Source organism: Uloborus diversus, chromosome 2 (genome assembly GCF_026930045.1).
Source record: "Uloborus diversus isolate 005 chromosome 2, Udiv.v.3.1, whole genome shotgun sequence".
Lineage (NCBI taxonomy): Eukaryota > Metazoa > Arthropoda > Arachnida > Araneae > Uloboridae > Uloborus > Uloborus diversus.
Window position 1 is genome coordinate 100,060,160 of NC_072732.1, and position 60,936 is coordinate 100,121,095.

The 60,936-nt window shown below is 31.9% G+C and overlaps 1 protein-coding gene across 1 annotated transcript; it reads left to right on the top strand.

Moving 5' to 3' along the window:
* The first annotated feature begins 3,252 nt into the window (after nucleotides 1–3,252).
* On the top strand, nucleotides 3,253–38,620 carry LOC129217201 (ena/VASP-like protein). Its single transcript, XM_054851467.1, has 11 exons — nucleotides 3,253–3,430; nucleotides 4,966–5,131; nucleotides 12,120–12,303; nucleotides 15,896–15,986; nucleotides 16,914–16,981; nucleotides 22,648–22,952; nucleotides 28,401–28,501; nucleotides 33,821–33,845; nucleotides 35,584–35,699; nucleotides 36,202–36,329; nucleotides 37,926–38,620. The coding sequence occupies exons 1-11, from the start codon at nucleotides 3,426–3,428 to the stop codon at nucleotides 37,952–37,954; spliced, it is 1,218 nt and encodes a 405-aa protein (XP_054707442.1). The 5' UTR covers nucleotides 3,253–3,425; the 3' UTR covers nucleotides 37,955–38,620.
* The last annotated feature ends 22,316 nt before the right edge of the window (nucleotides 38,621–60,936 follow it).

The following is a 60,936-nucleotide window of genomic DNA, read 5'->3' on the forward strand; positions in this document are numbered from 1 at the left end:
ACATTCTGTCAAGAGGCCGCAAAATAAAGGATAAAGTATAATATAGTCAAATAGAAATGAAAGAGACTAATTAGTTAACAAATATTTTATTGATTTCCTCCCCCATTTTGGGGATTTATATGTCGTGTATTTTATTCATTTTCTCCCTTATGGAGAGAAAAAATTTTAAATATAAGTTTTTATTTATTTATTTAATTTTTTTTTTTCTAGTGACTCAAGAATATAAATGGAATATCAACGTCATTTTTTTCCTGGTGCGAAGTAGAGATGCGACAATGCATTAGCATATCGGTCAGCGGCCACTTTAACAATTTTTTTCTGCCGATTTTTACCGATTAATCCGCGAAAAGATGCCACGAAGTGCCCACGGTAACATTCGTACACATATATGATCAATAAAGACTGGGATGCCTCGAAAAATTACATTTCTTCTAAGGCTGCCGCGAATTGAAAAAGTTTGGGAACACCTGCGCTATGGGATAGAATCGAAACCAAAAGTGAAACTTTTCGGGAAAACGATGGTCCGCGTTTCTATTCCCTAGTTTTGAATATATGAAAAAGAAAAAAAGCTACATTTTAATTTAAAAATGTAGATTTCACATGTTAAGAGCATCTGTTAAATAAGTGGAGACAAAACCAGAAAGTTAGAAAATTTGAAGAGAATGATGAAATTTTTTCAACAAACACTACCTTTATGTTGGTATGATGAATATGATTTTTGAGACTTTGATACTAATTTATATACCTGAAATTATTTTCGTTAGTAAATATTGGGCAAAATTTGACTATATATTAAAATTAAGCTGCCCAGCCACCAGAAAAAATGTCAATGCTTTATTGAAGGTATTTAATAAACTCCCTTTCATAATAATCGAAGCTTTCTTTTTTATTACTAATTTAAAATGGAAATCTTTTCTTAGTTACTCCGTAAAATTACACATACAAATGTCTATGTATGCAGGGGGGCGGGGGAGGGAATAACAGTTGCAATTTGGCCTTGAGCTCACAGATTGGTCCTGTAAACGAGATGCCTGTTCAAAATTTTGTTTTGCGATTTGTTTTCTTTTTTTTTAACTATGGGATTTTAGGAGTTTAGTAACGAAAATTTTTTCTAGCATTTCATTTGCATTGGGCTGCGAAAAAACAAAGAAATGAATGCACCAAAAAAAAAAAAAAAAACTTATCTGATTAAAACAAAAAAATTATCTTCGTACTGAAATGAGAAATTTATATTAAACAAAATATAGAATAAGCAAATTTGCTATCCATTGCAAATTTTATTAAGGAACGGATCCAGATGGGGACGGGTACCCCCCCCCCCCCATTTGAGCTCAAGAAGAGCAATATGTGACACGACCCCTCCCCCCCCTTTCTGAATAACCCCCTCTAAAAGCAGAAGTTGGATCCGCTCTTGATTTATGCATGCTCTGACTGATTCGAGCACTTTATTATGTAAGCATGCATGTATGTGAGTTTGTAGCAATGTGTCTTTTGCCCCAAAGGCCCGCCATTTCAAATTTTCTGGAATGGAGGGAGGGAGATAATGTCCCCAGAAACTTACATTATAAGTGCTCGAATCAGTCAGATTGTGCGCAATGCATCTAATTAAAAAAAAAAAAAAAAACCCGCCAAATTCGTACAAAAATGCCCAATTTCAGAAACATTTCAAAAATCCAGGGGGAAAGGGCAATTGAATCCCTGATCACCCATATGACGGGCATGGTTGTATGTGTTGGGGGGGGGGGGGGTCATGGGACAGAACTGCGCTGCCATTAAAATTTTCTTTACAGGTATTTTGGTTTCGTTCTTGGGGGGGGGGGGATCTCACTCTTGAAGGAAAGGGCACCCCTGCAGATCATGGAACAAACTTTGCCGTTGATTTTTTTTTCGGGGGGTTGAGGAGTATTTAAAGGAGTCTTTTCTCTTTCATTTATGGTGTCTCTTTTTTTGGGGGGGGGGGGACTTTGTACAGATAGCTCCAATGAGTTATTACAGTCCCTGTATGAAAAGTTCATGACCCTATATGACTCTACCATAAGTGTATTAATCAACTAACATATAACCAAATTTCACGGTGAAGTTATAATAAAACAAGTAACTGCATTTAAACTGTGTAACTGTTTGTTTGTTTGTTTCTTATTAGTGCTTGCTTTTCAAACGTGGTACAATTCGATTTTTTAAAAATAATTTTTCATATTTGCTTTTTTTTATGTGACATTAAAAATATTTTTAAATTAATTAAAACGAATTGGATGAATAAAACACAATTTAGGAATGGTTCTTAAGTTCAATTATAAACTAATATATTTAAATCATTAAAAATAAAAAATTGTTTTTGTTAAATGTTTTTTTTTCTTAACTGTACACCATTAATGAAGTAACTTAACTTGATCCGTAACGATTGTATCAAAAGAATTGCTTCATTTTGCTTATCGCCAAATAGGGCGATAAACAAAAGAATCTAGCAACTTTTTTCAAATATGGCGGCTGGATTTAGCTGTATTTAACGGACGGTATGAATGTTAGGGTAGGAATTCTTCAGAGGTCAGAGTTTGGTGTCGCTCACGGTTAACCCGATTCATAACATGGAGTAATTCGCATATCACCGCAAACCAATGCGCATGAATACATTTGTCCTACCATCAAGGCAAAACGTCGCTTTGAGATTCTATTACATATTCTTCAGAGAGCTGTAAAAAATGTCCGTAAAATTTGTGGAGAAAATTAAAAGCTATCTAAAGCACTGAGCTCAATCGAAAGTCCTATAAGTTTCATTGATTTGACATTGTCAGAATAGAATTATCATTTTAAGTATAGCTGCTTTCTTTCTCTGATAGATATTTATATTTATCGTATATATAGACATAACGGTATGATTTTAATTGCATTTAATAATTGATTGTTGAAGCTCAGTGGTGGTAGCGCTTCCATGCCGCAGGAAGAGCACACTAGACCTTGGACTTCAATTTTTGTGATAGCTAGAAGAAATAGTTTTAACCGGATTTAATAATACGCATCCGAATTACTATACATAATATATGATAGCTTTCTGCATTATGTTATAACTTTGGATCATTATGTTTTGCCAACCACCGAAGCCACGACTCTGGTTGTCCCAGCCCTTGCTCCTCCCGGTGTTCTAATAAATAGACGCGGGGTGTTTTTCCAGACTTCCAGTTCCGACGGGTGATTAGACGTGAAACGTTACACAGTACATTTTAGAAATTATCTTCTGTTCTCGTTTGCCTGGCCTGCCTATGGTGGCTGGGTATGGATTAACAGTTTGTACATATGTGTATGTCTTTATAACGTCACAGAGCTATGTTTAAAGAAACGTGTATGACTAAAAGAGTACCTAAAATATCGAAAAATAAATTGCATTTTAATATCTGAGTACTTTGTAGAATTCTACCGCTGCATATAAAATGAGGTAAGAATATTAATCGATCTAATTATTAATTTGCTGATGTAAGTTAAATCAATCAGGCAATATTTTAATCTATTATTATGCATTTTCATTACACCCTATCTAATGAACTGTCTTTTCTTGTGAGCTAGTTGTTTATTGGTAAACTTCAGGGGGCGTTTGTTTTGTTTACTTTGAGATTTTTACTATTTCCGCCTAGTCTGCTTTATAAGCGATTCAAAATCATAACTAGCTGCCTAATTTTTTTTTAACTTCAGTAGTTTTGAGTGGACGTTAAAAAAAGCGGAAATATATTTTCTGTGGCGCTTTTAAACTATTGTAATCATACAGTGCTTTTGCTTGACTCTGTATCTCAACTTGTAGTGTTACTTTCCATTTTTGGTGTAGAATTAGTATCAGATAGTTTGTCAATGCTTGTGGGAATGCTTTTCTTTTTGATTAAAACAAGTTGGAAAGTACAATGCAATCAAAATGTGGCAGCCTGCAACTGGGTCTGGATTCAGCTAAGAAAATATTATTCAATATGTCAACCTCGGATACAGTTCCTCTTTAAGGTCAAGAGTGAGCCCTCATAAAATTATTCATCCTATTTCAAGCCCTAGCACAGCCAGAATTAACCTCCTGGGAGAGGGTGGCAGACTTGTCACTTCAAACATTTCCAGTGCGGGAGGTGCAAGCAATGCAAATTTTATCAGAAAAACAACAAAATCCACGCTCACTTAGAAGTAAACCTATTGTGTTTTCAAAGCAATTATTCCCCCGTGACCCTTCTAAATGACGGGCCTAGAGAAGGTTCATAAAAGTCACCTATATATGTAATATAATCAGTAACATGTTAATACTGTTAGTAATGTGTGTGAAATCCAGTGCATGGGGGGGGGGTACAAAACAGGGGACCCAACCCTGCACTACCATCTATGGGTTTCTCAGGGACTGACCTTTCGGCCGGGATTCCCTTAACCCTGAGGGGAACGATATTCCAACCTTTTATGACTGTAGGCACCATGGAGCCAGGTACAGACCTGGCTCCGGTGGCACCCATTGCCTACTCACTGTCCCACTTGATAGCCAGGGCCATTGGGCAGATACAGATCTGCTCAAGTGTAAATATAGAGTGGTAGTTTTACATGCGTGGATGCTACTCCATCGCAAAACCATCCCCATTTACTCTGGCTTGGGACCGGTGTAGGGACAAGTTCGGCCATGGGGGCACTGGCTCTTCCAGGTTAAATTAATTTTATACACACACATATATTTCTAAACTTGACAAAACAGGAAGGGGATAATAATTGTGGATGTAATAATTGTGGGGGACCATAATTTTAGGTCGATTTCAGTCTTAGGGTGAAATTTTAAGCATTGATTATGTCTTTACATCATAAAATTTCAGTGATTTCATTAGCTTCTGCTCAGATTTTAAGAATAAGTTAGATATCCAATATTTCATACGTCAAATTTCATTTAATTTTCTGTGAAATTTGCATATATATGCTTCAGTTAAAAAGTTTTAAAAAGGAATAACTTTTGTTTGATTTCAGTGAACAATCAATTGCTTCAGCAAGAGCTTCTGTGTTAGTTTATGATTCAAGTGCAAAAAAGTGGTTACCTAGTGGATCCTCTAGTGGTTTGTCAAAAGTGCATATTTATCATCATGTTGAAAATAATACATTTCGTGTTGTGGGTAGGAAAGTACAAGATCACGAAGTAAGTTTAATAAAGTTTATTTATTTATTAACTTGTTTGCTTAATTATCAGCTTTGCCGCAATATTTCTAGATTAAATGTGCTTAGCATTTTTTAACAGTGATTAAATTCAGTAAAAATTATTTTTGCATTAAAAAATACATGAGAAAAATATAGTTGTATTTTTTTAAAAATTTTATTTTACTTTTTGGGTGTATAAATATAGTTTCTGTCATTTTAATTTTAGGTGTTTTATTTCTTAATGCATCATGTTTTCCATTTAAAAAACCCAACTTATATTGAGCAGTAATTAGCAGAAGTTACTGCCCCTAAGGCAAAACCACATGCAATATACCAGACAGCCCGGTTATCACATCCAGAGACTTGTTTCATTCGTATTAGAACTCTTCAGTCTGGATTAGTGAATAACAGAGCTGGAGGCAGATGTCATCTCATTGAGAAGCCGAGAGCGTCAACTTTTTCGGCATTATTACAAGTAGCAAAATGTTTAACTGCAAATTGATAAGAAGAGTTTAAGAAGTTAATTACTCAAGTATATGATCCATGAGCCAAATTGCTACTTCAGATCATTAATATATTCTCAGCAGAGTAGTAACAGCATCTATTGAGGTAGAAAAAACTTGCCAGAAGTAAAAGGTTTCATCAGGGGTGAATTGTTTTGCAAACATGGTTCCAATATTGTTTTTTCTGGAATTTCCCTTTCATAAAATATTTGTTTTGACTTAGAATTCAGTAATTTCTTATGGCTTTATATTTTGTCTTTATTGATTGTGGTTACAAATATTGTTAAAGGGTCATTTCATGGTGATTTTGATGTTTATGTCCTTTACGTGACCTTTTTTTTTTTGCCATAACATTTTAATTTACTGTTTGATTTGCAAATTATTTTAATATGAGTTGGTGTGTTGGTAGGAAAAGTTCAAAATAAAATAATATGCTAACCAAACAGTAAATTCAAAAGTTATGGTAAAAAAAGGTCATGTTAGACAGGGCCACACCGTCCCTGTGTGCAAGGCCGTGCAACGCACAACGGCGCCAGAGTCGAAAAGGTGCCAAGCTTTACTGATCAAAAATCCTCCAAATGAGGAGAATCTCTCCAACCAAAAAGTAAAATTGAACTTTTCATTATATCCAGGGTCCGATCAACGCAAAGTGATGCCCTGGCCGTGTAAAAATTTGGTTCCCCGCTGCTCACAAGAAAATGGGCACATTTTTCATGTGGAGATTTTTTAAAGATGGGAAAAACTTAAGAAATGTACTCCATTTTAGTGCATCTAAAATTGTGGCGCCCAAGTCTTTGGACCTGCCGGACATTACACTGTTCATTGAAACAAGCAATCTTCTCGCTGCCAATCTGAAAAAAAAATATTGCTGTGTCTTAACATGCTGTAAACAAGTAATTCTAATAATTGTATACATTAACATTTTTCTTCCTAATACAGAGCCGTGAATGCTGTTTAGGTTTGTCTATAGTTCATAAAGGAAAGCATATGAGGCGCAAGAAATTTTCTATTCCCCATTTTGGATCTTGAGGTGATTTGAAAGAGGGATATACTCTATTATACTTCAGTTTAGAAATGAGTACTCTGTATTCATGTTTTAACAGTTATAAAAGTTTGATTAATTATTCATTAATTGAAAAATCGCCCATCATACCGTCGTGAAAATTGCCTCTACTCTTCTACATTTATTTTAACGAAGCAATTGCCTGTTTGGTAGGCTTGCCAGACGTCCCGGTTTTCAGACAAAACCCCGGTGTCCCGGCCGATTTACTTCACGCACCGGAAAAAGATAAATTTGATTACAGATGAACAAAAAGTCTAAAAAAATAAACTGTGAAGGATTATTTTTAATAACTTTGTCAATTCTGTTCCTCAGAGCTGGACTGATGTAAGTCCTAAAATTTTGATTTTCTGTTTATTACTGCATAATATGTAGAATCCCAGATCGAGCCTTCCAAATGTAATTCTAAAAAAAAAAAAAAATCCTCTGTAATTACAGGGGTCGATCTAGCGCGAAATTGGGGCCGCTTTGCGGCCCCTTCACAAAATTCCGCATGGCAAAAGCGGCCCCTTTCACAAAATTCTGCGTCGCAAAAGCGGCCCCATTCACAAAATTCCCCATCGCAAAAGCGGACCCATTCACAAAATTCCGCGTCGTAAAAGCAGCCCCTTCACAAAAATTTATAAAAAGGCAGCCTTTTCACAATATTTTTTAACCGCAATTGTGTACGAATCTACGCGGAACCTACCCCTCTTCCACCTACCCCCATCTTATCTTTTTGCCTGCTGCGTGAGGTGTTTTTGCTTGAGAGCGTCAGAGAGGGGGGGGGGGCGAGAGAGGGACGCTTGTGATTGGTGGCTAGCGAAAATCCAAGAAAAATAATGAGCACGTGATAAAGAATTCATTCGATGATTTTCTGCTGTTCCACGAGTGCGAAATGAAGACTGACTCATTTCACGCCACGGCAAATTAATCGCCTATATTCTGTTGGTTTGATTTGCTTCAATGACCAAATACTTCTGAATTAAATATTCCTTTAAATCATTGTAACTTTCAATTGTGTCTTAGTTGCATGCATCCTTCCTTTATCCATATTATTTTGCCAAATTCTCAAAAGTAGTTGCAAATTGAAACCTTGCCAGTTGCAGATCTTCTAGTTTTTTTTCTTTTCTTTTTTTTTTTTTTAATTTTTTTAAAAATATTCTCCTGTTTTTTCAATTTGTTCCTATTTCCTTCAGTTTATTTTGAAAAAGGGTAAGGTTCATAGTTGGGGGTTATCTTACGGAACGGACGAGCAAAATTTCTAAAAATTATTCCCGAACGAAGGTTAAAAAGAACACTCGAAAATCATATATTTTCCTTTTTTAATCAATTGCATAGAAATTCGCATTGAATACTGGCGCATGCTGATGCAAATCGTATTGTATGGCAATTAATTAAATCCTGTTAGAGTATGAGTGACTACGCGGGAAACGCCGAACAACCGATTTGCGAAATTCCCTGTAGTTTGTAGTTGATACTGTCCGTTCTCGAAAGCTCACTTGACACGATTGCATTTAATGAAAAAAAAAAAAAAAAAAGTTGTGATTAGGCCAGGGGTACCTACTTTTTCTCATATTCTTTAGTTTAAAGCAGCGTTTCTTGATCTTTTTTTGAATCTCGGACCGGTAGAACTTCGTCAAAAAATTTCACGGACCGGTAGAAATTTTTATTATTATTTTTTTTTTCACTAAAATAAACTAATCTGTTTTGTCCTTTTTTTTGTTAAACAAATGCCAGAAAGAAAACCCTTCTACTTAAAATAAACTTACAAAAGTTAATTTTAAGATTTTTTTAATAACTTACACACTTTGAATGTAAAAATAAGCGCAGCTAATTTATGTAAATTTTCATAAGCGAATAAATCTTATAGAGAAACCACAAAACGTATGCAAAGTAATGGATATATTAATGCATAAAATATCGTATAAAATTAGGAATAAAATTAAAATAAGGAAATTTTATTTTATTGGAAACGGGTATAATTCTTCGAAGACCGGTCAAATTTTCTCGCGGACCGGTGCCTGCGGAGAATTGCTGGTTTAAAATGTATTATTCATTTTTTCTTTCCTGCTATTTTTCTTGTAGACTGTACGCGTAAGAGCAAAAGATAACTTCCAAAGTCACGCTAGTTTAAGCGTACAGCATACAGTAAACCAAAAGAATAACGTTTTTTTTTTTTTTTTTTTTTTTTTTGTAGTGAATTCCTAGATTCCTTCTTTTATTGATAAAATACAATGCCAGCTGAAAAATATCGTCGGTCATTCTATTTAATCTTGCTGTCTTCTTAAAATATGAAACTTCCAGATGAGCAATTTCGGAATTTTTTAACGCATGTCCGCTAATGGTGAGCAACGGGAACAGCGCGCAAAGGAAGTTTTATTGAGTGGGATTTTATTAAAAAGTGGCGGGAATCGCGTAATCTGCAGACGATAAATTAAAAAAATGTGGTAATTGTATATTATTTCAGTTCGTTTTCTTTCTCAGTATTAATTTTTCTTTTGTAACAGATCGTCTGCGATCTAGGAGCGCAGACGATATTTTTCGTAGTTAGCTTGTTCGCGCCTTCGCGTGTTTAAGAGGACATTTTTTAGGCGCATCAAAGAATAAATTGATATTCTATTAGATTATAATTTGTGTGGGAGCGGATATTGGATAATTTTAGCGGATAATGGAGCGCTGGAGATAGCAGTCGCAATAATCTCAGTTTGGAGAGATTGCTTGTTCGTTGAAAATTATTCTTCAAGAAATTAAAATATGAAACGAGGACGTCCTGCAACGGGAGGTACCTCCCGAAATTGTGCGCATTATGTTAAAAAATTTCGCTCTTCGAACGTTCGGTCCCAAAATATTGTGAATTTCTTCAAGTCAGCAATTAACAACCCCGATAAAATCGCTACCACCACTTCATCATGCAGTAACAGTAACGCAAATGTTCCCGTTTTGGAGGGCTCGGGAAATGCGGTAAAAGATAGTACATCAAATGACAGTGAGGCAGTTCGCGAAAGTATAACGATTTTTGAGCAGAAAATACTGGAAGTGAATCTGAATCAACTTCAACTGATGATGATATTGAGATTGAGCCATCAAATAATGATTCAAGCATTGTATTTGAGAGTACAAATGGAAATAAGAAGCATGCAATAAATAAAAAGTACATTGCAAATTATGAAAAGGTGTATAGCTGGCTTTACTATAGTTATTCAACTAAGGGTTTTTTGTGCAAAATATGTTCATCTTTCATGAATGTTAGTGATTTGAACAAACCTTGAGTAAATATTGGAGTTGATATCAAGAAAAGCTGTCACCCTATAGAGTTTTAAAAAAACATGAGTGCAGCAAAAATCACAGAGAGGCTGTCAATATACAAAAATCTAGTGCAAAGAAGGAATTCTCAAAAAAATCTGAAAGTGAAGAGACTGGATATGAAGCAAAAAAAAAAAAAAAAAACAGAAAATTGATTGGTAAGTTTATTTAAATTTTGTACTTATAATCATGAAGCAATGATCCATTTTTAAGAATTTTGAATCTCTAGTTAGATTTTTGGGGGTAAATTTAGATGACAATGAAATGAAAAAACATTTGCTAACTTGTGGTAAGAATGCCACGTATTTATCCCACATTTCAGTTCAAAACATTTATCTTTGAAAATACCAAAATTCCGTTGTTTTCAGGAAAGTCCTAAATTTTACTTTGATTATGCAATATATATTTAGTATTAATTTGTGTTGAGTTTCGAAATCCAATTCTAAAATAACTTTACTAAAAATAAAATTATTTTATATGCTGTTTTTATATTTTTATTTCTTTCGAAGATCTTGATTTCCTTACATGCGCCATGGTAAATGAATTTTTCGCATTTTTGATGTTGACTGTACCTTGTTAAGTGGCAAACAAATAAAATTTCTTTATATATTTATTAACATCATTAAATTGCAAAGTTTTAAACGAAATACCTACTCTGTAAGAACGTCAAATGTCAAAAAATCAAACGCTGAATGCTGGTGCAGTATTATTTTGTTTTTTAATTACTTTTAAGTTTTTCAAACACATACATTCTTCTGTGTTAAGAAATATGTGATATCTTTGAGTCTGTTCATATTGTATTTATTGGGAGTTATCATTACGTTCAGCAGCATGTGCAATTTTCATTGATCTAAAAGTATTTGAGAGGGGCAAACAGTAAATCTGTTGTGAGACTTTCACCTTAAGAAAGTGTGCCTTGCATATGTATATTTGTAAAAAAACAATAAATGTAATGTGTGTCAAATTAGGAATAAAATGTTAAGGGTCTTACTTCCCCCCTCCCCCAGCGCATTTTCTCTAGGCAGCTTTCAGGTATTCTTCAAGAACTTGCAATCACCCCTGAAACCTGTCTAGGGCTTTTCTATAACGATACGACAGCTAAAAATGCTTTTATATAATCTTTTCCAAGAAAAAAAATCACAAGAAGTTCTTTTTTACAAAAATAAAGAAAATTCACAAAAATATTTTGCTTTTTCACAAAAATAAAGAAAATTCACAAAAATATTTTGCTTTTTCACAAAATGGGGACCCAAAAAATAAAACCTGGATCGACCCCTGTATTATGAACCAGTGTTTAAAGAGCATGTGTCTTATCTTTTGCATGCGCCAGACAAACGTTTTTTCTATCTCCTGTGGAGTAGTGATTAAGTGACTTACATTAGTCAGGCTCTGAGGTTCATGTTGGTAACATTGACTTGTAAAATTAATATCGGATTAGCTTGTGAGGATTTTCATAACAATCTTAAAAACAAAAAAGAAGCCAATCAAAGGACATGTAACAATTGTTCAACTATTTATTCCTTATTCAAAGATTTTCTTCTTACTACAGTAACTTAAAATATTTACCTAAAGGAAATACAATTTTTAAATGTAACTTCTTGCATCATGTATTATTTATTACCTCTGGTTTAGGCTCATAATTAGTAACTATTTAATCATAGTATTGAGAATGAACTAATCTCTAAAACATCCTGGGGGAAATTACCAGATATTTTTGCTGTAAATCTACTGGCTAAAGTTGAAAAGAGGAGGAATAAAGTAATATTTTTAGCTCTAAGAAAGGGACAAGAAGGAGTAAGTGTATTTATGTTTGGCATTATTACAAATAGCAAAAAGTATGTTTGCTTAATGTCAAATAGATGCCGAAACTAAGAGGTAATATCATTCCTGCACTAGTTTTATGAAAGGATTTTTTTAAAAAGCCGCAATACAGTATAGTATCAATTTCACAATGCCCAATTTAAAAATCTTAATTTGATGATACATATTTGATAATACAGTTGATGATACAGTTCACTATTCGACTGCATTGAATGTCTATGCTCCTCAATTTAATGATAACTTTTTCCAGCCTCTTTCCAATCGTTAAATCAGGGTTATACTGTATCTATTTTTTTTTCTTTGTTATTGTTTTATTTTAGGTTGTCATAAACTGTTCAATTTTGAAAGGATTGAAATATTTCCAAGCTACTCCTACATTCCATCAATGGCGTGATAACAGCCAAATTCATGGACTAAATTTTGCTAGTCGTGAAGATGCAGAAAATTTTGCTCTTGCAATGGAAAGAGTTTTAGACATCCTTGGTCATAGCAGTATGTACATGAGTAAGAAGAAATTTATTTTATACTTTTATACTTCTCATATATCTTCCAAATGTATGAAACGATACTTTGAATGTTACAGCATACAATAGTGAAATAATGGATAATGTGAATTTTTTTATAGTTCATATTTAGGCCAGATTTCTGAAAATGTCTGCTAGCTTAACATAATTCAAACCATAACCCATTTTAGCCCACACGTGTTTTTCTACCCTAAAAAAATATTTGCTGTTTTTGCTAAATTATTAATCTTACCAAATTAATTTTTAAAATATGCTTCATTCAGTAGGTCAAAAAATTATTCTGCACTTCTTCCCTTTAATATTTTTTAACCAAAAGTTTTTATGATCAACAAATTCAAGCTTGTAATATGAAAAGCATTAAATGCCTAATATCTGTAGCTTCAAAGTAGAAGTTGCGACTAATTTTGCATATAAAATGATGACTGGTATCAATCATAATTAATAAAACAGATAATATACAGTAGACCGTCGTTCTACGCGTGGGTTACATTCCATGGAAATGACGCGTAAATCAAAACAGCATAAATTGAGGCGTGATACAAGTGTCAAAATAGGAGTTTGGTTCCGCAGATAACAAAATACTTCATTCCAGTGATGACTAATTGTATAATAAGTTTAATGTGTACTTATATTGACTTTTATGCACAACATGCATAAAGAAAACCATAAATTTATTTTGTGTCTTGTTTATAAAGAGGAGCTGGCTATGATAGTCTTTTGGCAGTCATTAAGAATTTTTCTCTGTAATTCTTTGCAGAGCATTAACGCATCCATGATCACTTAAGTCATTTTCATGATAGAATCTTCCTTCACCAACAAATCAGAAAGATTATTTCTATTATCTAGGAATGGCTGAAAATTTTCAGTGTGAACATTTTTAGTTGTGTGTCACCAACGTCAGTATCCTTGTTGGTTTTGACCTCTTCCTCCAGTGATTTCTGAAGTGTGTGAGAGTAATAACTTTACATCTGGAAAGAGCTCTGTAACCAATCATAAAAAATGTCTCCAGAGGCCCAAACTCGATTATTAGCACGCCAAAATGCAGTTGATTACACGCAATCTGCAATCTTTATTAGTTTGGATTTTGAAAGAGGGTAAAATTTTCTGTTTGCATTGCTGCATCTGCATAAAACCGAAACTCATCCACGTAAAATAAAATATAGGCGTCAAATCTTAAACCGCATAAAACGAGAGTCAACTGTATATGTATGTATGTTCCTTATACAAATCCAGTTTTCTCTGAATCTCAATCAAATTTGGCATGGAGGTACTTGGGCAACAGAGAAGGAATGTAGGGAGGTTTTCAAATGCTAAAAAAGTACCGAACCATTCGAATTTTAATTTCAGGACCCGAAAATGGCATTAAATGGCTCTTTCTATCTGAAATAATTATGCAATTTTTTTCATTTCAGTCTCATTCGAAAGCCCGCAAAAAATGCCTCTGAAGTGGATTACAGTCGGACCTCCATATATCGAAGTAGCAAATTGCCGGAAAAAAATCCGATATATAGAAATTTCGATACATAGAAACGATCTTATTTTATCCTACAAATCTCCTAAAACATTAAAATTAAAGCTAATTTTCGTGTATGAAACCTAATTTCTAATTTATAAGAGCATCGGATTAATTGAAAGTTAATTAAAAAAATAGCATAAATTACATTTTTGTGCCTTCATACATCTTTATTCTTTGTCAACTCAACTTGATCCGCAACATTTAGGGATTTTCATTTTGACAAATCGAGAGAAAAGTAAAAAATTAATCTACTTAACTTGAATGATTTTTACTGCAGCTTAAACGACTAGGAACGATAATCAACAGACAAAAGGGATGACTTAAAACTGATTTTACAATGTTACTGGTTACAACTATGATATTTGAAATAAGCTTGAGGGAATTTAAGAATTTTAGAACGAAACAACAACCTATCTACACACCCTTCAACCCCAGATTCCTTATGAGTTTCGTAGCAACCTTTAGTGAACATAATTTTCTCCCCTAAACTTTATTTTTCATGAGACAAACAGTCTAAAGAGAAAAAAAATCTATGAATGTCTCGAAAAAAAAATTCGATATATAGAAATTTTTTCGATGTATAGAAACAATTTTTCTATGTAATGAACATAGAAATTTGCTGGAATTTCGATATATAGAAAATTTCGATATGTGGAAGTTCGATATATGGAGGTTCGACTGTATTTTCTTTCGAATTTCAAAAAAAAAAAAAAAGCATTATAAGCATTTTTAAGCCTATTGGAACATTAATATCAAATCAGAAATTTATTGTTAGCCAACAAGCTCAGTTTAAATCAGTGTGAATAAAACCATTGAGAAGAAAGGTCTGTTGCTATTTTTTTTTCTCTACTGTTCGAAAAAAAATTTCTTGCTTTTGCTTTGAGGTAAATCCTCCCTCCCTTTTTACTTCCTTTTACAGAAAAGGAAGTATTGTATTTGCGAAAAAATTTTCACTCAAAATTCGGCCTTAATTTCCATTTTGCTTACCCCCAAATTAATGTTGAGTTATTTTTAGGCTCGACTACACTTAGATAAGTGCCTAAGAACGTATAGACATGCAAAACATCCATTTTGACAATTCCCGAGTTAGTTACAATGTGTTTTCTCGTGACGTCTGTATGTACTTATGTGCGTATGTATGTTGCATAACTCAAAAACGGTATGTCCTAGAAAGTTGAAATTTGGTAAGTAGACTCCTAATGGGGTCTAGTTGTGCACCTCTCTTTTTGGTTGCATTTGGGTGTGTCTAAGGGGGTCTTTTGCTCATTTTTGGGGGGAAATCATTGTTAATTTCGATGTAAAGTCAAGTGGTATTACAATTTGGCGGACACATGATGATATATCGCCAGTCTTTTGGTCGCCAAGTTTTGTCGCCAACTTGGCGACAAATTTGGAGATTAAATTTTTTTTTAAATCTGGTTTTAATTAGGCAATTGTTGGTGATATTTAGAGAGTAAACTTTTGAATCACATTAAAATTATCAATAATGGGAAAATGGCATTAAATTGGAGTAAAAGGAAGTCATATGATGCACACATCAGCTCATTTTTAAAATACTGATAGCAGAAGATGATCAAGGATTTTAGTTGCATTCATAGGGGGTGACGTTGAATTTATTCAGGACTTTTAGATTTGCAGTTAATGAAATTTAAGAATCATTACTTTGACAGGAAATTTTACAGTATTTTTTAATATTTTTTATTATTTAAATCTAATTGCTGTACAAACGTCACGTGACATAACTTTTATTTTCGAAGTATACCGTGGTAAAGCCGGGCAACGTAGCTAGTAATACATAGAACTGGCAGCACTGAGGGAAAGTATTATTTTTATATTTTTTAAAAAGTGTTTTTTGTAACTGACCTATTTTCCCCCCATGATTTATTTTGCCCCACCTGACCCTCTACTTATAATTTAATAATATAGGTGCAGAAAAATTATTTTAAGAGTTCATTAAAATATTAAAATTTATATTTTTAAAAAATCCATTTAAGAATTATAATCTCTACCATGCATACATGCATTGATTTCTTTCAAAATATACATTTTTCGACAGGTAGCCATCGATCTCCCCATTCTCAGCCATTGTACCAGACGATTGGTCACAGTGGTGTAAGCCTCGATGATTATGCAGAATATAGAGGATGGTAAGAGTTTCTAATGTTTCATTCTCAGGTCGTGAAATATAGTATTTGTTAAAAACTGCCTTCTGTATCAGATTCAGTTTTTTAATGGCCCAATCTAGTCTTCTTTAGTTGACTCAGCCAACTCATTCAAGAATGTCCCTATATTTAAATAAAGTAGTAGCTAGCTGAACCTATCTCATTGCTGAATCATGTGAAGCATTTTTTTTTTCTTTTAAAAATCTACAGATGTTAACTTTTTTAAAAAATTGTCTTCTGTTTTTTTTTTTTTTCAATTTACTTTTACTTTTAAGAATAGTTAAAATATTTAGAATAAAATCTTGTTTTTGGGATACAGATGACTTTCTAGTTACTCTGTCATTTAATTGCCAAGAGCGAAACTGATTGTAGAATTAACCTTTTTGTACCTTATGTGTCGTATTAAACAACAGTAAGGGCTTATTAACGTTCATGTTGCCCAAAAGCTGTTTTTTTTAATCCCTGGAGGGCTATTGTCCTGCTTTTTCCGAATGTTGGAGAAAAATTATGTAAAAAGAGGATCTGTTTTTTGGCAAATAGGAACTTTGCGGGTTAGGGTGGAAATGAGTACAGCAGTTAATTGTTTAAGCATGATGCTGCTCCGAATAAAAGAAAAGAAACCAATCTGCTCTAAAGATGAAAAAAAAAAAACAAAACACAAAGAAGAAAATGTTTTAAGCTTGAATTTTGTATCAGTGCTTTTTAAAATCTCTTAGCTTTTGACATTTTGTAATGATTTTGTAGTCAATAAACACTTTTTATTACCACGCTCTCTCAAATATTTTAGTTTTTTGTTAAAATGTTTTTGAATTTTCTAAATTTTTATCTTGAAATACTGGAGTGCATATTTTTTCATATTTTTGCTTTTTATTGCATTTCTGTTTGTGACTTACAGTGTCAACTTTCTTACAGGATGAACAGTGAAAATGGAGACAGAAATTCAAATTCAGACTATGGGCACTATAGAAGTAGTAACCATGGTATGTAATGATTAATCTTTCATTAAATACCTACTAAACTTAAAAATAAAATCAGAAAACAAATTAGATAAAAGAAATTAAAAACAAATTTGTGCTTTGCCAAAAATTGCATGGAGTGTTTAAGATTTCAGTCTTTTCACATCTTGTATTTTTTTCAATTGCTGTAAAAGCACTTTTCTTCAGAGGCTTCAATTTTCGCCAGGCTGTACTAATTGCGAAAATTTAAGCTTCTCTAAATATTTCAACTTAATTGTTTGATAAACTTTGGGTTCTTCATTTTTGCAATATATGTGCTTTTTTACAGTATTTTAAAGGTTGGAAGCTCTTTCAACATGTGCAACCTTAAATCTGCTGGTTTTATTATTTAAATTTGCTTATTTGTTTGTATTAAAAAAAAATAATGAACTAAGTTATTCAATGATTGGCCACAGCTATCACTGCCGTTATTGCCGAGTCTGCAGTTTCAGATGTTAACATGCATTCTTGAATCGCATTTGACTAAAAGCGACATATTAAATGCCAAACTTTGTGACTCACAAGTCGTTGCTTCTATTAAGTAAACATGCATTGGGAGAATAGTTCATATGGTTCCTGATAGCGCTATCACAGCAAGATTTCAAAATGAATTAAGTGATCAAATTACTTGGCAGAATTCTTAAATTACTGATTCTACTACATAAAGTTTTAATTTTTAAATGTTGTGCTTTTATTGTTATTTTAGGTCAATGGTAGTCAGTGATCCTTACTGGCCACTATTAAAGATTGATTTTGAAGCTGTTATAGTGTGTGGTGTAAAAGGTTTTGTCAAATTCTGAGATTTTTACTTGAGCTAGAACCAAATGGATACTTTTTATGTTTTTATCATAAAAAGTTCACTTAGTAAAAATTACCTTAATTTATCAAAACAAAGGTAATTTTTTTTTAGAACGATAAACAATCATAGTAGTAAGTAAAATAAAGGCTAATTCTGCGGGAATCTAAAGCTAGTAGTTATTATTTTGATATCCCTTGAAAATCAACAAGAAGTTGCGTCAAAAACTAAACGAGCCTACTTTCCCATATACCCATATCTACTTTCTAGTATCTGATCAATATTCTCAATAATAGCTAAAATCGCAAATTGTTTCAAACATAATTTTTTAATATTTTAAGCTGATTTCTAGGAATAAAATATGCCTCACTCATCAAAAAAATAAATGCATTAAAAAAATGAACAAATAAAATAACAAAACCTTTTAAACAAAGCAGCTAATACAGTTCTTTCCATTAAAAAAAAAAATCTTTAACCACTTTCAAAGAGAAAAAAATATATATATATATAAGCTCATTAAAATCAATACATCATATATAAAAAAAAGTGTTTGTTTTTCCCCCTGTTGCGAAAAAAATATTTTAAAATGAATTAATGTACTTTCCAAAATAAATAAAAACAATAAAATGTCCATTTAAAGAAGTAATTTTCACTGTCAAAAAAAAAAACATCTGCGCATATCTTTATGTAGAACTTTGAGTTTATCCTCCGAAAACTGAATACATAAATTAAAACTTTAGAGTGAAAATAAAAACAAGTCATATCAACATATTATTTCATAGTTAAAACCATGGCTGCTGAGTCGGAATCAATCTCATTTTGGTATAAGAGTCACATTCAGGAGCCGAAAGTATTTAATTCAAAAACTCGGGGTTTTAATCGGTCAATTCTCTTTGAGCCCGCAACTCTGGAGACATTCCATTTCAGATCAGGCAGGGTCTGTCACATGACCATCACCGATTTTTTTGAAAAAATTACAGTAGTTGCAACTAAGGGACATATGAAATATCCCAAAAGGATTTTGCAAGAAAAACATTTTTTCTTCAGTTACAGCCTATTAAAATTCTGCACAAAATCCGCCATTTTGGAAAAAGCTGGCAAAACACTCCATTTGAAATGGACACTATTTCAAAAGTATTTAACCTATTTCAATAATTTTTTTTCTAAAAATAAATAAGGACCCATATAGCCTCTAGACATTGTTTTTGAAAGTTTAGTTAGGATTTTTGATAAAGAAAAAAATTCATTTTTGCCGCGAAAAAACTGCATTTTTACCGATTTTATGGTTTTTTTTCTCCATGAAAAAAAGTTCTTTTCATAAAAAGTAAAAAGAACTTTTTTACTAAACGGAGATGGCGGTCTAAAGCCCTTATATGATGGTTTCATAACATATTTTATTATAATCCTTGGATGCATACAGCCTCGGAAATAAAATTTGAATTTTTGAAAATTTTCAAAAATTAGCGATTTTTGAAGTGATTTTACTCAAAAAACCCATTTTTTTTTTAAATCTAAAAATTGGCTCATTTGAACCCCATATAATGCTTAACAAGTGGATAGTCACCGCATCCTGTATTTTTTCCCATAAAATGTTTTATGATTTTTTGAAAGTGACCTCATCGCCCATGGCATGCATGTAAAATAAAAATTTCTAATAATTTCAGTCACTGAAAATCTGATTATATTAATGCCTAATAGTTACAATAATGGTTCACTTTATCAGCAACAAGTAAAATTTTACTGACTTTTAATAATATAGCAGTATCAAACCGCTTCTGATGACCCAGTCAATTCGTCTTTTTGTTCTTCGTTATATAAATATATTTTCCTGCTGATCAGCGCCAAATTATTATGGGAGCTGAGCTCCCATACTTCCTTATTTGTTTCACTCAAATTTTTGTATTTTTGACCGAATTCAGGCCACTTAAGCATTAAAATACATTCTGAAGACTATAGGGATCCTGTACTTCTTTTGTTAGAAATTGGATCCCTGGCTATAATAGCTACCTTTGGTGATATGTTTGGTTACCTCAACTTACAACCATGTTCAATTGATTACTTCTCTCATAAAACAGGTGGACTTTTTCAATTCTTAAACTACAAGTGAGTTTTGCGGTTTGAATTTAGTATACATATTCTTACGTATAAAAGTAATCATACGAGGTAGGATCTAAAAATTGTGTGACAACACTCGCCAATTACAACCAAAGCACGAAATTAAAATTCATCATTTTAAATGCATTGTATTGTTCTTCCCTTTGATGGCTTCCCCTGTCGCGTAATTGAGTTGAAGAGAAAGAGAATTGAAAGAGAACAAACATGATTCGTTGCTGCATATGAAAGTAACGGTGAATGCATAGCTTTGGAGACAAAATAAAATAATATTTATAAAAAAAAAGGAAAGATTTTAACTGTTAGTGATAAAGTACATCATTATCGTAGCTATTAGTCATTAATATAATCACCAAAGGCTCTTCTATCTGAAGGCTACACACAGAGTCTTACAAAAAGACGAATTGGCTGGGTCATCAAAAGCGGTTTGTTACTGATATATTATTAAAAGTCAGTAAGATTTTAGTTCTTCCTGATAAAGTACACCCTTATTGTAGCTATTAAGCATTAATATAATCAGAATTTCAGTTACTGAAATTATTAAAATTTTTTATTTTACATGCATGCCATGGGCGATAAGGTCACTTTCAAAAAATCATAAAACATTTTATGGGAAAAAATACGGGATGCGGTGTCTATCCACTTGTTAAACATTATATGGGGTTCAATAGAAAATTTTTAGATTTTTAAAAAATGGGTTTTTTGAGTAAAATCACTTCAAAAATCGCTAATTTTTGAAACTTTTCAAAATTTTAAATTTTTTTTCCGAAGCTGTATGCATCTAAGGATTATAATAAAATATGTTCTGAAACTATCATATAAGGGCTTTAGACTGTCATCTCCGTTTAGTAAAAAAACTTTTTTTTTCATGGAGAAGAAAAATCATAAAATCGGTAAAAATGCAGTTTTTTCGCGGCAAAAATGAATTTTTTTCTTTATCAAAAAACCTAACTAACCTTTCAAAAACGATGTCTAGAGGATATATGGTTCCTTATTTATTTTTAGAAAAAAGGATTATTCAAATTGGTTAAATACTTTTGAAATAGTGTCCATTTCAAATGGAGTGTTTTGCTGGTTTTTTCCAAAATGGCGGATTTTGTGCAGAATTTTAATAGGCTGTAACTGAAGAAAAAAAAATTTTCTTGCAAAATCCATTTGGGATGTTTCATATGTCCCTTAGTTGTAACTACTGTATTTTTTTCAAAAAAATCGGTGATGGTCATATGACACTTTTCATACCTGCCTGCCTGATTTGAAATGGAATGACTCCTGCCAATGTTTGCTGAGTCGGAGTCAGATTTATTTTGGGGTAAAGGAGTCGGAGTCGACTATCCAAGAATTGGAGTCTGTAATTTTTCCTCCTTTATAAATTTTTGCGAAAGCTACGAAGTCTGGTAATTGGAGCGTGACTAATTGTGGGGCACAGGAGTCAGAGTCAGATGCCCCTAAATTCTCGGAGGCAGAGTTTCAAGTTTGGTGTCAAGACCTATTTCGAACAAAATTTGAAGTAAATCCCCCTTCAAGTACGGAATCTACATTGACTTTCGGTTTCCCCGTAGGCGCTAATGTTAAGGGATTTGAAGTGTTCAAAATTAAATGGAAAATTGTTCAAATCAAAAAGGTATTTTATATACATGTTTTTTATCGAAAGCTTTTTCCTACGAAGTTTGTTGAAGCAAATTCGCCTCTAAGTTTGGAATTGCCTTGATCTCCATAGGTGCTAATATTAAGTTTTTTTTAAGTGTTCGAAACTGAACAAAAAATAGTTCAAATCAAAAAGTGAAATATAGGAATAAGGTGTTCTTGCCAAGATCTTTCGAACAAAAAAATTTTTTTTTCGAATCCGACTTTTCACTCAAAAGTATTCGGGGGGGGGAGCAGACAGACAGAATTTCCCCCATCTCAATACCGTTCTTTCCATTTTTTAATTTTTCAATATTTATTTAATTATTATTTTTTATTTTTGACTTATTTTTTTCCGCGCAAGATGCATTATGCATCTTGAAAAACATGATGCATTCATGATTCTTTCATGCTTTTTTTTCTTTCTGTGACTTTTACTGGGAAAGTAGGCTAAAAAGAACTAGATTGGTCTTTGAGGAAAGTGATAACATTTCACATCATAGATAGAAGTATCAGATTAGAGAAATTGTGAACAAAAATTGGAGAAGTGTTGTGCGGATGGCGGGGGCAATTTACTACTGCCACTTTGAGTAAAATACTCCCACTATGATTTGTTGACATGTAACCATCAAATTGGTACAGAAGTTGAATTTCAGAGATGCAAATACAAAGAAATTACAAAGTAGGATGGCTTGCTTGCAATTGTGCATGGATAAGAAAGACATTTCCCCTCTCAATTGCAACTCTCCTCAGTTTTGTATCTTTTTTTGACTTTTTAAAGCATATGATACTTGAAGAAGAAATGTGTTTTTACAAAATAATTTACCAAAATTTAATAAACTTTTTATTTAATTATGGTTTTAGAGCAACATTATTTCTAATTAAGCTTCTCAAAGTCAATCACTTTTATGTCTGCATGATTTGGATTTCTGGTTCAAAATAAATCTTGTAAAAAAGTAAGGAAAGGAAACAAAACTTATGTAAGTTTTAATGAAACTTAAGAATAATTTGAATTTAATTTTGTAAAAAAAAAAAGTCTCTCTCTCTTTTTAATAATCTTCAACTTTTGTAGTCTTGAGTTATTATATTAAAGTAATCATTTCATTTCAAATTATTTTAGCTTCTCACTCCAGTCATCCCAATACCCCTGGTAGTATTGCAACATCTCCAAGCTCCTACAGTCATCATCGTGCTTCTTCTGTACCCTCAGTTTCTCAGCAACAGTTGTCAGTGACTCCACACCAGCCCTCCCCACAGTCTAGTATTCCGCCACCTCCACCCCCTCCTCCTCCAACGAATTCTACAATTTCTGGAATTGCAACTTTGCCAAGACTACATTTGAACCCCAGTGCCGGGCAAGAAATTACAGAAGTAACTTTAGCAGCTGCCTTAGCTTCTGCAAAATTGAAGAGGACTTCTGTGAAAGTAATATTTTTAACAATATGTTTTGGGCTACCATTCGTAATTCATAATTATGTTTGATGAGTTGGAATAACTGTCTGTGCTACCTATTTTTTATTTGAAACATATTTTCTGCTAAAATGTAGTCTTTCTCAAAAAGCATTTAAAAAAAGAGAAGAAAACATCTTATACATATAAAATCTGAGTATCTATCTATCTATCTATGTCCAAGCTTCTTCTCCCGAACGACAGTGAACTGACCATCGAACCAGGTATCGATGGATTCGTCATCTTCCCGTCTTCATGTTTGGCTATTTAACATAATCCTCCGATAATAATTAGCGGAGATATCAATTAAAAATTATTAATTATGACTCTTAGATTTCAAAATAAAATCCATATTTTTTGAAGGCTTTCCTCCATTCAAATTATTATTCAGTGCTTCAACTCAACTTTCCGGATGAACGCTTTTATTAAAATTTACAACGTGAAGAAAATCATTGAAAAGAAACATCTGTTGCAATTTTTTTTCTCGAATATAAAGAAATAAAATTAGGCTTTTGTTTTAAGGCTTTTCCTGTAATCAGGGTGTTTAAGTTGTTTACTTTTCGATTATTTTGCCGTAATCTGCAGCAAAATTTTGCTGTTTTTTTTTTTTTTTGTTCAAGCCTGATTGTTAAATACGCGTCACATGACATAACTTTCATTTTCGAGGAGGACCGTGCACGTCGTAAAGTAAATGAGTGATTTACAAGTTATTTGAGTTCTTTGAGGGTTTGTACCTGGAAAACGGATTGATGTAATTCTTGTACGACCATGTGGATAGAATCCATCCAAATATTTATCTGAGTGGTATGTTGCATTAATAAACACCCGGGCAACGCCGGGTAGTAGACTATTTTATGTAAAAAGCGGATTGTTATTGTGCATAAATATTTCCGATATAGTCTATCAGATGTAATTCAGTTTAACGTGAGTAAAGATTATAGTTGATAATGCATATATTTTCCCCTTTTGTGCTGACTGAAAATGTACTCATAACTTGTATCATTGATAACGATTATTAACGTTGATGAGGTGTTTTGGCAAAAATATGTTTTACTGGTGTTTTGCAAACCTTGCTTTACGCGCATTTATTTATTCCTTAACGCGTTAGACACTAGTGTCAGTGTACTACAAAAGCATCAACTGGACTGCTCTTACATTTTTTAGGTAGCCCGTGCAACGCCGGGCACGCAGCTAGTAAATAAATAATGATTGTAGTTGAGTCAGGTGGGTAAAATCATAGGCGGCTCGTACAGGTGAACAAGGGGGACCAATTGCCGCCTCACTTCCAAAAGTAATGGTGCCAAAATTAATGATTGATTTCAAAATGGTTTTAATAGGGTGGTCAAAAATAAAAACAAAGTTCCAAATAAATTAACTTTTCTCGTCTTCTTTTGTAAGAACCGAACTTTGAAATCAAAGGGGAAAGTCTATGGTGGTTATCCTTCTCACTATTTGCTACCATATTCCATTTTTAGAAGTTATTGAGTCAATAATATTAAAAGACAGTAATGTAGCCCAATTTTACAAAAGGAAAAATCAGCTTCTTAGGCCTCGCCCCCTAACTCCTACACTTCTTTTGACCCCCCACTTTTTTGGTGCACCAGCAGCCTATGGGTAAAATAGTCAAGTCCAAATTTTTTAAGCTAGATGGAGCTTATAAGAATACACTTACTTATAAGAATACAACTTATAAGAATTTCTTTAAAAACTCCCCCCATCCTTTTTTATGTGTGTTTTTACATTATGTTTATAAAGAACACATTATATAATCAATTTTATGAAGAAAAAAAAATTTGAATAGTAAGTTATATGATACTTTATTTTTCATGTGTTTAGGTTCACTGGTTAAGGTAAAGTAGTCATAGTTAAAAAATAGAAATTAAACCGCTATAAATACATCCAACCTCTCTTATTCACAGTCCTATTATCTAGAATTATCTATAATCTGCCATGTTTTTGCACATAAGCAATAAAGTAGCAGTAGAGTTAAAGTCTGCCTTTAGTAAATCAGTTGCAAATCTCAACCAGCATGTGCAAATTCAGTTTTCAGTTGAAATTAAAACTGTTAAAAAATTTTAATTCTTAGAAGACCAAAATTATTATTTTTAAATGCAAGTTTTTACTTAAGAGACACAAAATGTCACTTAATATTTACTAACTTTAATATTGTACAAATTTTTACTTCTAACTTCTCAAGTCAATGAATTTTAAAATAACTGAGATTAGTTTATGCTTATGGTTTAGACTGCCCCTTTTATCTTGAAACTTCTAGTCATGCATTGTGAGAACAAACTAAAAAATATATTACTGCGCAATGTATTTTGCGAGATGACAAATTTCTATTTAAAATTACATATCACTCTATGAAAAGTAAAAGCACTTTGCACTAATTTGGTATAATGTTAAAATATAGATTGATTAAAATGATTCTTAATTAGCTATTTTTATTTTTTTTATTTTATTTATTTATTTATTTACTTTTTTTTTTGTTTTTTTTTGTTTTGCCTTTGATTTCCATGTTTTTCCCAGTCTTCACTTAACTTTTTTTCAAAATCTTGTTCTTAGAACACAAATCTATGGTTTGCAAATACTTAAAGTAAAGAAAATAAGTTTTTCAGTGGAGGTATTCCCTAAAATTGTGTTCTGCGGAACCCTAGGGTTCCACAAAGCTCTCTCAGGGATTTTATGAGATTCGCATGCTTTCATTCCGCAGTTTTCGCATTTGACACTAAAAAAATCGATAAAAACGCTTTCCCAAAATTTAATGTAAATTTACTTTTACTTTCGTACACGAATCTGAGCTTTATTACCCATCAGGGCTAGCCACAATAGGAATAATTTTATTGGTCGCCTGAAATTTTGCCTTCAAGACTCAACTTCGAAAATTTTCCAAGATCAGTCATAAAACACCTTTTTATGGTGTTGCAAATTCTTTTGATTCTGATGGGTTGTGAAACTAGGATGCCAATAAAAAAAATTTTACTGAGGCAAGAAGAAAAACTTTGCAGACAGTTAACTTAGAAATGAAACTCACGTCTTTTATTATAAATGGTGGCTTCACAATTGGATTCAACAGTAATTTTAATGTCAAGAAGATTAAGAATTTTACAATTAGAACTAGTCTTTTTTAATGTAAGGGAGTTATGATAGATTTTTTTGCTGAGTTCAGAAAAATTGGGGTAGTTGATACACAATAAATCATCAATATATCTGCAACAAAAAGAGCAATATCAGGATTATCAACCGAAAATTTCCTTTCATAAAATAAAAGGAAAAGGTTTTCTAGGGTAGAACTAAAATTAGCTCCCATTGCAATACCATTGATTTTTTGAAAGCAGGAATTACCATTTTTGAAAAAAATTTTAAAGATGCAAAATTTGAGAAGTTTGAGAAAAAATTCCTCATTTATTTGGAGTGCATAGTTGACTACTTTGAACTGTTCAGTAACGGCAAAGAGAAGTTTATTAAGTGGGATGTTGGTAAACAGATTTTCAAAATCAAATTCTTCTAGATGATCGATGTCCAGAAAATTAAGTAAATCCATTACCTCAATGCTGTTGTCAACTATCCAAAACCATTTCTCCTGTCAAAGTTTAAGTTGGTATAAAATTTTTTAAAGATAGGTTTCAAGTTTAATAACTGAGATTTCTCCCAATGGTGTTGGTGGCAGAGCAGATAAAGCGGAAGGAAACAGGTGTTTTGTGGAATTTTGGAATTGCATAAAGGTAAGGTACAAGAATTGAATCAGGCGGGGGTAAGTTCAAGAGTTTGTAAGCGGCTAGGAATTTTTTTAAGATGGAAGTTTCATTAAGTGAGGATTTTTTGTGCATGGTGGTTTTTTCCAATTCTGACTTCATAATATTAGCATAAAGCTTTTTACAACAAATGGAATAACTGGACCTGGCTTTGTCAACAACAGTGAAGACATATGCTTCTTTGAGTTCCTTTAGAGATTTAAGATCATCTACTAACAAATGGAAATAGGAAGGTTCTCTATTGACAAACTCCCTAAGTAGCATTTTTAAACTAAGCAGAAAATGAGGCCTGTATTCTAGAAAAGCGACAAGTAGAGTATTGTAACAGTAGGAAATTCTTCTAATAAAATCATCAAGTTCACCGGAAAGTGTATCATAGGCCTTTTAAAAAATTAATCCTCAAGTTAGGATGGAATTTGGTACAAAGTTCAAAAATATGTTTAAGGTTATGGAGAAAATTCAGATCACCAGTTAAAACATGACCAAAAGTAGAATTGAAAAAAGTGTTGGACAATTACAATCAAAGTAATTTTCAAAATTTTTTGCAGTGTCATGATAGTTAAGGATTTTCTCGGAAAAAGGGAGATTGAATTTAAAACTAAAAATATCAATATCTCGAACTGGAAAAAAATCCAAGAGATTATTGTGAAGTTTAGAAAGACGTAAATTGTCAAATGATTTTTGTAGGAAACTGAAAGTGCAAAAGGGAGAATTCTTATCTTGGATCGAACCAACATTATAGTTTAAAAGATATATATATATATATATTGGGTTGGAGAATAAGTTTGTAGAGTTTTTATATTTTTTTTATTTTACAACAAATTTTGCTGTTTGACATAGTGTATAGTATTCATTCGATACAGCTCTTTCTGCTCTAAAAAACTGCTAATCGTCTATTTGAGTAATTCAATTTTTAATAACTTTTTAGCTTAAAAATTGAATATCCAGGAGGTAAAAACCAACATTTTCGACACCCGCTCTTCTTTGCTTTTTATCGAGGCAAAAACGCTGCTGAAGAGGCTGGAGAAATTTGCAATGTGTACGAAGAAGGTGTCATAGGTGAGTGTACAGCTAGGAAATGGTTTGCAGCGTTCAAAAAGGGCGATTTTTGACGTCGACAACTTGCCTCGTAGCGGAAAACCTTCTGAATTCGACTGAGAAATGCTCGAAAGGAATGCCATCGTCACCAAGGAGTTTTACATAGCCAGGCTAAACTGCGTGAAAGAGGCTATGCGACTGAGAGGACCCCACCATTAAGGCCGAACCGACACCAGGCTCTATGTTGCACAAGTCATCAAAGCCACACTCCAAGAGCTCAAATGGGAGGTCCTTCAGCCTCAGACGTATTTTCCAGACCTTGCACCAACGGATTACTATTTTTTCCACTCCCTATCAAATCAGGGACCTTATCTTCAGCAATGACAAGGCCCTTAAAAACTGACTCAACAACTTTTTCAATACCAGACCGGGTGATTTCTGGGATTATCAGCATTGACAAATCGGTCAAAAGGTGGGAGGAGGTCTTAAACAGCAACAGCGAATACATAATCGATTAATTATTTATTATTACTAATGATTTTCTTTAAATAAAAGTCTTCGATAAAAACTCTATCAACTTATTCCCCAACCCATTATATATATTAAAAAAATATTTTTTTTTCTTAAATAGCCAGCGGAATCAAGTTCTACTGAAAATAAACTTCCTACTCCAGGGAAACCTCCTGCAATGGCTTGTATGATGGATGAAATGGCCAGAACTTTAGCCAGAAGGTAGTTCTATATTTTTATTCTTAACTATTGTTTATTACTATATTTATTATTATACAAGTTTGAAGGTATAGCAAATCATTATTGAAAATGTTTTTCCTTTGTACTTAATGTTTATTAATCAGTTGAAGTTTCATAACTGATGCTTTCTGAAATAAATTGTGATGTAGTACTCAATTTTCAATAGGGTCTGGTGGGGTAAAGTGGTCATAAAATCGTAGGTTTTCAACTTAGGTGGATAGTAAATACAATAAATTCTTTAAATACTTCAACTTTTTTTGTTATTATTTTACATTGCATTATTAAAGAACACGTGCATTGAATTTCAGGGAAAAAAATATTGATTTAAGTAGTTTTATAACATTTTCATTTCCCTTTGTATTTATGACCACTTTACCCCATAGGGTGGGGGAAAGTGGTCATAGCATGGGGTAAAGTGGTCATAGTTAAAAACAGCTGCAAAACTGTTACAAATAACCCTATTATTTGTATATTTCGGTTATTTTTATAGTTACAAGTATATGTACGAGTATATGCGGGTATGCACGAGTATATACATGTCGTGTAAACAAGAGTAAACATGTTCACATATGAATAAATACATGTATACATCAGATGCATGCATGCATGTGCCTACTCAAGTATATTCGTGTATACACGAGCATATAAGCATGTATACGTGATTGCCTACATGAGTGTATACGTGTCTACACGAGTATATACGAGTCACGTGTATATGCGAGTATGTACAAAACGAACATCATTTGCGTGTTTGCACATGTATCTCGAGTATATACGTGCATACCTGAGTTTCTGATTATATACGTGTATAGTCGACGTATACACGCATATATAAGTGTACATAGATACACTACTGGCCATTAAAATTGCTACACCAAGAAGAAATTGCCAGAATGAAGCTAAATTTTACACACGTGATAATAAAATTGACATTAGAAAGTGATTACAAAATTAAAGCAAATTGATCATTTATGGTTGGAAAAATCTCGAATAAATGGAGGTTTAAGTACCCTGTTAAGCCACCTCTAGCGTGAATGTATGATGTACTTGAAGCGAAACAATCGGGCATTGAGACATAACAGTCTCCTACGATATCCTGCATCATCTCGTACCACAGTTGCTGTAAACGTGCCACTCATTTGATCAAAGTCATAAGTGTTAGCACTCACGACGGGGCTCCCAGGAACCATTTTTTAACATGACAATGCGCGGTGAAACGCAGCAAGGGTGTAAAGGGATTTCCTCTTCCGCATTATCACTTTCTCTGGTCTGCGTGATGCTCTGGTCTGCGATTTGTGACTTGTCACAAATTGAGCATATCTGGGATCACTTGAGACTTTAAATTGGACAACCTGTAAGTTTGATCAAATTAGTGGCGCGTTTACAGCAACTGTGGTACGAGAAGACTTAAGACATCGTACGAAACTGCTGTACCTTATTGTTCGACCGTATCGGTTCTTAAATTCCAACTAGAGGTGGCGCAACAGGGTACTTAAACCTCCATTCATGTGAGATTTTTCCAGTAATAAATGATCATTTTGCTTTCATTTTGTAATCGTTTTCTAGTGTCAATGTTGCCATCACGTGTGCAAAATTTTGTTTCATTCAGACTATTCCTTCTTGATGTAGCAATTTTAACGGCCAGTAGTGTATTTACATACATATACGGGTATACACGAGTTAATTCGTGGATATATCCAGTGCGTGTTTGGTACGTGTCTACTCACGTATATATATATGTGAAAGCAAGAGTATATACGTATGATTACGTGTAAACACGATTCTATACTTGTTAAACGTATATACGTACATTTACGTGTAAACACCAGTACATGTATCCACATATATCTACGAGTATATCCGCTAAGATACATGTATGCTTACATAGTGAATCCAAGATCTTGGGCAAAATCTAAGTGGTGTGAAAGGGTGGGATAAGAAGCAAAGAATCATAAGGAACCTATGGTCATTGACGCGCTACATCCACACAAAGTCAGAAATCGATGGAATGAAAACAGGTCACAAATTTGGTACACAAAGATGATTTTACACGACATTTTAGTACTTAAGAAATATTTAGACAGTTGTTAAAAAGTAAGGCCTGTAGTAGCTCTAATACACGCATCGCAACAAAGGCGCAGCGACTGATGAAAGTTTTTCAAGAGTCTCGTAATTGCAACAGAGTGATTGCGACGCATGTATACAGATGCCGGCCGCAAGTTTCATCATTCACTTTAAAACTTTCTTAAGTCGTTGTGTAAAATTGTCTTTTTTGTAATAAATTTGTGACCTGTTTTGCATTCATTAGTTACTGGCTTTGCGTGCATGTAGCGCGTCAGCGTTGAGTTTGTGGCCATATGTTTCTTATGATTCTTGCTTCTTATCCTCCTCTTTAACACCTTTTAAAAATTTCCCCTAGAGTTTAAACTCACACTGCATACATGTATATCATATGCTAGTATGTAAGTGTCAGCTCGAGTACGTACGCGTATATACGTCGTGTCTACCTGAGTATATAAGTGTTCGTATTTGTACGAGTATAAGCGGGCATATACGTGTATAGTCGAATGTATATCTGTATAGGTAAAAAATACTATGAGATACCCAAATACGTGTTTATTGGTGCATTTATGTGAATACGTATATATACGTGCCTACACGAGTATATGCGTATGCATGCGCATATACTCATATATTTAATTTTGTTTACTTAAAAAACAATACATATTAAGTTAAAATAATATTTAATTTATATCTGCCTTATACTTAAAGATTAAGTGATTTTAAAAGAACAATATTCGTTAAGCCTAATATTATGACCACTTTACCCCATCTTACTAAAATTATTCTAAATAAATATTCAAAATAGGTTCAGCTAACTGCTAATGTGTATGAGTTCTTGAGACATGTAGGAAGCTTCCTGCCCAGTCAATCTGTTCATAATTCTAACAAACAAAATTTCCCAAGGAAGTTAAAAAAGGTGTTTATATTTTTAAAAAAATCATAATCACACAAAATATTTTTTTTTACCAAATAAAATTTTGCCAGTTGTAAAATTTTATATTCAAAATGTAGTTTCTAACTGCACTACTCTAAAATAAAATTTTCACATTCATTCGAACATTTATTTCTAAGGTATAGCCATTTATTTGAATTATGACCACTTTACCCCATTGACCACTTTCCCCCACCAGACCCTATACTTTTCTCCACCATTCCTTACCAGATAACATTGACGCGATAGGATTACCATATGGCTGTTACAGCACAGGATAGGAGGCAGTTTACAATGACATAACTGAATTATTGGTTGTGAAAAAACTTGTTTATTGTAATAATGCATGGAGAAAAGATATTTTTTGTTTTGCTTAGATGTTTACCCTACAAATCTTGTATTCCCCATCTTCCTCGGAAGCATTTCTCAGTAATTCCATCAGTAATGGGAGTGGCGGACAGAATGGAGAAGTAAAGTTTCAGAAAAGAGTATTTTTCTGAAGAAAAGGGTCAGTTCAGAAGAAAGGGGCACAGTTTCTGCTGTAATATACTTTGGAATAAGGTCTCTATTAGTTTCCTGGGCACCTAGATTGCTCATGTATTGAACAATGTCTCATATTACAATTTATTTAGTGTAGATGTTTTATAAGAAGCAATAATAGTGATAAATATACAGTTTAGTATTAGATGTCATCAAATTTTCCCTGATTGCAATAAGTTGTATCATAAGAATCTGTTATATAGATTTTAAATGTAATATAGTGTTAAGCCCGGAATGGTTTTGGGATTTCTATACTTCAGAGCCAGAAAACCGTCAGTGCAAAAATTGCAATTTTCTGTTTATTAGTGCATTGTATGAAGAAGCCTATTCTACATCAGGCCATGTGAACGTGATTCTTTAAAAATTTTCCTTTTCAATTTTTTACCAGGGTTAAAAAAGTGTGTGTCTCATTCTTTGCATGGGCCAGAAAGAGTCTTTCCTCTCTGCTGTAAAATTTTCATAATATGACTTACGGCGTTCTGACTCTGAGGTACAGATTTGTGAAAGGGTTTAAACTTTTAAGCAGATATTTTCTTCCTATATTTAATAGTACCGTGGCCGCCGCTTATATGAATCACGTTTGTTCTAAACAGTTTTAATTCCATAAAGCGGCTGATTCAGTAAAGTGGCTAATTTAATGAAGCTGGGTCTTGTTCTGTTTCTGACAATTTGATTCATTAAAGCAGCTGATTCAATTAACCGGCATCCACTGAAGTGTGTGGTAAAAAATTACTTTTTATTTTAGCTACAGGTTTTGTGTACCCCAATTTTTGGTGTTCTGGGTACATGCCTCAATCTGACTCTATTGCAGTGCTTGATTCTATCACCCCCCCCCCCCTTTCATTGAGTTTTTGCTCTAGCAGATGAATTATATAGAATGTTCTTATTAGAACAATTTGTTTCAATGAAAAATAAGCACTTTAGTAGGTTTTGGTCCTTTGTTGGATGGCTGTCAGTCTATTTATTGAAATAAAAATTTAAGAATTTCAGTGTTGGGGGGGGGGGGGGGATTTGGAAAAAAAATATGCATGTCATTAATTTTTTGAAATTCGATCTTTGCATCAAAAGATATTAAATGCGTAAACAATAATTACAAACAGTTTTTAACATTACTTTGTCAAAAACTTTTGCTTAAAATCACTTGAATAAATTTTTAATGCAGATTTAACTGTTCAGACTATTATAAATTTGTATATGATTTTTATGGAATGAAGGAAATTTGCTATGATTTTCTTGATACGAAATATGAACTTACTTTAGAATTATGTATATAAGCAGCAGGTAATAAATGTGTTGTTGACCATGACTATTCATTAATTTGTTTTATTTATCTGTTAATGCTTCATGCACCTTAACGAAGTTTTAAATTAAAATTTATTGTTGATAAAAACGATATTAGAATACTATTTGATGAATTTCACACTTCAGTTCAAGAAAAGTATCAAAACATTTATGAGATTATCTTCACTTAAATTTTCATTTTCAATTCTTATATTTCCTCTTATTTCTGGCAAAAACTCACTGCATAATTTGTTTAAATTGTTGTTTTTATATTCTTTGTGATCAAATTTTAAACTTCCATTTACCCTGTCATATAAGATACATGTCTAATTAGAAAGTAATTTTTAACTATTCAGTAAAGCTTTAATTGTTTAATATTATTGTGTCACATACTACTGCAAAATACACATCACTGGAATATCACGTAATACAAACATTACAGGATGTTTTGATCTTTTTTAATTTAATTTTTTTATTTATTTTAGACGAGCTCAAACTGACAGCACTGTGGTAAGTACTTTTCTTTTGATATTTTTTTTTACTTGCAAATACCTGAGATTTGTAACGAACTAACACTTAAACTACAAATGCTTTTTTAATATGAGCTTTCTCTAGTGGACTGTAAAATGTGTGTAAATTATTTATGTTTTTTATTTTTTAATAATGTTGTGAAGGATTATTTCAATTTAAAAGAAATTAAAAATTTGTTGTATACTTCAAGATTATGTATATAGAGTGAACCACCATTTATGTGTTTCCCTTTTATATGTTTTTAGCATTTATACATTTTTTGAATTGGCCACTGGAGCCCAATACTAATTAACGTATACATATTATACGTTTTTCATTTGTACGCTTTTTTCGTGCTGTCCCTTCAAAAACATATAAACGATGCTTCACTAAAAAAATGTATACATATAAAAACAGCGGCGTACCTAGCAGGGGGTGACACATGGGGCAATAATTTATGGTGTCAACTCCCCCCCCCCCTTCAAAAAAAACTGTTGTAATGTTCTATGTAAACATGGAAACATGAAATTCACACAATCATCAGAAACAACTTCATTTGCGTTTCACAAATCGATACCTTATCCTGGCTTTAATATTCTCTTCATGATGAGGGAAGTAGAGGGTTCACCGTTTTTTCCCCCGGAAAATTTTTAAATTTATAGTCCTAAAAATGCATTTTAGATGAGCTTTGATAATGTTATAGAAAAAAGATGTTCAGAAGAGCTCCCACATTCATTTTTTGAAATTTTAATGTTAAAAGTGCAAATGTTATCTGCAAGTATGTTAGGGAGAGGGAGATTCGTGGGACGTCCCTCAGAAATTTTTTGAAATTGAAGGTTTAGAAGATCAACAGTTTTTAGAAATAGAAGCGCTAAAGACGTGATTAAAACAACTCTTTAGAAAGCCAAGAAAAAAAATGATTTAACGAATAACGACTAATCTGTGAATCTCTATTTAAAGTTATAGAGCCAGTGCTCAATAACATACAGGGTCTATTCCAAAAGTAATGTAATTATATATTTTTTTAAGTAATTTATCGAACTGATTTGCACAAAAACTTAAAATTCTTCAAAGTTATGTTCTTGGCCTCTATGCACTTTTTCCAGCATCTCTGCCATGACTAGTAACGTCCTGAAAGGAGTTTTGGGCGACCTCTCCCAAGGTCTTCGTCAGGGCTGATTGGATCTCTTCAATGGATGAAAAACAGGTTTTTTTTCAGGTCTGCCTTAATGCGAGGGAACAAAAAAATGTCTACCGCGGCTAACAGGACTATAGGGGGAGGAGGTGGGGCAGCATTTTTATCTGGTGCTTAGCCAGGAACTCACAGCTCGTTGTTGCAAGGCGCAACTGCAGCAGAACTAAGGCGTAACTACATGCAATATACCAGACATCCTGGTTATTAAATCCAGATGTCTCTGGGTGTGATAACCGGGCTGTCTGGTACATTGCATGTAGTTCTGCCTTAGCCCTGGCTTAGGGGCGATAATTTACTGCTAAAGAAGTAATATACTTCATTTTTAGGACATGAAATCAGTTTCTGCATGTTAATTTAGACTGACATAAGGTATCAACCATTTGAGGCAAATCATGAACAGGAATGATTGATTTTTTATCTTAATTTTTGCCAAATGAATAAATACATTAGATTTTTTTTTTTTTTTCAATTTTGTGTTTAGTGAATACTTTTGAAACTGATTTTGATCTACTGTATATACAGATATTTTTACTGTTTCTTTAGGACACAGAAAGCATTTATAGTAATGACAGCAACAGAAGTTGGAATAGACAGAGCTCCATTAATGGATGCAGCCCAAATAAAAATTCTGGGGATGAATCACCGTTATCCTTGCGCAGGTAAAAACCTTGGCTACTTATTATTTCTATAAATGTCTTAATGTAATAATTTATTTCATCAATGAAACTGTTTTATATCATTTAAACAATTATAAGTTTGTCTAATTTTGTATGAGCCTTTGTTTCATGGTCCAGTAGTGGAAAGATAAGCACCATTTAGTCAGCCATAGTGCACAGTGATTAGTTAGCTACTTTTATCAGATTGTTGCATTTCAATGAAACGGATAATTCGTTGCATTGATATTAGTTCTAATGGAATTTCCCTGTTGTTTGAATTTGAGACCGTTTTTTAAAAGGAATTTAATGTAATCATGTTCTTTTTCTTTTTATTGATTATATTAACTTCTTGTAATTATGACAATAGGCAACAAAATTTACTGCTTAAAATCTTCTGTCGTATAATTTTAAAAATTTATACTTTTAAGAAATAACCGTAAGAATGTTTAGTTTGTAGTTTATTTTTTTGTACAAAGAAAAATAACTCAATATTTTAATAATTTAGATCTGACTTGGATGTTGACAACAGAAACCATATTGTCATAGATGTTTGTGAAATTGATAAAATTAAGCAAGAAATTATGACAGAGTTAAAGAAAGAAATGAATAAAATGAAACAAGATATAATAGATGGTAAGTAATTTTATTTAAGGAATATAAAATTTAAGTGTAAAATAATATTTAATAATAAAAGTAAATAACCGCATTTGCAATTATTTGATCTTTTTTTTTTAATGTTATCTGTTATAATTTTCTTTTAAATTGTAATAATTATTGTACCGAGTCATTCAAAAAGTACAATAAGATTTCAAACATTTATTTGTTCTCGATTTCAAAAGGTTGAACCATCATTTTAATGTTGAAATTGTGCTTGTGTCTTTTGTAGTTTGCACAAAATATTTGAAACCTAATACTTTATTTTAAATAACCTTATATTTAAATAACCTTATAAAAAATATTAAAAAAAAAAAGAAACTACTGTTAAGAAGTTCTACAGTGAAACCCAGGGTCGATTCTAGTAGTTTTACTGCCCCCTCGTCTAAATAATGTACATATATTTTTTTAAATCATAAAGTATACTCCCATGTATTGCTACAATTTGAGCTGCAAAGAAGAAAAACTAAGGAACAAAGTTGAGTTTTCATTGTTTTTTTCTTTTTTGCCTCTTTACATTTTGCCATCATGAAATTTACCGCCCTTAAAATATACTGCACTATGAGGTGGTACAGGTAGCCTGCCCCATGAGCTCCCCTGAAGAAACCCAGATTTTACCTTGTCTGTTATCCAGCTTTTGACATCATTTTTTCCTTGTCCATGGTGTAGTTGCTATACTGCACACTCTCATTTTCCATGAGTTTATTTTACACTGTTTTGATTTAAGATTTAACACAGGATTTCAGATTTGATATCTTTTTTTTTTTTTTTTTTTCGGTGAACAAGTTTTGATTTTATGTGGATGCAGCATTGCAAACAGGTAAAATTTTTTTCTTATTCCAAATCTAAACTTTTGAGATAGAAGACAACTTGCAGTAAACTGCATTTTGGCGAACTAATAAGCAAGCTTGAACCACATAAGACATTTTTTGTGATTAGTTCTAAAGCTGTTTACGGAAGTAATGTCAACTCACACAATTTGAAGTGCAATGGAAGAGCTAGAAGTGGCCAAGGAGAGCAAAACCATCAAGGATACCATCATCAATGACACACAACCAAAAACCTTCACATTGAAAATTTTGAGCTATTTTTGGACAATGGCCAACGATCTTTCTGATTAATTGAAGAAACAAAAAAACCTCTAGGATTTTTAAGATAAAAATATCGGATTTTAGGGAATGCAGATTTCTATCATATTTTCTGGAATATAATCTACCACAGCATAAATGCAAAAGAAATGTTGGCATATAATAAGTTTCTTTTAGTGTCGGTGTGCATAGATTGAAGACATGCTGATTGATACGTTAAAGTTATATTTTTTATCCTGAAAATTAGATTTGTATTTTTGCTCAATATGCCTTCTTATTGTGTGCTAACAATAAAATAATACGAAGTAGTTTTCCAAAAATTCAAACTATGTACTTCAAAATATATTTAGAACCTAAATTTAGAGTATATTCTTTCCAGAAAAATTTTATTTTAAAAAGTTTTTTTTTTTTTTTTTTTTTTTAAATTAAAACTCTTTTTAAATCACTAAAGGCTTTAACAAATATCATTCTTGTTTTCTTTTTATAGCAATCAAAATGGAATTAAACAGGAGGTAAAGGTTTTGTACAGCAGTATCAATGAACTATAAGACACTTTACTGAGGATGATCCTAAGAATTACAAGTTTGTACATTTTTACATCTAAATATAGCTTGGATATATTCTTGACCGAGCCAAAAACTTTTTTTTTCATTTACATTTTGATGGCAACTTGTGATCATTGCCACTCTAAAATGTATTGAAATATTTCCTTTTGTCTCTTTTTTGTCTATACCAAAGTTTTTTGTAACATTTTTATACCTAACTTATAAAAGCAAATTTATCTAGCTATTTGATACCATTTGCATTTTATATGTGAACAGACAGAATATATGAAGCAGTGAGAAGTAAAAGGATGTCAGTGGATATTTAAAGTCTTGATTATAAAATATGTGTAAATTCAAGACCTAGGTAGGATTTCATTGAAAAGTTTCTAAATCATGCTGTATGGCAGCACCTACCAGGCCTACTGGTACCATCTCTAATGCCAAAACAGATGAGATTCATCACCCATGTACGTGTTTTCTCCAAAGTTTTAATTTTGCCACTTACACCTCTTTGCTTTTTTGGTGCTTCATATAGGATTTTGACTTCATATTTAATTGTATGAAATTGGTTTACACAGTTCAGAATGTGAAAAAGAGTGAATATTTATTGAAATATTAAAAAAGAAAAAAGAATCATCATTACAATGTTTTTCGTATTGTATGTTTATTTTTCATGTTGAAATGAGTAAAATGGTTTTATTTTACATTGTATGTAGTTTTTGTTAAAAATAATCAAAATTTCATTTTCTATAGTTGAAGCTATATTTAATTTCCTGTATTTTTTTTTATATATTAATTTTAGTACTCTTGCTGGTCAAGAGTCATTTTTTTTATTTAAGTTTGTATTAAGGTACTCATTTAAACCTATAGGAAACATATTTGTTTAGCTAGCATAATGAGATTATTCTACTTTGTAATGTTTTAGTGTGTATTGACCCTCTTTGGGCTAAATTAATTTCATAAATTTAAAAAAAAAAAAACCTTCTAAGTAACTCTTAATTCATCAATGTAACTGAATATATTTTTTTTTACAATACAAATGACTTGCAACTTCAAAAAACATTATGGCGATAGAGATGTGGGTTTTCAAAAGAGTTGATTAATTACAAAACATATTTATTATGATTTAACATCAATGAATTGGGGATATATCCGCTAATACGTGCTTAAATCAAGAGCAAAAACCAAACCATTCAACATGGGAAACATAGAATGTAATGATCAAATTACTATAGCATCCATATGGGGGTACTGATGTGCTTGGCGGATGCAGATTTGCTATAATCATCGCTCTAAAACCAACTGCATCTATATGTACAGGACGGGACAGAGCAACTTGCTTTTTTGAGGTGGCAGTCGACACAAGAGCTGCTCTGAGGTTTGTCGCGGTAAGGCCATCCGCGAGGGAGTGGCTTAAAGTTCATTACACACTTGGTTCAGTCGCCATCGTGGAGTGGACAGGGAAGCATGTAATTTTCTAATTGTCATTCATCATTGCTATGCAGCGTGCGCTTCGTGCAGATTTCAAAAATGTGCTTCCATGGTTGCACACTGCGACTACTTCTTGGGGGTATATCTTAAGTGCCTGCAACATTCATCCAAGGACCCTTAATCATTTGAAGAACAAAGTTTGTCAAGCTGTTCCCAATATACCAATGGAGAGGCTAGAGATAGTTCAAAATCCACTTGATGCAGTGCATTTGATAAAGAATGGTACCAATGCTAAAGAATGATACCAATGCTAAATATGGTTAATGCTAAAGGTGGTTTATGCTAAAGAATACTAATGATAAAGGATTTATCCACATTTCACAAATAATGCCAGAGAATAATTAAAACAGCTAGTTTATTCATTGAGAGTGTATAAAAGTACATTGCAAATAATCGTATAGTTTAAAATGTTAAAGATTAAGAAATGGCCATTTTGAAAATATAATATTAAAAGATAAACTGCTGATCAGCACATGTATGGTACACAAAAGTAAATCATTGTTTAGGACAATTACTATTCAAATAAACTCATATATTTTACAAAACGATGATCACCTGGAATCAAAAAAATTACATATTACAATTTGTTGATCAGTGAAATTATAAAAAATGGTAGAGTCAAAAAATTGGATTATACGACCTGTCCGATGTGATACGTGAAAAATGATGGCATGTTTGCCATTTTTCTTTAACACCAATTTGCACAAGTTCGGAGATGGCGAATGCACACGAAATATTATAGAAAATTCCGAAATCGCCCCGCACAAGATTTCATTATATATAATTTAACCAGATGTCGTCATCTTCAAACTATTTAGACGGAATATTTCATCAGATTAAGTTGGATGGGGCTTGACGATCATCACACAAGCAAAAATCTGGTGTTCAAGAAGGCATCAGCATCAGCACAAAAATCCCCGCACATCCAGCGAAACCCCCGAACACCAATAATGTGACCGATAGTCGCGACACGAACAACTTTTTTTTTGAACTACATTTTCATTCGATCTGATCCAAACTGCCGCCACATGGGAAAAAACAGCATGATGTGATTCAGTTGACTGAGTGGTTGCAGTTATTGGCGGCGCGCAACCGTAGGAGCGAAAATGTAAGGCTTGTGACTGGAGGTGTGTTTCACATGTTGGTCGAACCGTGTTTGGAGGCAGGTGTGACGAACAGGGTTGTCACATTCCTCTCCCGCAAGAAAAAAAATCACAGAAAAAGTCCAAATGCAGACTGTTGAAACCAGAGAATGAAAAGTTGACAGACCGTTGATATGTACAAAACACCAAGAATCCGAATACATAGACACATATAAACCAGCAATAATACACAAACACAAAACATAAATAACGCTTATAAGTCATATGACTTTCATCAAAAAATACCAATAAAATTTTCTCTTTGTCATGATACATAAAAAATTTTTGAATAAAATCCAGCATAAGTTGAAAAACATAAGAGAACTCTGGCATTCAAATGTGTGAAAGGAAAAAAAAAATTTTTTCAATCATCCACAAATTCATTAAATACAGTACCAACCGAAGAAATTTTGCAGTTTGCTCATTTACTGCTTTTCATTGCTCATCATTTTTGAGTAAATTTGTCACATGAATTTTTGGATATTACCTTTCAATCATATATCATATTGCAAATATTCATAATTTTCAAAAAAAATTATTTGTCATGTTCAACTCATGATTCATTTTTTTTTTTTGCAAAAGTTGCTTTTGTCTTTTTATTTTTAGTTTGTTTATGCGCATAAACTAAAACTCAAGATGTTCAAAAGTTCATTATGTAACAGAATTCCATACATAAGAGAAAAAAAACAAATATACATTTTCACATTTATGTCAATATTCATATTGGGTGGATTGATGCGGTTCACTAAAAAAATTAGTCTCTGTTGATCTATGAAAGCAAATACCGACTAAGGTAATGTGAACTTAAGTTGAAATAAAAAAAAAATTTTGGATATTTTTGACCAACTATATTTTCACGAACAATCGAAGATTCGGACCAGCCAGACAAAAAACGACTGTCTATTTTGTGAGCTCTCAAAATACTAGAAAATACATTTCCCAAAAATATACCAAATAGAAAACAAAAACAAAAAAATGCATCGACCACCTATGCATTGACAAAACAGATTAGTACAAATTTCTCCATGCAAAAAAAAATTTTGTAGAAGTTTTTATCATTCATCGAATTGCTAAATGTTATTTGTGACATTATTGTTTACCTCATTTTCAATATTTATTTCACCAGTACTTTCATTTTCAGCATTTGTCAATTTTGCATTTAGAGGTACTTGTAAAAACAGTTTACTAACGTGGTATTTTTTAATTAAGTCCCTGCTATCATCATGAAATTCAATGAGATAATTGTCATTTCTCAATTTTCTAGTGATTGTATGAGGACCATCATATTTTGCACAAAAGGTGTTTGTGTGAGAAGGTATTTCTACAAATACTTTATCTCCCACTTCAAAGTTAGAAATGGCACGACCCTTAATGTATTTCAGATGTTTAGAAAAATACTCATTTTCATTAAATTTTACCATTTCCCTAGTCTCTAGAATATGTTCTTTGAGCAATTTTAGATATTTAGATGGGCTTTCCCCCTCATTAGATTGAGTACTCAGTGTAGAAGGTAAGTTCAGATTCCTACCAAAGAATATTTCAGCAGGTGTAAATTTAGTAACAGAATGTTTGGAACTATTATAATGAAGCTTAAAAAAAAGTAACCTATCAAACCACTCACAAACAGAGTTGGACATAGCAGACAGGCTTTCTTTCATTATTCTGCGAGTCCTTTCAATAACCCCGTTACTCTGTGGATAGTATACAGATGAATTTCTATGCTCAATATTGAGTGATTTCAAAAATTGTTCTAATTCCAAAGACTTGAAGTTAGGAGCATTGTCAGACAGCAGAGTCTTTGGAATTCCAAAACGTGAGAAATACTGATTCAAGGTGGAAATTATGGTGGAAGATTTAATGTTGTTTAAGGGTACAGCTTCTAAATACCTGGAAAAATGATCAATGATTGTTAAAATATAAAATTTTTGATCGTGTGACCTAGGTAGTTTTACCACAACATCAATTGCAATTATTTCACCACAGGTGAGATCTCTCTTTTGAATAAATTTTGTTGTTGTCAATTTTGCTTTAGGTTTATTTTCCATGCAAGCACTACAGTTGTTACAAAAGTTTTTTGTATCTTTTAGCATCCCATACCAAGAGTAACTCTTCTTAAGAAAATCATATGTTTTAGTAATACTAAAATGTGAAGCATGTGCAGACTTAAGGCATTCTAAGATTAAAGAGTTTGGCATGAAAATTCTGACTAAAGTTCTGTGTGACTTGTGTTTTGGGTTTATTCTGATCATTAGTACATTGTTATCCTTATTAATAAAAAATGTATCACAAATAAATTCATCATTGGCATCTAGTTTGTCAATAATACATTTAGTATCTTTAGACTCCCTTTGTTTTTTGGCTATGTTTTCCAAAGTTAAATTAGGATTTGCCTCCAAGATATTAATGTTGTTTACAACCAAATTAGAACTAACTACTCTTGAAAGATAATCAGAAGGATTTTTTATGCCTATTATGTGTTCAAGTCTGTAGTTAAATTGCTGCAAATACATATTCTAGAGACTAGGGAAATGGTAAAATTTAATGAAAATGAGTATTTTTCTAAACATCTGAAATACATTAAGGGTCGTGCCATTCCTAACTTTGAAGTGGGAGATAAAGTATTTGTAGAAATACCTTCTCACACAAACACCTTTTGTGCAAAATATGATGGTCCTCATACAATCACTAGAAAATTGAGAAATGACAATTATCTCATTGAATTTCATGATGATAGCAGGGACTTAATTAAAAAATACCACGTTAGTAAACTGTTTTTACAAGTACCTCTAAATGCAAAATTGACAAATGCTCAAAATGAAAGTACTGGTGAAATAAATATTGAAAATGAAGTAAACAATAATGTCACAAATAACTTTTAGCAATTCAATGAATGATAAAAACTTCTACAAAAATTTTTTTGCATGGAGAAATTTGTACTAATCTGTTTTGTCAATGCATAAGTGGTCGGTGCATTTTTTTTTTTTTTTTTGTTTTTGTTTTCTATTTGGTATATTTTTGGGAAATGTATTTTCTAGTATTTTGAGAGCTCACAAAATAGACAGTCGTTTTTTGTGTGGCTGGTCCGAATCTTCGATTGTTTGTGAAAATATAGTTGGTCAAAAATATCCAATTTTTTTTTTATTTCAACTTAAGTTCACATTACCTTAGTCGGTATCTTGCTTTCATAGATCAACAGAGACTAATTTTTTTAGTGAACCGCATCAATCCACCCAATATGAATATTGACATAAATGTGAAATTGTATATTTGTTTGTTTTTTTTTCTCTTATGTATGGAATTCTGTTACATAATGAACTTTTGAACATCTTGAGTTTTAGTTTATGCACATAAACAAACTAAAAATAAAAAGACAAAAGCAACTTTTGCTCTCACAGTATAACAGCACATTCACACAAAGGAAGGACAGGAGAGGAAAAGTACATCCACGCCATAGCAGGGATTCAAACCTCCCCACCGCAGTCTAGTGGCAGTCCTCTGACCACCAGACAAGGCGGCATTGTTTTTATTGAATAATCAAACAAGCAAATTGCTCTGCTGGCACCTGATTGCTGTCAATAAATATTGGCACATTGAGCTATGTTATTAAAAAGATTTCATCACAAAAATCTCTTTGGAAATTATTCATAATAGAATAAGATGATATAGGAAACTAGGAAACTGTTTTCTTAAAATAATTTAAAAAATTACTTTGTGTAAAATCATTTCATCAAAAGAAAGTCTCTTAGAGCAATATGTTACTTGGTTAAGACAATGATTTACCTGTAAATTAAACATCGCTTTTGATTCTTGTAACACGTTTTCACTGAAATAAAATAGTTGTTTTTTTCCCCCACCTTAAATGAAATAACTAATACCATTTGGTTTTTTTTAAATAAAAGTACAATTATTTATTTTGACTTTCTATGAATAAGAGTTTTTTTGCAAAGAAATACATGTTAAGTGAAGAAAGAAATTGAAGTATTACTTTGTTTATTAAACACTTCTAAACAAAAAAAAAAGAAAACTGCTGAAAATATGTGGCTTCTATTTGGAGACGAAGAAAAGTATTTTGATGCCAAGTTGTAACTACTAAACGCTTAATAGAAGGTTATTCGTTATTTAAAGAAAATAAAATCTTCACACAATTAACAATATGTAATGGGAACTATCTTATAGTAAAATTAATGTCACTTGAAAGTTACATTGGCCCATAGGGGGTTAGTTATGATATTTTACAATGATATTTTTTAAATTCACTTTTTTAATGATCTGTAAATTAATACAGAGATTATTTCAAGCATTTGGAATTTTTCTTTGGTAATATTTTTTTCGGAAACATACTTTTTTTAAGAGACATAAAAGTTGGTGAAAAAGATATCGTAACATTTGGTTAGCTTTTGCCACATGCATAAGAGTTTGATAAATTCTGTAATAGTTGTACCCCCCCCCCCCCATGCCACTGATACAACTGCTGCATGCATGACTATGTATGTTTTGCTTTTATGTCGATTGTACAAGCGTGCCAAAGGCATATTTTTATGTCTTATTGATTTAACCATCAATGCAGGCACTAGAATAGAGAAGATGAATCTAAACTAAAATGACAATGCAATATGCAATATATAAACTTAAGTAATTTATAGATTTTTTTTATTCAGATCTGCAATTGTGTATGAAAAATAGTCAAAACTTTAAAATATACTTCCAGTTTAACATTAATTTGTTCCTTATTAAAAGTTAAAGTTTACTACATTTGAGAGCGTTTCTGGAAATCAACCAGAAGACACCATGTTATCAAGAATCAATATAGTTATTGAAATATTTGAAACTATGAGTTGGTCATAATTTTTTTCCATTGTTTGGTAATCTGTTTTCAATGAAAATCTTTGTTAATTATTATTATTTTTTAATGTAATTCTAAGTGTTAAAAATCCTTCACTTGGCAGATACATAGTGAAAATTTTGCATTTGTAGCTTATTTGTGTGTGTGTGTCTTTTATGCTACAAATTATGTGTTGTTAGTATTTATTTCCAGAAAATATGGTACAAATCTGCGGAAATAACCTACAAGCTTTCACATGAATCTGACAGTTGTCGCTGCATTAAGCTATTTTTTAAACAAATCTCTTGAATGATTATTTTCTACACACACTACTGATCAAGATTAATTCACTTTCTTGTCACAAACCTTTTTTTTCCCTCGTAAGATCAAACTTAGTTTTAGGGCATATTTAATCCAAAAAAGTATTGGTAATGATGTTGAAGATTTGAAACAAAATGTATTATTATTATTTTCACTTTGCAATCATTAAGTTACTAGAAGGGTATAAGTTCCTAGGGGGTAGAAGTTCAAGGTATGACGGGTGAAAATTGTATCTACTCTTTTACATTTTAACAAAGGAATTGCCTGTTCGGTAATATTTTGATAGTTGAGATTTTAACCCAAACAACAGTGGATTAACCTTAAATTCCAGTGGATAGCATTAATTTTCAACCACTTTTTGATTCTTCACTCCCCTAAAATACCAGTCTTACCAGCAAAACAGTTAAGTGACTAGATCCAGTTCAGCCTTGTCAAAGTAAAGCATTTCCCTGCATGTCAAACATTACGAAAAAATATTATCAAAATATCATGCTGTGGCACGAGTTTCATCGTTGATGATGTCAGCATTACTCGAACATTCGCTATTATATATATGAGGATATAAAAAAAAACATGTGTACCCTTTTTAAAGTTGCATACAATATGAAAATTTAGCATTTACAAATGGAAGCACTTGAAAAAATAATACATTTGGTTTAAAATTTTGCTCTCCATGTTTTGCCAATAAAATGTTATAGTATGCTGAAGCAAAACTTTCAGTGTTTTAATGCTTGCAATAATCTCTGTTAGGAATAATTCTATAATTTTATACATTGTTGCCACAATAGAAAGCTTGATTCTGCCACTTTCAAGTTATTATGAGGTATAATTGTTTACAACTATAGTCATTTTTGACTTCAAAGCATCACTTTATTTGCATTTAGTATAATTTACTGATGTTTATATTTTACTTGTATATATTTGATGTTTAGATGCCAAATGAATTTTGTCATGTACTGAAAAGTTAGTACTTTTGATGTTTCGTCAACTGTCTGCCATGTGATTCATTCCAGCAATTTGAAACTGTAATTATTTGCTGTAAGTTAAAATAGGTCATAGCTCTAAAATATGAGTATTTGAAGCAGTTTAATTTTAAGAATGTTTCCTTCAGCTGCTCAAGAGATTTTATAATATATACATAGAAACATGAATGTAGTATAAATAATATTTTCATATTTTTCACAACACACTTAAGATTCATTTTAATAAGAATTTTTAACTCAATTTTTACGCATGCATTTGGAACTTTTCTTGACAATCACTTTGAACTCTTACCATGTATCTGATACAAATAAAATAGACATGACAATTGCCCCAAAGCAGAATACTAGACGATGTTCTGCAACGTAAAATCATTTGACTAAAATTGTTCTGCAAGTACTTCAAGCATTGTATACACAAGCAACCAACGTGACCTTTTCCACAAATCAGGAGCCCTAAATCAAAATTGTTTCATACAAGAGGGGGTTTTTTTTTCGGTTTTTAAAACTTCACTGTTGCTATGCATTTCTGTGGAACCTAAACCGATTGAGATTTTTCTAAAACATTTAAAATGCTTTCTAAAATGCATAGAAAGGTCAACTATACAAAATTTCATAAAAATCTGAACCTAGGTGTCAAACTACGTATTTTTGGTTAATTTTACATGCATGAAGGAGCAATGAAAATGTTAATAAATAAATAAATTACTAAAATAATAAATAAAATGAGTCAAGTTAGGGCAACATGTAATAAAGCACTTCAAAACTTTCTAAATATTTGAAATATTTTCAGGATGCAAAAGGATTGAAATTTCAAACAATTTATGCAATTTTCGGCGGTGGACGCGTTCTACTGTTGGCATGTTTCCAAAACGTACGTTTATGGAGGAAATTGCAGTGGATGAAGATGGAATGGGGAAAATTAGGAAAATGGGGAACCAGAAATGCTAGAAAAATCAGAATCTTTTCAGATTTTGAATATGAAATTTTTGCAGAGAATCTGCAGAAACTGACTATTTTCTAAAAATATCTTCCAACTTAAGATAAAATTTTGCACAAATTCTGCAGATTTCTTTCAGTTCAAAGTAAATCTAAAGTTCCTGCAGATGGCTTATCACAAAGTTTTCCACCAAATTATTGTAATTTTCAAGAATTTTTGATTTTTTTTTCTAATTAGAAAAAAATCTTAATTTAAAAAAAATTACCTAATTTTTCTGAAAGAAATCTGCAAAGTTTGTGCCAAATTCTCTATCTCAAGTTAGAAGATATTTGCACAAAATCTGTAATTTCTGCACAAATTTGGCTGAAATCTGTAGAATGTCTGCAGAAAATTTGTCTGAGTTTTCCTCTCACATTTGAACAGAATTGTTCTGCAGCTCGGGCATCTGTTCTGCGACGTTCGTTGCAAATTTAGTAGTATTCTGCTTTGGGGGACAATGGTATGCATATGACCAAAGGTTTCTATTTAATTTAATTGTTTGAAGTATTAAAAGAATCTTATGCTTTAGCTCCCCCCGGACATCTAGTGTAACATAATGAGAATCTTTGTTAGTATAAAATTTTGTTGCATTTGTTGTATCTTGATAGCAAAATATTTAAAATGTATACTATGTTTAAAAATTGGAAAAAAAAGAAAGCTTTTTGAGTGAAACAAAGTACTATTGATACAACAAATTAGTGCAGTATGCAATTCATTTGAAAAATTATGTCTTTAATATATTATTTTTACGAAATTACACCATAACTTTGTGTGTAATCAACATATAAAACAAAGACATTCAGAAGGAAAAAACTATTGCTATATTATAAATTGAAGAATAAACAGATTATTTATTGAATTTTTAATGTCATGGTTTGTTTTATCCGTATTTCAATTTGTTATTACAAATGTCTGAGAATTCTAATTTTTAGTTAACTGAAATACAACAAAATTTAAAACTTCAATAATACACTCAGTGATACTGGTTGATGTGCTAACAGCATTTTTAAACTCAAATTGCAGAGAAATATAGTGCACACATGTTTTAGGGTTACAAATCCAAGTGAAGTTGATTCTTCAACTTCAGCAGGAGACAACAATAGGTACTTTGTGTGACAAAATGTGAAGTGATTACTCATTCTATTCACTTTCTTAAAAGTTATATCTTTTTTTAATGTTATTTATAAGGAGCATTTCTTCCCGATTATCTTTAATTTGCAGACAGTTTAAAGTTTTCAAATAACTTCAATGCATTAATAAAGTGATCTCTGTAATTGAAAATTGGGTATTTTCAGAAAGTCTTCGTTCCATTATCTATATCATTTTGTACTTGTCCCGTTCCATCACCCCAAAAACTTAAAATAATTCTAAAACTGGAAGATATTTATTCATTGTTTGCATTCACATTTATTACTTGATATGAGATTATTTATTACTGCAAGTATTGGTAAAAACACTTCTTTACATTGAAAGAATTTTCATTTTGTGTGAGTCCTATTCTGTCACAGACATTTTATTGCATATTTTTGGATTATTTTCTTTAAAAATATTAATTTTTTATTTTATATGTTATACCTACGACAAATCTTTACTATTGATACCAACACAAATATTCCTTATTTGTTCTATTTCTATTTATGGAATAAAACCTGCTGATAGGACTACTCTCAATGTCCTGTTCTGTCACATGGAATGGTCCATTACTGATTACTATACACCTCAAAGCTCACAAGTTTTGCATTGATAAAAAGATTCTTTGCTGATCCTAAACACATGTATAATTTTTTATTTTGCAAAATTTACACCACTGTGTAATCAGATTGAGGCAATGGGGTCGTTTCCAAAATTTTAAAAGTATTTTTTTTTTTTTTTTTGAAAGAACATGCTTCAAAATATGGGATCTGACAATTTTTTTAGTTAAGTATTTTTAAAAAATTATTTTAATCGTTTACTGTCATTCTTTACGTTTCTGCCGATGACAACACAAATGATGAAATGCCATTCATTGAGCACAAATTCGCTTTATTGATATATACAGTGGCTCCCAAAAGTGTTCGTACACCTACGACTTTCAATGAAATAGGCCATTATCCATTGATTAGAATAAATATTTCGGTATAGGTATTTTATTATAAGATTTATGATATATTTGTAACAAAACTGCATGAAAATTTTTAGTAAAACATTAAAACGTAATTTTTAAAAATCAAAAACCAAAAAGTGCTGTAAATTTTATCTCACAAAAGTCTTCTTACACTTTGAAAAATGTCAAAAAATTAGTAAATAATCTAATTTTCTACAAAGTTATTATTTAGTAAAATATCATGCAGTATCAACAACAGCTTTTAAACGTCTGGGAATAGATTTCATTGTTTTTTTCTTTTTTTTTTTGTGCTATTTCTGAGTAAGTATTCAGTTGCATTTCGTGTCTTACTGTTTCTAGTCTTACTGTTTCTAGTTCGCTTTTCTTTTCAATGGTCTATTTTCGTAATCTAGCTACCAGATATCTCCAAATATGTTCCATTAAGTTTAAATCTGGCGGTTTAGGAGATATTTCTAAGCTTTAGGACAATTTTTTAAACACCAAACGCGTGCTCCTTATCGTTATCTTGATAAAAAACAAAGTTGTTTCCAATTATCAAATGTTGAGCTAATAGTTTAAAACTGTTTTCTAAAATATTTAAATGAACAGCATGATTCATTATTTCATCAAAAAATTCCAAATTTCCAAGTCCTGATGCTGTAATGCAACCTCACACAAGAACACCTTCACCGTCCTGATTAACTGATCCAACTAAGTTCTTAAGATTAAATTCCTCATTTTTTCTTCTATTTATACTTATACAACAATTTAACCCAGAATGTTGAATTTTTTTTCATCTATAAGTAAGACGGTGTTCCAAAACGTTTTGAGCTTATTTATCATTGATATTACGAGTTAAAGCATAAGCTTACTGTTTTTCGCACGAACAAGAAAATTTCTGCGGGAAGAGCTCCCCTTTTCTCCAGCTAATCAGAAAACTTGGCGAACAATTTTAGGTGAAAATTAAACGTAAAATGTTTCATTCAATTCTACAAAAACCTTTTCAGCACTCAAATGAGTATTTTTCATAATTTTTTTAACTGTAAACCTCCGATCATGCTTTGTTAACTTTGCCAGTTGACATTTTCTTACCATGTTTTCAATCAGATTCTTGTCTTTAAAGCATTTTATCAAGCACTTCACTATAGAATGGTATAAATTACCTAATTTAGAGACATTTCAAAGCAATATTGTGAGGGGAAAAAATCAAATTTTGAATCATGTTTTTTGTTTTCTATGCATACCTGCCATTTAAAAATAATAAGCAGAATATTAGGGAATAAATAAACCAAAAAGTAACGGCAAATGACTTTACAGTGTCATTACAATGCAAAAATAATAAAAAACCATATATGATAATTTTAACTATGAATTTATTCGAAAATACTTCGGTGTACGATGACTTTTGTGGCGTATTTTTTCTCTTTCTCTTCATTTTTCGACAAATTTCAAAAATAAAATTTGGAAATATTTTGAAAAAACTACTGGGTTTCATTCAGAATGGCATAGGAATGTTGTGAAAAAAAATTGTACTTCATATTCGAATTCAGTTTTGTGTTATTTTTGTTTTACTGCAAAATTTCAAGGTGTATGACCATTTTAGGAGCCACTGTATTTATAATATATATTTATTTCATTCGCTTCTTTACTCATGTGTACTGGCAACAATATGGTTGATAGCAAGCATAGAGCGCAAAATATTAAATTTACTTATTGATTATCATAAGGTGAAAATGAGGTTGACAGATGTGCCAAAGTACATCATTTGTGATGTCATAAAGACCATGCTTTATTTTCAAAATCAGACGTCTAGAAAAATTAAAAATTAAGCATTGGGAAAATGAATTTTTTTCTTGCTGCTTGTTTTTTGCTTATTCTATCAATTTCAATGACTAAAAGTAGTACTTTTGACTGAAGGAAACAACCCCATTTTGAGTGTTAAATGCTTTATGCAAGGTGAAAAAAATACAAATAATTTAAGAAGTGAAAGATTACCTCCACCCTGCACACAGTTAATGTATGTTTTTAATAGTTTGATTAAAATACCATAAGTACTATTTCATTAATTTCTTCATACTCAGATTCATTTTTAATTTCAACTATTTATTTAACTTTTTGATATGTGTAAGTGATGAAAAACCAAATCTTAGTCTCACAGCTTTATTGTAAATCATTAAATTGAGGTCAAATTTTCTTACAAAGACTAGCTGCGTCGCCCGGCTTTGCATGGTCTACCTCAAAAATAAAAGTTGTGTCAAGTGATGCGTGTTCAACAATCAGGCTTGAACATTTTGCAGCAGATTGCAGAAAATAAGCAGAAAGCAAACATTTTAAATCCCTCGATTATGGGAAAAGCCTCAAAACAAAACCCAAAATTTTATTTGTTCATATTTGAAGAAAAAGATGACAGATTTTTCTCTTCTCAATGATTTTCTTCACGCTACAAATTTTAATAACAGAATTGTTACGGAAAGTTGAGTTGAAATACTGAATAATAATTTGAATTGTGGAAAGCCTTTGAAAATTAAGGATTCTATGTCAAAATCCAAGTATCATAATTGATAGATTTTAATTGATATCTCCACTAATTATTATAGGAGGATTATGTTAAATAGCCAATCATAAAGATGGGAAAATGACAAATCTATTAATATCTGGTTCGATGGTCAGTTCGCTGGTGTTTGAGAGAAGTAACTCGGATATGGGTACATATGTGCAGTTTTTAATTATATAAGCTGCTATTTTGAGAAACTCGTTATTTAAGGGCAAAACTTTGGGATAAAGCAGTAACTTACTGTCCTTAACCCAGGGGCAAGGCAGAACTACAGTCTGAAAACCAACGAGATGGAAAAACTTTTATCCAGTTTAATGGTGGAAATGAACATTTCTATTAGTTTTTAGGGATGCAAAATTTTGCAGATGTGTGTAAACCTCTCTAAATTAAGCAGAGTCACTTTGAAATGAGCGAAACATGCACATCAAATTTTTTACTTTTCCCCCTTATTCAGATAGACTCATCTTAAATTGGACGTTTGCAAATTCCATAGCAATCTTGGCAGACAGTAAATGCAATATACTGACAGCCTGATTAGGAAATCTAGAGACTGCAGTTTTGTCTTTATTATGGACAGTTTCATTGTTTCACTATTGAAGTTTTTCAAGAAATCGTAATCCATGTAAGTTCTAAAAATTTTAACTTTATTCTTATTAACAACATTTTCATTGAAAAATTAATTCCTTGAAATGAAACTGTTTATTTTATCATTTTCAATTTAGTTTGATCTTTAAAAAAAATTGAAATTCATAGCCCTGGAGGTGAGCTGGGAGTTGGAGTATTATAAATTTAATGGTGGGAGGGGAGACCCAGTGGTCAAACTGACAAGGGGCCCGCCTCGACTATTGATGGCCCTAGGTGGTTTCACTAACAATCATTGGTGTTTGTCATGGTAATGCACATGATCCTTCTAGCCATGAATGTGTATTTTTTTCTCTAGCTTTTTTTTTTTTTTTTTTTTTGAGCAATCACGATTGCTTATTGCTCTCACTTGACAGTTTTGAATTCCTATGATTTTATTCCCCCCCCCCCCCCGCCTCCCTCTGCAGCACCACCGTCGACCGGCCTCACGATGCTGCTCCTCTAGCGAAAACCGTCTCCAGGTTGCGTCCATATCCTGCACACACGCGCATACACACGCACATACATACACACACACTCCTACATGCGTACACACACAAGCATACACACATGCAACTACCCACAAACACACATACCCTCCCCCCCCCCTACACACACTCGTGATTGCGAAAAACACAATTTGAATTCAAGATGTCAAAATTCAAATTAATTATTTTTTTTAATTATTAGTTTGCTACTGATCTATTTTCTACATATTTTGGACAAGTATTGAACATTTTGAAAACTTTAAAAAACAAAACAAAACTCAAATTTAAAGTTTTTGCATTAGTTGTGGCATTTTGAAAAATTCAGATTAAAGAAAATCCTTTAAAAATAGCGGAAATTCGTGGAGCAACAAGCTTTCAAGCCTAAGATTCACTACATTGGAGTAATGTATGCATTGATACGTAATCTCAAAATTTAAATGTTCAGGATTTTCTGAAAAATTACTTCAGATCCTTAATTACTTCAAATAATCAAGGGTCTACTGTAATGGGGTATCATTACCCCATTTCAGTAGAAAAAGCGTTGAGTAACAACAAATTAAAAAAGCATTAAGTAAAATTTTTTTTTAATGCAGGCAACAATTACAAATATATTGCTGATTGTGGGGGAAAAAAAGGCTAGAAGTGTCTGGTGCTGTTTTTGTTGAAGAGCACAGCATTTTTGTTTTGCTATTTATTTCCTAATTTGTGTCAACCTGGACAAGAAAAGAATGCTCATGTTTTTTTATTAGTATTACTAAATACCAAAAGATTGTTTTCCCTTCCCTGTTAATATAGTGACAAATTTATGCAATGAGCCAAAAAATAAATGATATAGAAAAATGGGCTTGCAGCTTGTAAACTGTTCTGGCTTCAAACTAACCATCACTAGGTAGCTACAGAATATTTTCCTCCATTTCAACTGAATAAGCCAAATTTAACAACACATGCCTTTCTCTAGAAGCAGTAAATAGCTCAAATTTAGCACATCTAACAGTAGGGTGATTCACCAGTAAATAGCTTATACAAGCCAGTTAGACCACTGGAGCACAAAAATGTAAAAAATAAATATGAATATATTCTTTATCTGATTGCTGGAACAACTTTTTAGCAACCCATGAAATGCTCTGTTTTAATTTATAGACTAACTAAAGTTTTGATTGAAGGTTAGGATAAAACACTTACAAAGCCATTTAGAAAGTTTCAAGAAAGTCACTTTTAGTACTAGTGAGAGATGTTATGAGATGAAATGTTGAATCGTATCAATTCAGGTGAAATTTAGTTCTACAGGTTTACAGTCTGAGTAAAAACTTTAAGTCCAGTGCACTTTTTTGAGAAATTCGACACACCTTAATCTTAGAATCGAAAAGTCATATGAGTGATAATTATTAACCTTAAATACAAGTAAAAAAGACAAAAAAATTTAATTGTAAGTGTTTCATTATCAGAAAATATTAGAGATCAATATTTGAACCTGAGTAAGAAAAAAGCATATGAGGACAAAAATTCAAATATTTATAAGCTTGTGTGGGAGCCATTCCTTCAAATTACTTCAAATATTCTTGTTTTCATGAATGAAACTAGTTTTTAACAAAATTCGGGATGTGTTTTTTACCACTCATCTTCAATAGTAGATTTCAGCTCTATTGATGAAGTATAATGTCTCTCCTTTGCATAAACTCTTCTTGCTAAGTCACCCAATAAGTTCTCTATTGGGTTAAGATCTGGAGACTTAGTTGGTATTTCAAAGTTTCAACATTGTTTACTTGGAGCCTATTTGTTGCACTCTTTCTTGGATGGATAGATTCATTGTTTTGCTGATATTTTAAATTTTCTCCAGCAATAAATTCGGCATTTGGTAAAAGATGACTTGGGAGGACATTTTGATATGCTTGTGAGCTCATTTTACCTGAAACAAACGCAACTGAGCACACACCATTGTAAGCAAAGCGCTCACGAGTTCTGACAGAGCCTCCATCTAATTGGCGCTAGTAGAATATTTTTTTTCTTTTCTTAAATCATGCCAATAGTACTTCCATACGTTTGGTCCATCCAAACTCCACTTTTTTCCGTTAGAAAAAACTATTTGTATCCATTGGTTATCCCAGGTCATGATTTTCTAGCTAAAGTTGAAACGCTCTATATTGTGCATTTTCAATAACTGAGGTTTAAGCAATTTTGCAGCATTAATAAAACTTCCACACTTTCTAATTGTGTTATATATCATTTTTGACAAACATTTAAACCTATCGTCTGAACAAGTTTCCTGGTGAGTACTTTTCAGGAAATGTAAGTTTCCAAACTCTTCTTCCGTGACGCGAGGACAAAGCTTTAAGTTTTCCCCGGTTTTCTTTTTACCCTAATTGTGTTTAAATCAAACAAAAATGTTGACTTCAGTCTTCGATCTTCCTATTTTTTCGCAATAGTACGCCTACTTATCCTTGTTGAAGAAAAAGCTTCAATCTGCCCTCTTTCTTGAACAGTTAACTGTTTACCTTACAATATCGTCACAAATGGAATAAAAACTTTGAAGAAATTAATCACAAACTGCAAGTTGAAGGGTTTCCATAATCTTGTAAACTGAGATGACATTTGTTACAGAATAACTACTTGCATTTTTTAAAAAATACTAGTGGCCTCAAAGTTTTTACTCAAGCTGAAATGCTAACTTTGAATAAACCACTGCTTTTCTGTTTATTGCATGCTTTACAAATCCTGTCTGTTGCGTTATTTCTTACCAATGAACATTAATAATTAATAATACAATAATATTAAAATCCCTTTAATTTCATTTTCCTTATTTCAAAGAAAATTAAACTGGCCTTAAAGTTTTTACTCAGGCTGTATTTATTATGATATGTAGAGCATCCATGTGTTTGTTTTAAGCAAAAAAAAAAAAAATTCATAACTAACCATTTATGTTGAAGTTAAGATGTGGTCAACTACTTGTTGTCTAAAAGGCTATCATCAGCGCCAGTAATTTAAGAAAATGGTCAAGTACTAAACTTATGCTGAGGGTAACTGTTACATTTAAAGTTTTGAAATCTATGATTTTAAATAACTTCTGATTGTAACTTTCCATGACGTCCCAGGTTAAGTTTTTCCAGAAACAAAAATTAGTCCAGTAGTTGGGGAGTTGAACATGGAAGTAATTGGTGGAAAATGTTGAAATCAAAAAATTGATTTACTTCAAGAAAAGCTGAACTGGAAAACTTTTTTAGCTAGCACAAAATGCTAATTTTCTAATTCAAATTACATCACTCAAAATCAGTCGTTTCCTCTGAGTGATTCTGCTTGAAATTAACCTATCAGTATTTTTGCATTTCTTTTTAAGCAATAAAATGAGTTCTGTATAAATATTGGATCCTCTTTTCATTTATTTGTCACATTGTAATTGAATAAATTATTTTCAGCAACATCTAGTATGTCAACTTGATGATCACATAGTTGTGTAGCTGCTTCCCTAGGTAGGAAAGCACCATCATGTCTTTTAGTATTACAGCCTTCGATTCCACAGGGTCTCGGGGAGGGCCAGTGGGAGTAGGAAAGGTACGTTCTGGCTTAAAGCACTTGATTAGTGATTGGAGCCAAACTTTGAAATAAGTTGTGCGCTTAGTGTTTAACAAAGTTATACATTGTAGGTGCTCATTTTGTTCCGAAATTTAAGCTCTACAAGTTGTGTCTATATGTATGGCCCTTTGAGAGTTATTTTTGAGATAGTGTTATATCAATTTTTAAAAAAAACAGGTGTTTTTTGTCACTAATTTGAGCGTAGTGGCTAAAGCTCACTTTGTAGAAGGGTAGAACTTAGTATGGTTATTCCAGACCAGCATAACTTAAAACACTTACTAGCCCAATTACTTCCATATTCGATTTTTTTTTTCACTCCCTAACCATTGGCCTAAAATAAAGGATCTAATATTTAATTATTTTAAAAGCTAGCAGTTTTTTTTTTTTTTAATCTGCTACTACTAATAATTTATTAATTGCTAAAATTAAGTTCCCAATAAATAAATAAATAATCAGAACAAGAAAGAAATGTAATAAATGTGTGTGCGCAAGAACTGCTACTGAGAAATGTTAAAACCTTGGTTATTGTTCTAAAGAATAGTGGCTTCCAAATTGACCTAAGTAATTACTTTATTCAGAATGTACTCTAATTAATAATCAAAGTTTTCATATGAAATACTGCTAAAAGAAAAGATCAAAAATATTTTTTTTTCATTCTGATTATTGTATTTTTATGAAATGGTAAAAATATGCAGTATTAATTGTTCTATTTGAATTTGAAATTGAACAAACATGTTCTGAAATAATTGAAAAACAACAAAATTTTGGATAAAAATGTATGCAAATAGATTATTTGCTTCCTATGAATCAAGTTAAATGAATGTTTTACATTGTTTGCAAAAAGTTCCTAATTAAGAAAAAAAGTACGTAAGTTGTCAGTTTATTTCAGAAATGTATACGTTTAAAAGTACACTGTTTCATTTTAATGTATGTATATATATATATATATATATATATATTGTACTTAAAAAAGTATGAAATGCAATAAATACACATAATTTTACATGTGATACTGCATTACATTTCTCCTATGCCTTTCATGTATTCTGTAGTAACATAAGAAAGACGTTAGTACATTGAACCTTCCCAATATAAAAGAAATACTTCTGAGCTTTTTTTCAATATTATATTTTGTGATTAAATCTGAAACTATTATATTCATAACAAAAACACATTATTTCCATTTTCTTTATCACTGCTTTATTGGGAAACATGCCCAAGCAAAAATCAATGAATTTTACAAACTTATCATAAGTTCAAGTTTACTACATACCTAGAAAGAAATAAAGATCTATGGAGTGAGAGAAGTGTTAAGGAGTTGCTAAATTGTCTTTTAGGAAAACAACTTAGCATGTGCGATATGTGTTTTAACTCGAAAAACTATTTTGTTCAGAAACTAGAAATCTAGGTGAATGAAATTTACACATACAAAACAGGGATGGCCACTGTATCAAAAATTTGGGTCTGTTACACATTTTAAAATAAAATTTAAATGTTATATACATAATTTAATATTCATGCTTGGTATGTTTTTGTTCATAAAATACTAATATTTAAATAAATAGCATTAAACATTTCTCAAAGAGACTCTCACATTCTCTCAAGAGAGCCAAACAAACTGGTAGATAATGTAGAATTAATTAGCACACCTGACGAGTAATCATAGCAATGGTGCGGTTCAACTCAAAGATTAAAGACAAAGCTAGGTATTTTGTAGTTTGGCTCTCTTGGCTCCTTTAACTGGTTTTCTGCCTTCAGCTCAGTTACTTCCTATTCCGGGCTGATGAGTGCCAAAAAGCACATAACTGCAGTCCTCGGATGGAATGCCTGAGAAGCTGGAGGTGTATTTTATGTTTTTCTGCCTTAGCCCTGGCTTAGGGCGGTAATTACTACAATATACATTTATGATTTATTTCTTTTAAATTCACTTATTTTATTTATTTCTAGTCACATTGAAAGCATATACAGTATACTCCCGATTATCCGTGCTAATCACCGGGCGGCGTAGCACGGATAATCGAAAAACACAGATAATCTGAAAAATCATTTAAGGAGTATGCAGGGTAACTATTTAAGGGGAAATTAGAAAGAACTAAATAATATATATATTTACACTCACACAAACCAGGATTTTTTCTTCATAATTTATTGCTTAAAAAATTCGGTGATACATTTTTGCTTTCTTTGTTTGTTTAAATTGTTGCGTATATCCGTACGAATTTTTCTCACTGCAATTAATTCTCCGTAATCATAACCTCTTTCACTCATGTAATCCAATAAATGTTCTACAGATTGTAGAGCAGTAGAATTTGAAATTGTATTTTCTTCATGCTCTTCATCTTCGTTTTCGGTATCATCACTTGCGTTTGATTCAGTAACAGGTTCAATGATATTTTCGTCAGTTAGACATTGAAATCCTGATGAACATTCATCGTTTTTAAACCACTCTTCGACATTTTCAGCTTCAACTGATTCGAAACCTTCGATTTCTTTAACTTCCTCAATGTTGTTATCGATATTATCTTCGGCAATCGAAGATGATTCTTCATCCAATGACTCTTGGATGGCCCCTAATGGACAATGCAACAATAGAGCACATGAAGTTAGGGCACGTATCCGATTTGACCTCTGTGCATGGATAGTAGGGTACGCTTTGTATTACCTTGATTTTAGCACCTAAAAGAAGCTTTAAAAAAGTGTGGTTCCTAAATGATGCACGGATAATCAAGAGTATACAGTATGTAAAAAACTACTCAAATGCAAATGTGAATTGTTGATTTTTAACAGCTGATAGAGTTTAATTACACTTTCTTTGCTGACATACATCACCATTGTAGGGCTTAATTTCAAAACTCATTTCTTATGTTTAAAAACAAAATGTAGGTAGCGTTTAATCCATTATAATTAATAGATGCCAAGTAATGCTAGAGAAATTATACTTTTTCTTTTTTTTTTTTTTGTAAGATAAAAGATCTGCTTTAAACACCCCTGTGGAAGTCAAATATGATAAACACAGAAAAGGAATAAACATGACCAGATTACTTGGAAGAAAAAGCTAACATAAAGACATCAGACAAACTTTAAGGATATCTGTAAACCTCAGCATTGGGTGGGTAAACTATGTCATTTGAGTTCTAGCCACTCAAACAGAAGGAGGTGTGCCTTATCATTCAAGTTCATTTGGTTCAGATTCTTCAAACAAAAAAAAGAACACAATAATGGTAAAAATTTTAGTTTGAAATGTTTATACAAAAATAAATTTCCAGAGGACCAATATAGGTCAGTGCCAATAATGTTTGAGACCAAAAAAAATTAGAACAGGATGAAACCCATTGGAAAAGTAATTTACGGGCAATCTGAGTTCGGGAAGGAGGGAGGATGAGGCTTTAAGGGGGAGGGGAACGGTTTATCACGATTTCCGGCAAAATTAAGAGTCCTATCGAAAAAAAGTAAGTAACAAAGTTGCTGGTAATAACAAGAACTACAACTTTTGTAATTGCACTTTTTTCACATAACCTCAAAATTTATGCAAAAAAAAAAAAAACAACTTTTTGGTTTTTTATTTTTATTTCCCATAAAAAAAAGTTTTTTTTTTTTTCACGAAACTTGGTGAAAAGTTACCTTTTCATGATTTAAAGTATTTATATTTTTTTCTGTTTTTAATTTAATAAAAAAAAAGCATTGTAATTTTCAATCGAAAATTTTCACGTCAAAATATCTGATTTTTTTAAAAAATATCGTGGTTTTTTTTGTTGGAATCTCTACTTTCTGATGGTATAAAATATATATATTTATCAAAAAATGAAAAAATGAAATGAAAAAGTTCGAATTTGAAGAAAAAAATATCATTATGTAAAATGTTAATTTATTTATTCAAATTTACGCTTTAATTACTCAAAGAATGT

Excerpts from the sequence above, each read along its gene's own strand:
- LOC129217201 (XM_054851467.1), top strand. Across the intron at positions 16,982-22,647 it reads CTATAGAAGTAGTAACCATG|CTTCTCACTCCAGTCATCCC; the intron begins GTATGTAATGAT and ends AAATTATTTTAG. Across the intron at positions 35,700-36,201 it reads TCACCGTTATCCTTGCGCAG|ATCTGACTTGGATGTTGACA; the intron begins GTAAAAACCTTG and ends TTAATAATTTAG.